A 62,894-nucleotide genomic window follows, 5' to 3' on the forward strand; every position below is an offset into this window, starting at 1 on the left:
GTGTTTTTTTTTCTAGCGTTAAGTTCCTAAATAATTCAAGAATAATTCATCCCTAAATTTTGGTACTTAAAAAGATTCCTTTGCCAGACATTGGGATATTACAGACACACAGTCTTTATTTTTGAACAAGGTTCGGTTTTTATTCTTGAACAAATCTCTAGTAAGTAATCCATTTAGTTGAACTCTTCTTGTTTTTAGCACTTTCCAAAAATATCCTAAAACTGATATAAACAACCTGCAACATGCAATTAATTGAGTTTTATTGCAGAAAATGGGCACCTATTTCCTGACATTTCCTAATTTAATTTAAATGACCTTGTTTATAACATTAAGGTCAAAGTAGGAACTACATTTCCTATTTATGTAAGAACATAAATAATGCTCCCTTTGTTTGTCGCTCAGGAATAAAGTCCAGTCTGACTTGAAACTGAACATCCAAACTCAGCAACATCTGCTGTTAATTTACCAACAGCATTTCTGAACCAGTGGATCAACCAGAACTTCATCCTGCTGGGTTTTCTGTTCATCGGGACAGAACCAGGACCGGCCCGCTGCTTCAACAGCCCACAACCTATAATCACATCCCGATTCACCATCTTTATTCCTAGAAGTTAATTTGAGACGCTGCGAATCTGGAAAGTTGCTCCACATTTCCATCGTTTGTTTTATAAACCGAACACAAAGCAGCAAAGATGAGTTGGCAGTTCAGAAAACACAAACTTTGGTTTAAAAAAATGTTTTATATGCCACCAGCCTGAGGTTTACTGTTAATACGGAGCAGATCTTCAGCTTTTTGCAGGCTGCATAAAAACAGCCGACACTATGTGGAAGTAAATTCAGGAAATGTGAAGCGGGCCCAGAAGGGTTAAATGACTCTACCACTTTAAAGCAATGGATTTTATTCAAGGTTAATGTTCTGTTCTTGAACTGAGTTATTTGACCTAAATTCCTTTGCATTCAAGCAGCTGGACTTCTACAGCCAGGATCGTCCACTGCTGGCTATAAGGAAGTAGAGTTATTGGAAAAATTAACCAAAACGTACAGAAGGAACTTAGGAGGAAGAGGAATTATGAATGTGAACAGCAGATTTTTGGATTCATAGAAACTGACTGGTTCAGAAATGCTGGGGAGGTGATTACTGGATCCTCTAAGTCTAATCCATAGAATGAATGAATACAAAATGACTGATAGAAGAAGAAAAACTACAGCTAAACACAAATCAACAGTAAGAAAACATACCTGAATATCCAAAACAAAGGCACAAAGAACCATCAAGAAGAAGATCTTCTGGCCAAACAATACTCTCTAAAGCTGTTCCAGCCACTCAAAGCAGATTGGATACAGCTGAATAATCAACAATTAAATTTTTCCTGGAATAATTGAATTACCTTTTCTTGAAATTGATGAGCATTGACGAAAAGCCACTGATATGAAGCCTCACCAGCTTTACTTTGGAGATAATTAACAAGTTGTACCCAGACCTACTGGAGCTTTTACTGCCATGTAAAGGCCACCTCTGCATGTCGCAATAAAATGCTGTGGTGGTCTGCGGTGGCACAGTGGAAAGTTAACATTTTGTGTGCTGCCAGTGTTTGAAATAGTGCCGTTTAGTCATGAATCTGAGCGGCTAATGATGGGAAACAAAGGCTGCTGGCTTCTCAGACAGCGCCGCTCTCCGTACAGTTAATCCCAGCAACAAGAAACAGGCAGATTCCCTAATCCAGGGACAAGCTCTGATCAGAGGAAAACCTCAGTCTCTCTGTCAGCCAGAGACTTTACTTATTCCTTTAAGAACTTTTATTTGCTCTAATTACAGGAAAAGGCTGTTTAAAAGCTTGAGCTGTCCAGATCAATCAGTTTTGTCAGGATGTGTGACCACGGTTTCCTTCAGTACAGCAGCAAAACTGAAACTGGAACGGTGAAAGTTACTTCTTCTTTGTTTGAAGAAATTTACATTATTACTAAACAGATCTTTGAATCTTAAAGTTTCAGTTCCTGCTTGAAGTTTCCGTGTCAGCAAACTTGAGCCACCAGTGACCAATGAAGCTCCTTTAAAGACATTACCGATTCTCTGTGAACATTAAAAGACATGTCTAAATATACAAGAAATGATGAAAATATTCAGAAAAGTATTAACTTATTTATAATAATTTGACTGGACAATGGTGTGGTTGGTAGCACTGTTCTCCCCATGCAAGAGAGAACCCACATGTACCAAGTGGATTCTGTCTTGGTACTCCGGCTTCCCCAACAGTCCAAAAACAATACCCAATACCAGTAGGTTCTTTGGTCTCTCTACGTTGTATTTGGTTGTTTATCTAGTTATGAACTGGTGACCTGTCCAGGGTGTATCCTGCCTCTCGTCCAGTGACTACTGGGGATACCCATTAATCCTGACCCTTGCAAGGGCAAGCAGCTAGACTATCGATGTAGTTCAAATGTTGAAAACTAGATAAGAGCAGTGTGCTATCAATAGCCTCCGTGGTTTGTGTAGGATGTGCATCAATAGGCTCTGTGGTCAGGTTTAGACCAGAAGCGGTTTGGTAAAAACCAGCCACTTGTTCTACACTTTACCTTAATCAGAGGATCTGGACCCTTGGCTGAAGTCATGTATTTTGAAGTTTTAAACTTTACTAAATTGCTAATATTTGTCTGTGATGGATTAAGAACAGAGGAAACCTGGTGCCTTACCCAGAGAGCAGAATCCTGGAAACCCTCCTGGAGCCTTGGATGTCCTCGTGTCCTTATTGATGAGCTCCTGTTCCCCAGACTGTGGATCCTTTGACATGATTGGGCCAGCCTGAAGGAGTTAGAGGAAATCCCCTCTGGAAGGAGCTGGAGGAGGTTTCTACAACCAGGTCCTGAACATGACTCTTCCTCCAGTCCAAGTTCTTCCTGGTTCCTGTCATCACCTCCGTTTTCACCTGCTTCATCGCTTCTCCCACCTGTTCCCTCTCTTTCTTTTCCTCTTTACCCTTGTAGTGTTTCTTTGCTCGCCTGGGTAATGACCATATGTTTGTAGGCCATCAACTACCAAAGCACAAATTATCTCAAGGCTGTTTCTGCATCAGCGCCTTTCATTGCATCTCTTCGTATTCTGTAGCGAAGCAGACATCACAACGGTCTGCCTTGGACTGCCTTTGGTTTCTGGATCAATAGCTGGCAGCTGTGCTTGATCAGTCTGAGTCCACTGACTGGACATTATCGCAGCTTTCTCTTCTCTCATCGTATTGAATTTTGCACATATTTGCCGTCTTTGTTTGAACAAGCTTTTCTGTCAGGACTGTTTGCATCCTGATATGTGATAATTCTTCTTTTACAGTCTTGAATACCTGCAACATTATACCACCTGAATCATCACTACAAAGTGTCTTGAACCAAAAACAAGCAAAAACTACTTCACACATGTCAGATATGAGGACCAGTAAATACCAAGGTTCTTGTTTTTCACCCTGAAAGTCCCGAGATGTGAGTCTGTCTGCCTTTCGGTTTTGTAAATTTAGTCTTTGGCGTGCTGAAGCAGGTTTTTCTCCACAAAAACAGTGATATATCACACCAACTTTGGCTGCGCTGAATAAAAAGAACGTCACAGGAATCCTTCACATTTATAGCTTTGTAGAAGCCAGCGCACCTCAGTGTGACAGAGCGTAGGAGGATACGGTGAGTGACTGCCAAACGACCCAAACATTAAATAAATATGAGCAGGGACCTCGTGATTAGTAGACCTCGAGCCAGAGCAGGAAGAGTTCAGCCACAGGGGAAGAAGTTCAGCCTTCACCTGCTGATTGTCCCCAGAAAGAATGACTCATTTACAGTATGTGAAGCCAACTAGTTCTTTTTAATGCATAAAATCAAACTGATTGTAGAAAATCCCACACACCTCAGACAGTAAAGACTTCAGTAGCTGCATTAGACTTGTTAATCTTTAAGAAGATTGTAATGTAAAAGATATATATATATATATATATATATTTGTTGAAACTCTGTCATGACAGAATAGTGAGACAGATAATCTGTGGGGAAAAAATCAAGCTCCTCTGCCTTCTACTAGTGCTCCCAGTGCTAACTATTAACAACCAATCAAAGCCAGGAGGCGGGGCTTAGCGCTGTCAATCATGCTCACCTTGCTCTCTGGTCTGGTACAATGTAGCTTCTCCATGTCAGCAGAACCTGTCGTGAATGCTAAGACAAGTTAGCATGGCTACCGATGATGGCTAGTAAGTTATTTCTCCACCATTAACACATGTAGAATCATGTTCACAAGGTTGATAGACAGTGCTAAGACCCTCTTCCTGGCACTGACTGGTTGTTTTTGACCAGAGCGGTGCATTTCTTCAGATTGCAATAACAGCCCAGGGAGGAAGACCTTTTCTCAGATTATCTGTTTCATATTATACTGTCACAACATGGTGATAGTTTTAACAAATATGTAAAAAACTTTTTTATATATATAAAAGTTACATACAGCTGGTTTAAGTGTGATAACAACCAAAAGTAAGAACGATTTGTACTACATATAAGCTGTAACTATTTATTTACACATCAAATCAGGTTTTTATTATTATTATGAAAGTATAGATATTCGAAGTTTAACTGTGATTGTTACAAAACTCTTCTTAAGGTCGTCCAGGGAGCTTGCGCCTGTGTAGTCCCTGTGCGGCTGTGGTCGGTCTACCTTAAATATTTCCGCTCTGATGTTACAGTGACACACTTTACGCCGCTGCTCCGCTCAGTCAAATCACAACGGGGGCGCCGCCGCCGCAGTCAGAAGGTTGTCTCTATGAAACCCTCCGAGGGAACCCCTTAAACTGATCAAAGTTTGGACTCTTTTTCGGATGATACCGGAGTGGAAACGCTCGAACAACCCAAGCATGACGAGTTGTGACGGTTTGCTACCTCTTGCCATGTCGGCGTAGCGAGAAAAGTCCGGAAAAGTCTCCGTCGTCCGTAACAAACAATCCGAGCTGTACCAGGGCATTCGTGGCCGTCGAGTTTTCCCCTTCTTTTTCGCTGTTATTATCGGTTTCATTTTGATATTTTTCGGGGAATGTACCTTTTCCGAACCGGTCTGGACGTGTTAAGGTGCTTTTAAAGTCGGGATAGCTCTACTTTTTTCTTATTTGGACTTTGTTGCGTTGCCTCACCATGTTGCCGAGCACGGCGCAGTACGCGATGAAGAAACGGAAGAAGCCGGTGCAGAAAACGTAAGTTGACAAAAGCATAACTTCGCTAAATTGTTTTATTAACAACTGATTACTCTCTAATAATAGTCATTTAAGAATATTTTCCCAGTTTTTATGCCTTTTTGGGCTACCAAGGAAGTGAATCTGATTATTTTAATAACAACATTGCTCTAAAATCTGTGTTATATGTTTTTGGATTTTCAAAACAAGAAGGTGCAGCTGTGCAAACACATCCAGACCAGTCAGTGCATTGCAGCCTGTTGTTACATAGTTATACAGCTGTAATAAACCCTGCTGTACTCTGTGTGTCGTGACGTTGGGAAATATCCCAACCATCATTTCGATCCATTCATCCCCGCATGGCTGGGTTCCGCATTTTAGGGGGAAACCTTCTTGGTTTTCTAGTTATGAAAGCAAACATGTTTGTGTTTTCCTCTGGATTTCCCCTCTGAGGACTCTCTGAAGGGTCCTTGAGAGTAATGTGAGGCGAACCTTGAATATTTCAGGTGAGTTTTGTCCGAATTAAGTAACTGGATCTCTTTGTTAACAACCAGAAGCCCACATTCACACACATCTCCTTCCTCTGCTGCAGCATTGTCAACAGATTTGTTCATTGGGTTAATGTGAACTCTGTCGAACCTGTATTGATTTCAGTAAACCCATAAACACTTAATGTAATCCTCTGTTGAATATAAGGAGCCATTATTGAAAACCAGTTGGTGGTGACCCTCTGTTTAGTTGTTGCTCTAACCTCTGGAATTGGATTTGCCTCCCATGCTGCTTCAATAAGCCAATATGGCCGCTGGTTCTCCTTATGTAAACAGATTTGACTTGTTTTTCTGCCAAACACACTACAGCCAGGTAACATGCCAGCGTCTGACGTAAACCATGTCGGAGGACTCTGTACGATGTTTGCTGCTGTGTTTGTGTTTGGCCTGTTTGGTTGGAGCAGAAATGTCCTGTTGCTGCAAAACAAGCCCACATTACCACCCCTCCACCACCATGCTTCCCAGTTGGTTTGAGGTGGTTGTGTTGATATAATACGGCCAAGCATCTTTACTTTGGTGCAGTGGTCAAAAAGTAACCAAAGGGTAACGTGTGCAGCTTTGGATTCGTTGATTATTCAGTGCTTTAGTTTCTGTGCGTCTGCTCTAAGGTGTCTTAAGACCTTCTAGGTTTGCACCAGAAGGAATCAATTTGTTGTAACATCTCAGAGATTTCTGAAAAATCTCTCAAACTGTTTCTCCGTTTGATTCTTCGTTCGGAGAGGATTTAATTTTGCCTTTTTCAGGACAGCTAATCCAGATCTTCTATTTCTGATCCGTATTTTTGGTTTGAATAATTTGGTTTTGGTCTAAAATAATGTAAGTATATCCATCCATCCCTCAGCGAATGCTTTAGACCTCGTAACTGCCTGCTTTTATAGTTCAAGCGCCAAATATACACAACTTTGCATTAATGCGCATCTTAGAGCCACCGCAGAAGCTAACACCTGTGGTCTTCCTTACCGCTTGCAGCCAATCATCACCAAGGAAATTAATGATGCTCCTGGATTATATAGTATATTAGTAGCATTGAGTCTCTTAGAATATTTCAGAGAAAAATCTGCAAATTTTGTGTATACTGAAGCGCAAAGGGGCATAGGTCCACTGTAGTCAAATGTGGATCTGAAAATAACAAAACTAAGTCAACAAAACTAATATTTTTAACCAGAAGATGAATTAAATCAGCCAAACTTTAATTCTTAAAGTTGATTTGCCTCCTTAAGGATTAAAATAAACAGTTTCTTACATGAATTTGAACCCAGACTGTTGTGTTTTAATAACAGGGAAATTGTGTATTTTTATTGGTAAGTATTCATAATTTTAAAGTTTTTCCCTATTAGTAAACAAAATGCTGTACAGCAATAGATTGTCGTCGGTAACCCTGGTCCTAATCGGTCTGTATGGACCTAAATGAGGGATTGAGGGATCGTTGAGCAGAAATAAAACCACATCAGCCTCTCGGAGTGTAATAAAAGTCATTTTTAGCCGTCCTCCAGCCGCTCCAGGCTGCTTTAAACCTTTTCTGTTTCCTCCTCTCTCATCGAACCAGTCTGTAGTTCAACTAGTTCAACTTTTCAACAAAAGCAGAGCAAACGCGAGCTGCTGCGAACAGTCTGAGCGCAGATCCGTGGCAGAGCCCCATCCAGAACCGTGGTTTCAGTGTGTGTGTGGCGCTACCTGCATTAATCATAATCAGGACGTGCAGCGAGAGCGCTCTCACGCAATGTTTCCACGAGGGAGGAGGGAGAGCAGGAGGATGGCGTAATCTGAGACTCGCTCACTATTTTTTCTCCTCCTCCTCTGACTGCCACAACATACTTTTTTTCCTGTCTTTCCTTATGTCTTTGTGTGTTTTGTTGAGGAGGGGGGGGGGTGTTTTTTTCCTCCCTCCCTCGACTCAAATTAACATAGTTTTGTGTCACGCAAACGTTACATAAGTCTGCCATGTTCGGGGTTTTAGGAAAAGTGGCTCCCAGGGAGTTTATCTTTCTTTATTTGTAGGGAAATGGAGCTGGTTGGGTGAGTTCTGCGCTCACTCGCTCTAACTTGAGGGGAGAGCAGAAAAGTTTCCATTTGTGGTGATTTCTGTGTGAGTAAATACACCAGCATCATGAAGCGGAAAGGTGAAGCCTGGACAGACACCTGGACGCAGGTGGAGGCAGACAGTGTGAAAGTTCATCCCTAACGTGTTGGAGGCTGAGGTCACGGCTCTACAGGCTGCTCGGCTTCCTCCCACACATTCATCACAGCAGCTGAATACTTCTGAGGTTGCTCATTCACTTCCTCTCTGACAGCGGACTTTTCTGTCCTTTACAGAGATAAGACGCTTGGTTTGTCATTTAGATCCACTCCAATCGATCTGGAGGAGAAAGAAGCTGCTGAAGTGTTTCTGCCATGATTTTAAACACGATAAGGTTGCATTAACCACATTTATTGGTTGTGGTCACGTGTGTGTGTGAGAGAAGGCTTCCCACAGATTTTTAACCCTTTTTCTTTGAGCCTATTGTTGAGGTCGGACACTGATGTTGGACGCAAAGGTGAGGCTGAGTTTGGAACAGGATGAGGTTGTCACTAGAAGAGGTCAAAGTTCGATAATACAAGTTTACATCGCTAATATGGGTAATAAGTGGACAGTTTATGCAAAGCAACAAAAGCAGGACATTTAATGAATCTGTTCACTTTACTGAGCTGAAAGGTTTGATGTGTCTTGAAGTTGCTCCGGGTACAGATGGGTTTCCATCCAGGTGTTTTCTCTGCAACACTTTAACGAGTGTGTTCTTTATGTCAAAGGTGAGATCAGTGATTCTGCTCCAGATGAGATTTTATTGGCTTGGAAAGACTCCAAAACAGACTCTGGGACTTTCTGAATGCTGTGTGCGTGCAGGTAAAACAGAGGTGTGTGTGTGTGTGTGTTTCTGTTTGAGGGGATCCAGTGGGGTTAGAGCCCAGTACCTGTGCAGGTGTTTACATTGTTAGCTTAGCACATGATCCAGAACGGTTCTGATTGTTTTGCGGATCTGTCACGTGACGTCTGCCGGTTTTTATTGTCTGTGAACAAATGCGGCTTACCCAGATCAACCACAGAGCTCAGCCACATTAAAATCAGTCTCTTTAGTAATACTTATCTGCTGTTTTCATTCTGCAGACACATAGGAGACTCTGGAAAACAACACAATTAGTCATAAAAACAAGATTCAGGTCGAAGGAGGAAGCAGGTTGTTTGCTTTTATTGCAGCACTTCTCTCAGATGATAAGGTCTGAAAACTTCTTGCTTTACATTTCTAATAAACGTCGTGAGCTGTCCCGCTTTCGGCCGCTGATTGGAGCGGGTTCTTGTGCAGCCCGGCGGTCAGATGCTGGTGTTTGGTTTGGGTTTGTGGTGAGGTCATGCTGCAGTGAATGTAACGTGTTAAGTGAAGGGACAGCTGCAGCAGACGTAGCGTCTCCCTCTGTCTCTCATGACTGACATGTGATGGAAATCAGGCCTTCAGCTTTCTGACCAAACACAAGCAAAAAGGACTCTTTGTGTTTAAGAGCTGATGCTGTAAAAAAGGAAGATGATGTGTGGAGGATTTGAACAGAGATTTTAAAGACGCTTTGACCTTTTCTGAGTTCACTTTGCTTTTAAAGCAGCAGCCAGTAAAGCTGAAACTATTTGGATGCTTTTAGGGTGAAAAACCAATAAATTCCTCACATTGTCTCCATGTTTTTCTGTAAAAAAGACGCATTATATCATCAACAGACTGTTGGTGCATGACTAAAGCCAATATGTATGATTGTTGCTGATATTTGTGATATTCTTAGAGTTGGGTTGCAGGTATTTTATTGGCTCAGGTGTCGTGTTTCTGATATGAGCTCTAATGATCCTCCTGTTGTTTCTGGATCACAACTGCAGCAGAGAACACAGTGTTTAGTTTCTATTGTTCTGAAAAGGTGCTGCTGCCTCGTCACGGACAAAGTGCCTTTGTGAAAGCGCAGGAGAGAGTTTCTTCAAGTCTAAAACACACGCACGCACACACACTCCAACACATACACTCCCATATAATGCAAAGCGTTTTCTTCAGCTCACACGCCCCTCTCAGGACAGATCTGCTCGATAAGACGAGGAGCAACAACACTGGCTGCTCATTGTTCTTACAGGGAACGCCGTCAGGAATGCAGCGATAGTCATCTCGCCTTGATTCCAGATATGTCGTGCACCACAGTTTTATTTGAAACAGATGTCTTATTAACAAGACAGGAAAGGACAATTTTTAGATATTTATTTTATACAAATACACATTTTAGTGCTGTACATTAAACAGGGTGTGTGACACATTGTGATTTATCTATTCTGGAGGAGAAATGTTGAGTTAAAGACCTAACAAACCGGTACCTGTGTTGTAGATGACAGCTAGTGACAAAAACACTCCAGTTCTGCTCAGGTTCTGACCAGCATTGTCACTCTGCATCTGCATTTCCTCAGAGTAGGTTTAAGAAAGCAACAGTGGATGGCAGCAGCTGAAAGTCTCACTTTTTATCAGTCATAAATATTTTGTGCTTGTAAATCAGACGATGTCGTTGTGAATGGAGTTTTGTGACCTTGTCAATTAAATGGCGGAGGATTTTATCTTTCAATAGATAAGAATTTGTGTGTAATCAAGATTTGTATTTGTGAAAAATTTTTCTTGTAGTTTTTTATAGATGCAAAGTAAAAAAAACCCTACATATAACATTTGATATAAAAATGCTGTTTTGTAAAGAAAACAACCTGTTTTCAGTTTGCAGCATCAGCCTGGCTTGGTTTGTGGTTTTTCATCGTTCATATATTATACTGCTTGTTTTACTTTATAAAGTTTTACCTCCCAAAGCGCTGCGTCACTCTAAAAGAAAGCGTTTTAAATTCTGATCTGCTTTAGAAAACAACTGAAGGCCCGACTGGGACTGATTTATGTTAATGTCAGGATTTGTGGGTTTTCTGGCACTGAAATCTGAAATATGTCTTTAATGTTCACACACATTGGTCTGGGCTCACTGGGCTCCTGGTTTTTCATGTTATTTTGAAAAAATACTGGCTTGAAACACACCAGTATAACAATGTCCAACTCACTGCCCTGCCCTGATTCTCAGAAGTTGATAAAATCAATGAATAAGATCGATTTTAGTATCGACCGATGCCGATACTTGTTGCATCTTTTATTTTGACAGAATCAGATGATCATGGATGATAAAAAACACTCTCACCGGGAGTCTTCTTAAAACTGGTTGATGAGCTTAACCAGTGGAAGCAGAGAATTCCCATGTTTTGTCAGCCAGTGAATGCACCGTCGGTAGGTGGCCAGTTTGTTCTAGTAACAGCAGGTCTCTGGATCAAACGGTGAAGTCAGAAGAAGCTTACTCATGTGAAAACATGATTTATAAATGTTGGCAACCGGTTGAGAAACTCTGAGCAACAGTAAGACTCACAGATCTCCTGTCTGAGATTTAAGACGTTTCAAAACGTCTCCATGGCGATCATTTCATCTGTTTTTGTTTGATATTGAAACAATGGTTGATTTTATTACTGCAGCGCTCTCTCTCATCACTTCTTCTCTCAATGTGAATATTTAATGTCAGAAAACCCTGTTCATTTACACTGTAGTATTTACAACGTCCCACAAAACACAGTTTACTGTCCAAAGAAAGATTTGCAGTAATAAATATATTTATTCATTTATTTTCAGGTTCGGTTTTAGAGAGAAGCTTGTTTTAGCATAGTGACAATTATTACTCTGAAATTACTTGGATATTTCTGGTATTTTCCCCCAGTTTTTAAGATTACATTTTTTTTATGTATGTTTATTTCTTTGTTTTAATTACATTTTTTTTCTATTTTTAATTTATTTTTTAACATGTCCTTTTCCAGGAGAAACCCAACAGATTTCCTCCCACAGGTGGAGCGTTGCAGTTTTATCTCTCCACTTGTTTCATTCGTTATTCTTCTTCAGAGCAGCTGGAAGCTGCTTAAATTAAAACCAGCAGGTCAGAGTTTTACTATAAGTAAAAAGTTGACTTTAATCAAGGTTTGTTTATCATCACTGATTGCTTAGTCAGATATTTGGCTCTTCTTATTTAGCTTTTCTTTTCTTCTTTTTGAGGAGTTTTGTGTTTCTTTTGTCAACTAAAATAGCTGAATCTGTTTGTTTTGAATAAAATTTGAAGCATAAAAGCTAATGGGTTCGTGGATTTTGAGTTCCTCCACGAAAGGCAGCCTCAGCTGACCTTTGACCCTCATCAGAGCATTCTCCTCTGAAGCTGATTTACCTCTGTGTGAGCCCCACCTGCAGCTGTGAGGTCAAGGGTTGCATACGACCCAGCCGAAGCCTGAGGGAAATCTGGTTGGGGGGGAGGAGGGTTGTCTTTAAAGAAAAGCATATGTTTTATGGTTGCCATGGAGATTTAAAGAGGCAGTCCATAATGAGCAGATAATGCTCAGTTTCTGGATCTGCTCTCCATCAGGAGGCGGTAAACAAGTCCTGGAAAACAGCTGACCTCATTCCCGCTCACCTGGTTCCCATGGTAACCGGGGAAGCAGCTGAAGCAGCCTCCCTGCGGAGAGCTGAGGCGGTTTGTGATTTTAAACTGATAAGGGCAGCAAGAGGGCCGGGCCTGTTGTTTTGTGGTAATATTGTGATAATGATTTTATTTATTTATTATTATTATAAACACACCTACTTATTTGTTCATATTTATTGATGCTTTATTGAACAAAATCGGAGAAAGTAGTACAACTAACAAATCTGACATTAATTAATCATGAGAATGAATCAAAATTCCCACCATGAATTGAAATTAATCACGATAAATGATGAACGATGCCCCCAGTTCTCCTCTGTATGGTTTTGCACACAGAGATGTTTGCATGTTTTCCCTCCTGCAGCGGAGCGAGAATTAGAAGCAGCTGTGGATCTCTGACGCACGCAGACGTCCGCTTCAGTTGCACCTTCAGCGCTCGCTCTGGTCTTCACGACCTTTCTCAGTCAAAGCCGACCTCCGGCTCCCAGCGGAGAGCTCTCTGCTCCAATGTGGGAACCGAGCGGACTCTCACTGCTGTTGGTCTCTGTCCGCAGACCCAAGCCGCCTCCGCCCAATGGCACCAAGTCCAACCCGTCCAAACGCCACCGGGACCGCCTCAACGGAGAGCTGGACAAGCTCACCAGCCTGCTGCCGTTCCCAGAGGAGGTGCGGGCGCGGCTCGACAAGCTGTCGGTGCTGCGGCTCAGCGTCGGCTACCTCAAGGTCAAGAGCTTCTTTAACGGTGAGTGTTGGGTCAGCAGAATACAGCCTGAGATACAGCAGATGGTCTAGTCAAAGCCTAGATCTAAATAAAACTGAGAATCTGTGTCATGACTTTCATCAGATCTGGCAGACGGTTATGTTGGTGTTTGTTTTAAAAACTGCCTGCAGTACACTGTAAAAACACAACATCTTATCTCACCAAGTATTTCTGTCTGGTTTCTTCTGCAAACGTCTTAGTGCACTTTAAAAAAGACAAAACTAACTTACCAGTAACTTTTCAGTTACATAAGAGCTTGTTTTTAGTAAATCATTCCTTAATATTGATGAAAAAGTACTTTGTATAAGTGAAAACTTTTTCATTAATGTTAAGGAATTATGGACTTAAAACAAACTCGTATTTCTTCCAAAAAAGTAGCTTTTAAGTTCAATTGTACTAAAACATTTCCTCCAGAAATATTTGGTTAGATTTTGTGTTTTTGCCATGTAGAAGAAACTGAGCCCAGATCTTTTCCAAGAAAGCTTGAGCTGCTTTCTTGAAAAAGAGGTGAAGCAGAGGAAGGGTTTGTTTTGTTAGAGAAGCAGAGGAAGAACGATACTTTCCAACTCCTTTTGAAAAGACAAATGTGTCCTCCGGGGCTCAACTGATTATTTATTTGAAAGTAAAACCTCCTCTATTTCTGTCATCATCGCGTGTCGTCCAAAGATCATGGAGGGTTTGGCTGCTGAGCTTCCAGGAAACTTCCTGACTTTGTTCTGCTGCTCACATCACATCCAGGAGAGCCGGAGTGGAGCTGAATCTCTGGTCCCTCTGGCTCACCGTACATTTAAATCTGGCCTCCGCAACAGCAGCAGGTGTGAAGTGGTGGCAGCCTGCCGTCCACCTGCCATCTGAAACGTGGATAAAACCAGCCGGTTGCAGATATTTGTGCTGCAGAGAAGCAGATGGTGATTGGAGGAGGTGAAGCATGACCACATCACAGAAAAATTAAACCGCTGCTGCATCAACGGGAGGTTTTGTTCTTCACTCTGAAGACTGACGCCCCATTATCTTCAAAACAGAACCTTTTGGGTCTTGGTTCTTTCCTCTCGCGACCCGTTGCCAAGGGAAACGAACAGCAAACTCTGTTGCCTCGAGATCATCAATTATTGGCAGCGCAGTGTGTCTGGTTACCGTCAGGTCGACGCCACGCTTTATGCAGCACTCTGGACCGCTGCAGTCATGGCTCTCCGTCTGGATGTGAGTGGAGCTAGCTGGATGTGTGGAGGTGTAATGACAATAATTTTCTGCCATAAGTTATTATTCTGCAGGTTCATTCCCTCCCCTGTAAATTTGATGCCAAGCCATGTTCACATGGGAGCTTTTAAGACCCGCAAAGAGTCACATAAAAGCCGACATTAAAGGCAGGAAACGATTCAAGGTGGACCAGATGAAAGGACAAGGTCAGCTTTAACTGAAAACAATAAAACATAAGACTTTAAACAGCTGAAAGTCACTTCATAAAATCAAGTTTATAAAGCTCTGATGGAGTTCAGGATTTCTTACTGTAACTCACCTGATTCAGATTCTTCTGATTTGACTGGATGTGACTCCTACACAGATTTAATATCATGTACGGTTTTATTATCCTTAAAGAGATGCTTGTCTAATATTTTATCAGAAACAGACATCATAATTCAATAAAAATGGAGCTAAATCTTCCAGGGTCATCAATAACTTTGAGGTTAATTTTACCCACAGCTTACAGGTTACTTTCTGAAACGTTGCAAAATATACATTACCCCCCCCCCTCCTGTTTCTTGATGCTTGTCAGGACCCCACTTAGCGATGAGGGACCAGGACAGTAACTAAGCAGGAAGTGCTTTGATCCTCCGGCCTCCGGAGGGTAAACTCAACCTTGGTGTCAGGGGAACGCTGCATATTTTCCACACACTGTTTCAGCACTTAGAGCCGCCATGTTTAACGCCGCATGTCGACTGTGGCGTTAAATGAGACGCCTTCACATGGGTCTCATTGGTGAGGCTGTCCGGAGGCGAAATCTGGGTTGTGTGAAGGCTCATGGGAAGGCCAGCGTCAGCTCCAGAAAGAGGAGATCTCTGTCCGTCCTTCGTGTCCTTCGTGTCCTTTGTGTCTCCGACTTGTCCCCGAGCGTGGGGCGGAGCTGCAGGTTGAGGACTGGGGGCTGAGGTTTGGGGGCTGCTGGGAAACACCCGAGGGTTTGATCTCGCATCCAAAGCTCACAACGCAGCCATTGTTCCAGTTTCTGAGGCAGACCTCCTTCATGTTCAGACAGAGCTCCGTTTCATCCTCACTGTCTCCGTCTGTCTTCTCTCTTTGTGTCTTCTTTCTGGTGACCGCAAAGACTCATTTGAACGACTCCACTGCTAGAAACAGCCTGATAGATGACCTATACACCAGGAGACCTGCTGTAGGACACACTGTTCATGTGTTATCTAAACACACACACCACGCCCTGGGATGGATTACTAAACAAGGACAACAGCAGGGGCCCCAAAGGGTCCAACTGTAACTGACCCTTGTACTCAAAGAGTACACAAAGAGTCACCACACAGCAGCAAAAACTGAGAAAACGATGAGAATCACTAAAGGACAATCAGAAATTAATCAAGAATGTTTCAAAAGTTCGCAGAAAAGAGTCAGAAACGGATTTAAATGTGCCAGAAAGACATAAAAATATTTAAACAAAACAAGGAGGCGAACAACTAGAAAGAGACGAAAATATTCCAACACACTCGCCAAACCTGTTCCAGAGATGTACATAAACTGCTAAAGGATGGAAACATTTCACAACACCTACAGCACAACCAGAAAAAAGTCAAATACGACCCACATAGCAACAGAACAGAGGAGAAAGAGGAAACGGAAAAAGATGAAGTTAGAAAGACATCGATGACGAATGATCCAAAACAAATCAGAAAGACGGAGAATAAGACTCAACAGCAATAATGTAAAATATGATTAATCAAAATTGGGAACAGCTAAAAATGCTAAAATACGCACACAATTTCTGAAAATCAAACAAGGCGACAAAAAGGAAATTTAGCTCATAACTGATCAAGAAACTTAGTTTATAAATCTTCTGGCAGAAAATAAAATGACCAGAAACGAAAAAAGATGCCTAAACGTCTCAAATAATTCATAAAGCAAAGAGACAAGCATGTTCCACGAAAACAGGAAGATTTACAAGTTAATGTGAAATATTCAAAGAATATGCAAAGAAGCTTAAAGACAAAGTCAACAAAAATGTTCTTCTATTGGCACCGTTTCTGTTGTCACTGATTACACCATGTTAAATTCATCAAGCGATGCCAAACCTTTGTTGTGAAAAGTAAAGAAAGGAAAAAGAAATCCTCATCACTTAATACAGCAACATTGTAAGACTGCTTTGCTTTTTTTAGAATATCGTCTATTTATTATGTTATTACAGAGATAAAAACAATTATTGTCTTCAGAAGTAAATCTTTTTAGTTTTAGTTAAAATGACAAAATGTGGTCGTTGAATTCTACAAACTTTTTTGGCCTTAATGGGAAAAAGTTTGGACTCCACTAAGTGAGTGAGTGGGGAGGATGTGGGATGGCAAAAAAAAAAACAAAACCCAGAGCGGAAAACTGTCCTCAGACCGACCAGAATACCAGAAATATGGATAATATAAACCAGAAGATGTAAAAACATCCTCAGCAGGACGGTCATTAAACTGATCAGATGGCTGAATCAGAACAACTCAGATCGACACGTCCTGCAGACTCATGAGCAGGATGACAGGAGCGCGTGGAGACGAGCGGATCGGGTCGGATCGGGTCGGCTCTGAAGTGTTGGTTGCGGCGCTGAGGACGTTTCTGGCTGCCTAGAGTTGTAATTTGTGGTCTTTTAATAGCTCAGCTGAACTTCCCTCCTTCGCTGCGCATTAGGAAACCCACACTCTCAGTTCTGTGTACACACATTTTTCTCTTTGTTGTGCGTTGATTTTCTCCCTCTGAACGTGCACACACCCTTCCTCGTTCTCGCTCACGAGGTTTCCAGATGGAGGCTGGCTCTTTGTTGTCATGATTTCCTTCTCGCTGATAAAAACATTCAACTTTCTCAAACTGCTTTTAGAAAACGGCCCACTTGTGTTGATCATTTAAAGACAAACGCAAAGGAGTTGTGTGTGTGTGAACACAGTGTCCCTGCTGTGCTTCCACTTCTGCTTTTCCCTGCTCTTTGACTGACAGGCTATCATGAGGTGTCAACAGACGCAAACAGCCCGGTTTGGAGCAGCCGTTACATAAACACCAACCATTTTCAGCGCAGCAGCTGCTTCGGCTCTCTGCCTGCTTTAGCACCATTCGGTCGGGACCCGTCTACGTCCTGGAGAGAAATGAGCCACACTGAAATGATTCTGGTCTCAGGATTCATGCCGGTTATAGAAGTCCAGGAATATTAGGGACTTTTTCCAGATCAGAGGTCAGCTGAGTGGCTTCCCTGCTGGTAAACTGCTGAGTTACTGGACGGCTGCCACGGCCGTCACATGTCGGCTTCTTTCTCATACAGGAATTAAAGCAGCCGCACGCTGTGAGGGGGATACAGTTTGGACTCTGGTGGATTTTTACAGCTCACAAGGGTTGGCAGGAAGAATCGAGGCCAGTTTGTTCACGATTAAAACAGGAAGTAGGACGGGGGCGCAAATGGCAACGCACTTGATTAGCCAGAAAACAAATTAACTCATTTCCGACAAACTGAAATGCGAAAATGTGAAGTAGCTGTCAGTGAACAGGTCTGAGCTGATTCAGGAATCGTTCAGAGCTTCATTTCTTCATGTAGATGTTTGATCTTCTCTGTTGTGATCTGTGTTTCTACAGAAAACCAAACATGCTTCCTTCCAGGTTCCTGAACGCTCTTTGAAACCAAAACACATTTCCAAATGCTGTCAGCAGGTGTTAAGTTGGTGATACTCCCCAACCGGACAGCGTTTATAAACTGACATTACGTATATTTATAGATTTAGCTGTTTCTGCATCTTTGGGCCAAAATATCAGAAGTTTAATAAACTACTTGGCATTATTAAAAGGAACCAATAGTTAAACTTTTTACTAATTTCTGCATTGATTATTGAGTATGGGACCAGCTGCTGTTGACGTATTGCTGATTTTTCAAACCTTAGCCTTCCTTTTCCATAATATACATATATATATATATAATCTAAGTGTTAGATGGATCATTTAGTTTTTCTCCAGATCATAACTTTCAGATTTGAGTTCTGATTTGATCTGCTTCCTTGTTTTAAAGCCAACCCTTTAGAAAATGCTGTCATGCTCTTACAAAAAAATTAAAATAAATGAGGAATGACTCCAGACTTCTACAGTCTCTCACCAAAATATCAACAAAAGCTGTTCTTAGAGATTTCTATTCTCTCTATCAATTTGTTTTCTCAGTTTCTTTGTCGTTCATTTGTTTGCTGCTGAAGGAACTTCATCCAGTGTGGCCTATTGTTCAGCACAGAGGAAGAGGAAGAGGATTAAGAAAAGAAAAAAGACAGAACTGGTTTTTGCTGGAGTCTGTACACCAATATTTGTATTGGCAGAGGAGACAAAGTCCAATAAGAAGTCCTTTAAACGACTGCAGCAAACCGGTTCTGTCAACAGAATAAAACAGGGGGAAGGGAGGAGAGGTGAAGGTGCTTTATTCCTGTGGTAATGTGAGTGATGGAGGTGTGTATGCAGAGAAGTGGGCGATAGCATCGGACCTGCAGACTCTCGGCTCGGAGGAGCGCAGCCAAAACATGGCAGCCGGGCGTCATGTAGAAACCTGCAGAGGCATGTGAGGAAGAGCAGTAGAAACACGCAAGCATGCAGCTGCAGCCAGCACTGATTTAAAATCTGCTTATTGGCTCTTTAGTCTCCAGATCATTTCATACAACACGTGTTTTTTAATTTTCCATTGAGAATCAACTGGAGGAGCTCATTGTATGAATCAGTCGAAACTTTTAGTAAGAAATGAGATAACGGTTTGTTTTTAGCTCCAGATCTACAGCCTGTTAAAGAAAGCAGCTCGTGGTGTCAGAAAACACAGCTCTGCTTGTTTATAAAGGGATTGTCTGACTCACAGGAAGTTGACTGTTGAGATAAGCATCCTCCTGATTAACCTTTACACCAGTAAAACTGGTGCAAACAACTTTTACGCTGAGAGTTGGGTAGAAAAAAGGAAAATGTTTTATTCAACCTCTGGTTTTAGTTGTCTCTTTCACAAGCAACACCTTAAAGTCATCTTCCTTAGAAAGTGTGGTCATTTGACTCCAATAAGCATCTAGTAGCAGGGGGTCACTGTCGGCCATGTTGGTTTGATCTGGGTCATTTCTCTCATCAGAATCTAATTGACCTGAATCAGTTGGATTGTAGTTGTCACATCCATTTAACAAAGGTTTTCCTAAATAAACCCTTCAGATTGCATCAAGTCATTTGCTGTAATCCCTGTGATCAACACAACATGTTGATTCCATCAACGTGTTCACTTCACAGCAATCTCTCCTGAACGACCATGATGCAACAGTGCATGGAGCTGCAGCAATCCCTCCATCTGACCGAGCATGTGGTGAAACTGGACAGTTGATTCCATAGAGTTGTTGCAGCAATCTCTCCTCCTGAGCATTGCATGTTGCAGCAGTGGGTGGTTGATTGCATAGAGTCGTGATCTTTGCAGCAATCTCTCTTTTAGCCTTAAATTACACGAGTATGTAAAAGTACACTGATGCACAACATGGAAAAGAATTGCTTTGTTTCCATAATTAGAGAGATATTAAAAAACATGCCAAATATTGCAGGAATTGCTCAAAAGGCAGAATAAACTTAAAATTTTCCATGACTGCCAATACAGTTGATAAAAACCCTTTTCTGCTTAATTTATCATATGCGTTAACTATTTGCTACTTTCTCTTAAAAAAACAAACAAAGAAACTATAGTTTCCTTTGTTGGAGTCAAAGTACAATTGGGTTTTTCTCTGACAATATTTGAAAGTAATCCACTGACTGCGCGGTAAAAGCCCACAGGTCTGTCTCAGAATGTCTCAAGCGCTAACTCTGACTGGAATGAGCGCGGTGATACTCTCTGCTTCCTGAGAAATTTCACAACCTGCTCATCATGTAATCGCTCCAGCAGTTCCTGGAGCTGCGCAGGAAGTGACATGACATGGCCAAAAAGCTGAGCATTCAGCTCCGAACGCCTCGTGCGTTTTTACTTCTGTCCAGGTGAAAGTTTCCTTGAACAAACGGTTTAATTCGGAGCAAACGCATATCAATAGTCACTCTGACTCCACCTCTCGTTTTACGAGTCGCGTTCGTGTCTCGCTGCCAGACAACCAACAGCTCTGTCTCCTCTCTGTCTCTGCATCCAACAACTGACAGCTGAGCTTTAAGTAGTTAATTACTATGAGACACAGTGGCAAGGCTGCGGCCGGCCTTATCTGACTTTTTATCTCCACCGATGCAAATAAATGATTTGCATTTTCATTTTGCTGCACTGTTCTCACCAACTTTGTGGAGAAACATTCTGAATCCTCTGAACGCTCCATGCTGACGCTCAGGATCAGATTTGTTGTTAGATTCAGTTTGGAGGTGTTTGTTTGAAACCGACGGTTTTTCGGTTGTCACTGAAAGTCAAAACCACAGAGCAGCTTTCACCCAGAGCTTGGTTAAGCGGAAGCCCTGCGCCGGTGGAGAGCGGCAGCAGACACAGATTTCCCCGCAGCGCGGTGCGTGTGGACTGGGACGGATCCGGAGTGCCGGCGGCGGCTCACCTCATCACAGGGAAACCTGTAAAACATGTCGACTCATCTCAGGAAGTGGTGTTTGTCAGAGGAAGTGAGGGTGGGAGGAAGCGCCTGGGGCGAAGCCGGTGGTGTCAGCTGGAGTAAAACCTGGGCTTGGACTGAACCAGAACCGAATAGAAGCCTTTATCAGCAGCTGGCTGTCCTTCGTCCTCTCCTCTGTGTTTTTCTCCTCTTATCAGCTGCCAGCATTGTGCAAGTTAACCCTCAACAAGAACTAGTGCTAAGTTCAGATCCATAGATTAAAACTTGATCTTTCATCGCTGTAGTTCTCCCTCTGACTGACACTGAACGTTGTTCACTCTGTTGTGTTTAAAGCACTCCAATTCAATGAAACCCACATTTTAATTTATTTTATTGGAATCATAAACATCACACACACTTCAGACATTCCAGGCTTTGATGTTCTTCCCTTCGTCACATTTACACCTTCAGAAATGTTTTTATTTATGTTCCAGCATAAACAGCAAAATGGGAAACAATTTAGTTGTTGTTTTTTTTACAGAAAATGTGGATACACTCTGCTGGCTTTCAGTCAGGCTGCAGGGTGGCTCAGACCGAGCTTTAACTTTAACTAGGCCGTTCTTGAAGCTTTAGTCGTTTCAGAACCAGTTAGGATGTGTGTTTGGGATCTTTGTTCTGAATTCTCCACAGTTTTCACATTTCAACTGTCCAGCTGCTGAATTGAGGTGAATGTCCACAGCATGCTGCTGCCCCTATTGTACTTTATAGTAGTGACTCCTCACACTGGCTCCTCCAAACTGTTTATCTTTGTTTTTGTCTCACCATCAAGCATTTCAGGTTGATATTAGTCATATTTATCATATTGTTATTATTTGACGAGCACATTTTTTACATCTTTACTAGGTTCTGTCAAACAGATACTTGCGATTAATAAGAGAAATTCCCAGTTGAGTTGCATTTAAATCATGGTCACTAAACGTCTCAGCAGAAATGAACCCGATCGTATTCAGAGACTAATTTGTGATCAGATGTTTCTAAGGTTTTACTTTGATCCAGAATTAAAAGCTGCATCTCATCCTGCTGATCTGAGGTTTGCTTTCACCTCCTTGGTAAAATCTCAGCTTATTTACATGTTAACATTTCTAAATATTGACTTGAATCTTTCACTATCTGTGAAAAGGTTTTGAGATGAAAAGCTGTTGCTCAGAAATGTCCAGTCAGGATGCAGAAGACCAAGCTGCTTCCTGACTCCACTTCCCCTTCCATCCACCCAGATGTGTCAAAGAGAGCCTCCTTTCTTTTCATTAGATAATCTGGAGACGGATGTGTTTTATATAACAGAGTCCAGCCAAAGGTAACTCTGAGACATTTTCCAGTAATGGACGACAGATTAGATTACGGTAGGTTTTTTTCGCAGCCAAACTGGCTGATATGAGGGAAGAACTTCAGTCACGGTTTTCATGCTTATGAAGCGTAGACTGAAGCGCAAGCTGCTGAGTTTCAGTGCTGTCAGTTTTCTCCTGTCGCCTCTCTTCTTGACATAAAACCGACCTGTGCGCAGGTCGACCATGCACCTGCTGCAGAGTCCCACTCCCAGCATGCACAGTGGTGAACGGGATGGACTGACTGGGATCTCCTAGAAGCTGCTGTTCTGGGAGAGCAGCTCTGCCGTTCTAATGACAGGGAATCCAGTTTGGTCGGATTTTTATGGTGGAAAATTACTGGCAGCGCGACTGCCGCGCCTTTCTCCTCATGAATGAGAGTTTATATAGGCAGCCGGGCTAGTGTGTGTGGATCGTTAAAGACATGAGGAGCTGCCAGAAAACACACAGCGCTTTCACACACTCAGCTTATCTCCAGCCGCTGATTCACACCAGAATCTTCAGGGTGATTAACAGCCTTTGGAGCTTCCTGCTGAGGCATCGCTCAGTCTGAGGTTCAAAGGCTGCTACATTAGCATCAGGCTAACCCTACGAGCCTGAGCAAGAGCAATTTCTGCTGGTTTGGACTCAGTTTTACTCAGGAGTGTGTTTGTTCAGAGAAAAGGCCTGAATAGGAAAACCTCTGAGATGCATGTTGAGTTTTAGAGGCTTTCAACAGGATGTCAGTAAGAGCTGCAACTAACGATTATTTGTTAGCAATTATTCAGATTTTTTTATTTAACCACATTAGATTATTTTATACAGTGTTAGGGATACATACAAAACTTCAAATAAACAAATAAATTCTTTATTTTAAATGGAAAAATACACTTTTGTTTTTACATCCTTTTAATGAACATTTGATCATTAGTTGTTAATGATACATCTGCAGCTAAAAAAATCTAAAATAAAACAATAGATCAGGCCTTTCAAAGGCTTGAGATTTTGATATTTATTGGAATAAATATTAATACCATGTAGATCTGATCTGCTGATTATTTGCAGGATTAATTGACTAATAACTGGATAGCAAAAGGTGGAGCTGAAACCTGCAGAAGCCAAAACTGACCCTTGAGATCTGGGTAGAACATATTTACAGATAAAATATATATATTTTTTTATCTTAAAGGCAAAATGTAATTTTTTTTCTTCCAGTTTTTGTTTTAATTACTACTCAGGGAGTTTTGTTCTTTCAGAAAACACCCTTTTTGAGTCTCTATACGTTTCAGCCTCGGTGTCGTACAGGTTTTGTTTTGACGTTTGTGTGGCAGTGAGTCTGTGGAGGAGCAGAAGTTTTGACCGACTGAACCAGAAACCTGCGTCTCTGCGCTCTGCAGCCCCAGTGCCTCCTTGTTTACATACCGCGCTCCTGCAGATGAAAGAGGAGCCGGTGCCTCCTTCCATCTGGTTCAGACATGTCGGCAAACCGGCCGTCCTCGCCGTCGGCTCCAAACACCAAAACAAAGCCTGCGCTTGGGTAACCGCTGCGTTTTAACCCTTTAATGTCTGCCGTCCACTGTGCAGGCTCCAGGGCTGTGGATGTAAATGTAGCTGCAGTGGTTCCCCGTCCCCCTGCGGCTGCTCACACACTCATGTGTTTCCTATTGAGGCTGCATGGAGCAGCAGCTGCAGCAATCAGCAGCCATGTGTGCCGCAGTCCTCCAAAATATTTTTAGTCTCAGCGTTTATTTTTAGAGCCAACAAATTGGGATCTGCAAATAACACTTGTTGGAGCGGAAGGTGGGACATTCCTGATCAGGAGTCCCGTTTAGACGGATAGAATAAAACGGGATCCTTTAAGGGTGGTTTTGGTTTTAAAGCTGGATTTAGCTCTAATTTAATGACGTCTCTTATTCCAAACACAGGAATGATGCTTTTAAACAGCCTAAGAACCATATAAAGTGTAAAAAACAATCTCAAAATGTTTTTTTTTTTTCCAGGCAACATCCTGACTTTGCTTCTGGGAAACATTTCTTCCTTAATATTTTTAAATCATGTTATGTTCTGTGGTCCTTAAATCTGATAAAAACATACTTTCCGCTGCGGTCGTCTGCCATCACCGCTCCAATCTGCTGATGGAAAACCAGTGTTTCCGAAAGGCTAATGATCACGCTCGCTACCGTGGCAACAGCCTGGTGCTCCAGTTGCTCTTTTAGACCAGTTTATGTCGACTAACTTTTCATTTTAAAGCAAAACAAGTCTATTTAGGAGAAGAAGATGGCTTCCTGCTTTACTGATCACATTGATATGCAATGATTAATTAGGTACAAGGAGATAAATGTGATTGTTTTGGGATGGTTATGTCTATCATTGGCTAACAAGTTGAAAGGTTTTTTTTATGAGGGAATCCATCATATTTCTGTAAAGAGTGAATATTTTGGTGGTTTTCTAGTTTTGAAGCCAGTAGTTGGACTCCACCTACCCACCATCCGTGTTTCAGTGAGTTTTGTGTTTAAATGCTCGTGCAGGTCAGAGAGCGTCTGCACGTGTTTTATTTATGTCAGATTTAATCTGAATTCAGGCCAAAGGGTTGCAGTCGTCCTAACCAGTGAGGAGAAAGCAGAAATGAGGCCAGGACGGCGTTGAGGCAGAACACAGCTTCCTGACTGTGTCAGGTTACTGGAGTTCATGTAAACTCGCTCTCTGACGACCTGAACAACCTGATTTCTGCTGTGTGAAATGTGATCCGCGCTCATCTCTAATGATGTTTTTTGTTTTCTTTCTCTTTCATGGCTGATGATCCTCTTCCTCCTCACCCTGCAGGTAAGACTCCTCACTGTTTAATCCTCTGCTGGCTCTTGGTGTTTGTCGTCGTTGTAGTAGGACTGCAGTCATGCACGTGTGCAGATTGTCCCCACCCTTCCTGTTTCTGTAGCAACATGAGGGGAGCTGCTTCATCTCCTGCTCTGCTCTGAGTTTGTCTGCTAATTTCACCAGAAAACAGAATTAGTCCAAGCAGTGAACCCTGTGGTTCTCCAACCTGTTGTATTGAGAAACTGAAATATTGGATCCATATGATTCGACCAAACCTGGAGCTGCTTTGCGTATCTCTGTAAACAAATATTATACAAATAATGAATAAAAGATCAATTAGTAAATAGGCCTGCCGCAATAAACGATGAATCANAATTAAATAATCACATCAAAAGTTAGAAACTCTGTCTTTTGTCATTTCTTTGATTACCAAATATATTAGTGTGTGTGAGGAAATGTGTCAATGATGGGTATTAACTTAAAATACATTGTAGAACTTTATAAAGTGGGAGATAGGAGGGGGGTTTGTCAGTTTGAATCTCTGAGCTCAGGAATCCATTATGGGGTCTGTGGCAACTAAGAACATCTATAGGAAGTCATGTATTCCCAGTTTAATAACCATTCTTAACCAAACTAAATGACAACATTTACCTATGGCATTCAAAGTGCTTTATTCTGTACACACCTTGTTGATATTGTGATTGAATTAATGTGTTTTATTCTTTAGTTTTAAAGAGGTTGGAAAATTTCCACCTATTTTGATGGACAAAATAACTATTCCTATATATAGAATCAATATAAGATCCTACCAACAAAAAGGCTTTCAGAACAATTTCAATTCTTACATGAATTTGTTTAACAGTCCTAGTTGTTTGCTCATGCATTGTAATGAGCAAACATTACAATGCTTGGTGGTCCAGAACATCATTCATCTATTTATTGACTCAATTTATTTTCTTTAAAAAAAAAAATCTAAAATAATATTTAATAGACCTGATGAGTCGCAGAAATGTAGGTTAGCAGTTTATAGTTTGAGTTTCTAAGTGTAATTATTCTTCTGTTTTCTGTCACTGGAGGAGATGGGATCTCAAATTCAGGCCTTGAGCCAGTGTCCTGCAACTTCTAGAAGTATTCCTGGTCCAACACACCTGAATCAAATGGCTGCATTACCTTCTCAGAATGCAGACAGGTTCTCCAGAGTTCAGCTAATGACTTCATTATTTAACTCAGGAGTGTTGAAGCATGGACGGATATAAAAGTTGCAGGACACAGATCTGGCCTGGAATTGAAGATCCCTATTCTGCAGTCTTTATTAGATTTAGGAATTTAGATTTCGATACCATGTCTTATAGCAAGTGGGAGATTACAATATTTAAAAATGAAAAAAATAAATAAAATAAAGTGGAGTAGTTCTTCATAATCCTCATAGAAATGTCTATAAAATTTTGCAGTGGGCCAATGTTAACCCCAGAGCTTTGTTAAGAGATGAGCATTAATTGCCATTATGCTCCCCAGTTAGAAGTTGACAATCACAAGTTTCTTTATATTTCAGAACAAGTTGTTCAATATTTGTTAGGAAGGATTAACATTCTGTATTGGAAAATTTAAACAGATGTAGCTGATTATAGCTTTGTGGAAATAGGCAGTCCTTTGCCAGAGCATGTTTTTAAGTACCCCAGAATGGCTATCACAGGAGATTCAATAATTCCTTAAACATGCATCTTTCATGCATGAAAGAATCAAAGTAACAGTTTCTGATATAACACTAATCATTATATTCATCCAGCCATCCAACACGCTCATCCTTGCAGATAACATATGGAGCTAAAAACTATTTTACCCTCCTCAACCCCAAATTATAACCTCCCCACCCCAGACACACACACGCACACACACACACACACACACACGCACGCTTCTCTTAAATATTATATTTTTGTTTTCTTTGTTTTTGTCCACAAATGTATGCTGAGGTCTTCTCTCACTCTCTTCTACCTATCTGGCCCCAGATCTCAAAAATGCTCCTTGAGGAGCATAAAGGAATAAATTCAGTCTAATTTTGGTTGGAACCTCAATTTTCTGATTACCATCACTTGAGATGTGTATTGATGTGTGTTGTTGCAGTTGAAATTTAATTGATTTACAGTACCCAAACGTTTCCCCATCTTTTTAAATTTCTTACTAAAAGATGTTGTGTATTTAAGTTCTTTGGATGATTCCATCTCACTACTTAGCAAGTATACTAATTACTAATTTACCAATGTAAAGTGACATTATGGTCCTCAGTCTATAACAGTTGGTGGCAGTAATGCAGAACTTCAATGTTTGCCAACTACCAATAAACACTAAGAAGAAGAAGATTTTTTTTGAGGGGGGGGGGCGCTGTGCATTCTGGGAACAACACAACGACTTCAAGATGGCGGCGAGCAGAAGGCTGGCCAAGGTAAACGTTTCCGTTTGAACTCTATGATGCATTCTTCTTAATATGTAGATGCCTTGTTGGGGCCAAACTTCGTGATCACATTGTGTCTAAGAGCATACAAAATAATGAAACAGTTCAATGCTGTACTTACTGTCTTAATCTTTAAATCTTCGGTTAACGAGAGGTCATGCTGGTCGTCCAGCCAGGCAGTAACGTTGTGGTGATCTGCGAGGAGGCCAATAAATTCATGGCTAGCCCTCCTAAGACATCCATCTTATGGATTTTGTATACGATTGGGTATCGGTTGCACCGGTGCTTTGATTAAAGAAGTCGTGGAAATTTGATGGTTTTGTTGTTGTTTTTTTTTGTCCAAACGTATATGATTTCAGTGCGAGACTGGTTAGGCAGTTTATTATTCTAAGATGGTAATAATTCATCACTCCGGTGGTTTAAGTCGATCACACCCTACAGGATAGTTATTAGCTGTGAATCCTGGGTAGGAAGTTTAACATTATGGAAACGAACTTCCATTTATTCTTTTGCGTGGAGTTTTATTTAATCAACTGTGGTGCACTTTGTTTTACAAAACACTGGTTTTTCAAAAATGCGGTCTTTTTGTATTGAGGGTCACATGACTATCAGAGTTATTAGTCACTTGATGAAGTCACATAAACTCTTATTACCTAGGAAAATACCTAGATAAAATCTGTTCATACAATTTATTCCTCCAAAAGACAAAATCACCAAAAATTTGATCAGTATATAATTTTTGATGTGTTTGAGTTGTAACAAGAAAACAAAACTGACGAGGCCAAAAGGATCATATCTGCTTTTTGTACTTCCAAGATATAATTGATCATTCAATTCGCTTTAAAAACACACCTAAACATTCAATTAATGTTTAGGTGTCTGGGGTGGGGAGGTTAGTCAAACAGGATCAAAACTTATGTAAGGAACTCTGGTAGGTATAGACAATATTATCAGCATGGTGTCTATATCGGCTGATATTAGCTGTAAAATTTAATATTGGACATTGGCCATACTGACAAAATAATTCACTGATATAAAAGGCATTGTTTTTATATGATAAACCAGTGACAATGAGTCCTGCAGCACAGCATCATAAACTGCTAAGCGTTAATGCATGACTGATGTGCTTTTTGCTTGTGAACAAGTAGAGTTTAGTTTTGTGAAGACTTACTGTTTGAGTATTGTTACTGTCTTAGAGAGAGCAGATGTTATGAATAAATTTGTCATTAAACATAAGTTCAAAGTGTTACATCATGTTCATCCTTCTTTTTAGCATTTGCATTGATAGCAGGCTAAATTGGCAAAGAATGCAATATTTTAATTTACACAGTAGAGAGAGTCATATTGTTTCAGTAAGTAGGTATAGGAAAAAATATTGGTATCAGTTATCGGCCAAATGAGTTTTAGTATATCGACATATCGAATATCGACCAAAAATCCAGTATTGTGCATTCCTAAACTCAGTGTCACTTGAACATCTGACTATTTTGGTAATAAGCAAATGCATCATGCCAATAGAAAATGAGAAAAGAATTTAGTCTGGACCTCAGAAAGAGAATAGATTCTTATTGTGTGTAGTGCTGCAGCTATGATTATTTTAGTAATAGAATATTCTGCCAATGATTCTGGCAATTAATTGGCAATTGACAAAATTGTCAGATTTGGCAGTAACTGTTTAATTTATAAGTAATGCAGCTTATCCTGCTCTGCCACAACTGCTCAGACTAGTTACCATGACCACTGATGATAAACAGTTATTTCTCCACCATTAAGCAGCTCACACATGAGGATTGACCTTCCCTGTAGCTCTGATTAGTTGTTTTTGACTGGGAGCAGTACAATAGGACCACTGGAAGGAGGTGGAGGGTGGAGGAGCTTGATTTTTTTTTCACAGATTATCTGTCTCATGCTGTCACAACATGGTGACATTTTTGACAAATAGTAAAAACATAATTTTTATAAAAGTTATATACACCAGCTTTGGATAATATTATATTGCTATAAAATATTGCTACTCTTACTTGAGCAAAATTTCTGGATACCCACTGTCAATAACTTCACTGAATGAAAAACAAATATGCTTTAAATGCATATTTAACCAAATAAGCATTTAAAGACAAGACACATACAGTTTGTTAATGTGAGACCCCTTCTTTAAACACAAGCTTCTTCATTTTCTATTTGCTGAGCTTCTTCCAAATGTTTTGTTGTGTCTAGAACAACTGTATGATGCATTATTCCAAAGCATCAGGAGACAAGCTTTGTTGCAAACTAACATAAGCATTGCAATAAACACAAGGTTCAAAATCATTGGGGAGAAAAATAATTGGTGATGTCATCAGGGATCTCTGGTGGTCTGCTGGCCTGAACTGGAGTTGATGTTTCAAGGAAGACCATTGTCTTCCATTGTCTTCCAAGTCCTGCTTTTTCCTTCCTTTTGTGATTGGAAATTGTAGTCGGCTGCATTGCTGGTACTCGGCCAACTACATGCGTTGTTTTAAGGTAATAAAACTATGTTGTATTTCCTAACCCCCCTTTTTGCACCTGCCTTTTTAATGAGCTCTTCCCTTGTGCTAACAGCCGCACTGCTTCCTGTTGGCTCTGTTTTGATGCAGGCTGGTTACGTCATCAACAAGCATTACCGCAGTTAGGCGGTAGATTGCAGATCGCTACCGTAGGAAAATTTCTATCGTTTCTACTATGCCGCTTATATTGCGCATTCCTATAAGTGAGGCAGTGTAGCAGTTTAATTCAAGGGTGTAAACTGCAGTCCTCCGACCCTGGAGGACTTGAGTTCAAGACCACTGATAAAGAGGTTAATTGTTCTTAGAGTGCTCTATCCATGCATAGAAATTTGAGTGGAAAGAAAGAATGTGGTTGGAGAGTGCACCTGGAAAAATCCATCTAAGAATCTGGGGGAGCTTCACAAGGAACATACTGAGGTTGCAGTCAGCACAAGAGCCACTGCAAGCCAGGGATGAAGTGAAGACCCAGGTTGAGGCCGAATGTTTGTCTTAGACAAATATTTTAGGACATTGCTTTTTATGTACTGTAAAATGCAAAAATTAATGAAAATGTAGTCAATTACTCAACCAACACTATTCTTAGTATTGAACTAATAATGGTCATCATAAGATTGCAGGTGTTTGCCCAGCCAAAGCTAGGTCGCACTGCTTGTTATCACTCAGACGTGCTCTTTTAAATTGAAGGACCAAACGTCAGCTGTTGTTGTAAGCATTCACATGCAACACAGTTTTGCAGACATTAGCAGTAATAGCTTTGTATTGTTGCTAGGCCTGTCGCGATAAACGATAAATCAATTAATCGCACGATAAATTAAAGCTATGACCTCATTTTAATTATCGGCGTTATCGTCTCTTCCTGCCGTTTTTTCTTTCTCTTGATGACACTGAATGAAAAAAGGCTCAGCTCCGGTGCTCTGCACTGACCCTCCCTTCCTCATTTCCTTAGTGCAATGTCCAGCTCACACGACACGAGTTGTCGGCCCATTTTGAAAACCTGAGAGACGCATTAACTGACAGAAATCCTATGTATAACGGTTCGATCGAGTTCGACCATCCTTCAAACAATGGGCACAAAATAATGGCTACAAGTCCAGTTAACTAATTTTAAAATCAGGCATTAATCAATGCTTTACTAGAATCTAGCTGCAATGCATGTGACCTATTTATGTCACGTTAACGAAGAACAGCTGAAATGTTACCGGGTTTATCAACTGCGGTAGCAATTTGGCTCCAACTCCTCCCCTTGTCATTTCTATATTCTTTGCACAAAATGTTGAATAAACATTAATGTTGTTTCCACATATCATCTCCGATGTCCGCTGGACTTCGGGTCAGCTGTTTGGGATTCCTCTCATAATTTCCCCTCAGAAAGCACGGAGGAGAATCCGCGCTTTCTGATTGGCTACCTGTCACATTCAGCGTTAAGCTCCCAGTGGGGAAAACCCCTGATTTAGATCGGAGCGGCCACAACGATCTACCGTAACACACCATACACTACAGGATGATCGGTTACGAAATCACCAGCGACAATCTTAGATCGGCCAACGATCTAAGATTGTCGTAAGGGGAAAATGGGGGCAAAAAATCGTGAAGTGTGAACTACTGCATTAGGTGATCGGATGTGCCCATCTTCTCTATTTAAATCTACTGATTACTGAAGGTCAATATAGTATACAGACTTCATAATCTGCACTCTTTCGGTTGAATGGAGTATTTATTTCCACTTTGGCTTCAGTTTTTATTCAAGTACGTTTTTTGTTAATGGAGACTGAGAATCCATTTTATTTTTGTTTTTGGTTTTGTTTATTTAGTTTATCAGTTCCAGTGTTATGTGTTCTTTTGAAAATAAAGTGTATCTAGCTATGGCAGGAAATCGCATGCATTATTACGTCATTTCCATTAAATCAGTGTCAAAAGGTCTTGAAACAATATTATCGTTTATCGCAGTAATTTTTTAGACAATCGCTCAGCAGAATTTGTTATCGTGAATTTGTTTCTGAGATGGTGGACTGCAGCTGTGCTGGGATCACTATGTTGCTTTTAATTCAGATCTTGTTGTTCGTCTGCGGGTGGAAATAAAAGGGAGTATTTTTGTAATTTTGAGAAAAACTATAGAGTCTTGAGCTGGCTTTGACCCATTTTGTTCACCAAGACCAAGCCTGAGGCTTGACAATCTAGCAAAGGGCCAGTCTGTGATCCGCTGTGAAAAGAACAGTTACTTTGAAGAAAGTTAAGGAGTTCATGATGTTGTGGGAAAAAAAACTATTACCAAGTACTATCAGGTGAAATCACTCAATCAGGCTTATTCATATATTGTGCAGAGAGCTTGTAGGACAATCAGTAATGAAGGGGTTCTGGGATGGCATTGGATGACAAACTATTTTCAGTCATTGAGGACCAAGGTTTGAGAAACACGACGCAGCAGTTGAGGCCACAATATAATTTGCAGAGTTGGCGATATTTCTCAGATGTTGTATTACTTGAGTTGTTCAGTCAAATTTTGAGACACACATCCACAGACACTCAGCCTACAACAGATATTTAGACTTCTGATCTTATTTTTATTTTATTTTTATTTTTATTGATTCCCAAGGAAACAAACAACATTTAGCCTCAACATCACATAGCCAACTTCAGCATTTGAGAAGGACAAGTTGACCATTACCTTATGATAAACAATACAAAGATACAACTGCTGGGTTTTTTTTTTTTATTTAAAGCACTTTGAAATGCCTTACTGCTGAAATGTGCTATACAAATAAAATTTGATTGATTGATTGAACTCCTCTTACCTGGGAAAGATTTTGAAGGTGGGAGTGAAAAATAGAATGTAAAAGAAGAAAAACTGAAATAGTAATGTAAAAACAAACTAAATAACAAAAATACACCACCAAAAGCATAGTATCAAGTAATTGTAAGGTATACCTATTATAGGAGAGTGAACCATAAGGGTAGTTTAATCAACTTTGGTCTCTGAAAATAAAATTGGGTCTTTAGAGTTCTACACACTCTACCCAACTTTGCCACCACAGACAAAATTATTCGGCCTTGTAATTGAGAGAGGCTGTTATTTGTTTCCATCTTAAATGTTAAATGTTATATCCATCCAGTTGTCTAAAGTTGGTTTGTCCTGTGATAATCATTTTCTTATATCATATTCTTTTTACTTGCTATTAATTAATTGGTCATCAGTAGGGATGCTCTGATCAGGTTTTTTGCTGCCCATTCTGATACTTATCACTAATGAGGCCGATCTCTGCCAATCGCCTGGGTTAACTGTTTATTTTATTTTAGTTATAAATGATACTATGTGATCTGGCGAAATTAAAAAATGATCTGGTAATAAATTCACCTAATTAACGTAAACAAGCAACATACTTCCAGGCACATTACCGCAGCTACTCAGCCTGAAGTGACCCAATTCCGATTTTTTTGACGTAATGCGACCTGTATCCGATCTTTTCATGGCAGTCTGAACAGCACAGGTCGGATTCTTTTTCGAATGTGACCCGTATCCGATACGTATCCGATTCAAATGCGACTTAACGTACAGATCGCATTCATCCAAACTGAACGTCACTGATACTCAACAAATCTCACTATTCTGTGTCCTGATACGTGCAAGCAGGAAGAAAAACAACAACCATGACGGACAATATGAGCATTAAGTTGTTAATGTGCTGCTCCGGCCGGACAACAACTTCAAATATGTAAGCTAAGCTCCACTGTTTGCCTCCATGTTTACTTCCACAAACACTGAGCACTTCTTCTTTTTATGGCAGTTGGCAGAACACTGAGAACGCTGATGCTATTGCGCCCTCTAGTGCGCATGTGGGATATTTTCAGGTCGTTTGCCCGTTCACACTGCAGAACGCGTACAGGTTGCATTTACTGGCAGTGTGAACAGCCCCGGCAAAAAAATCGGAATTGGGTCACTTCAGCGAACACAGATTAAAACACTCGGCCAGACCTCCAGTGTGCAAAGAAGTACGTCTAATAGATTTATAAGGTATGCGTCTTATTAATTTTAGATTGTCTTTGAGAAGAAAACATTGACTTTCTTCTTGGTAAGGTTAGCTTTCAGTGATTCATTAACTTACAGCTTCCTGTAAGTTAATGTTAGCTAAAGTTATCAAACTCCATAACTGTAAGGTTAGCCCTTATTCATAAACGTTTTTGAAGGCAGGCAAATAGATTTTTCCCTCCAATTTTAATTTGGCAAATGGTAAGCTACTATATTAGTCAAAGTTACCCTTTGGGTGTTTTATTTAGCAGCTTGACGGATGTGATGTGGTGCTTGTGTTCTTGGCTTTGCCAACTTTAACCACATACAGACTCATTTTTGCCTAAGAACACATGGTAAGGGGACAAAGGACGCTACTGAAGACATGCTACAGGTGTGGAGGAGACTTATGAGGACGAGCCATGGTACAGTGACTGGTACAGTGACTTCTGGTACAGAAGAAGTCACTGTACCAGAGTATCTGGTTGGAAATCCTTCAGAATGCTCATTAAGTGAAAAGATACACTCATGTGCCTAAAAATATACATTACGTTTTGCATTAGGAATAACAGTGGTTGGAACTTCTGCCAAACAAATATTTGGTCAGAAAGTTTTGTTCAGCTCTCGTCATTATTTTACTTGTACTAAGAATAGTACATGTAATAATAATAGAATTTACAGAGTTTCCCCTAGTGTATTATAAGCCTGGCGGGTCGCTAGCCTTTACGAGTTTGGACACACCTTTTCATTCAAAGAGTTTTCTTCATTTTCATGACTATGAAAATTGTAGATTCACACTGAAGGCATCAAAACTATGAATTAACACATGTGGAATTATATACTTAAAAATGTGTGAAACAACTGAAAATACGTCTTATATTCTAGGTTCTTCAAAGTAGCCACCTTTTGCTTTGAATACTGCTTCGCACACTCTTGGCATTCTCTTGATGAGCTTCAGTCACCTAAAATGGTCTTCCAACAGTCTTGAAGGAGTTTCCAGAGATGCTTAGCACTCGTTGGCCCTTTTGCCTTCACTCTGCGGTCCAGCTCACCCCAAACCATCTCGATTGGGTTCAGGTCCGGTGACTGTGGAGGCCAGGTCATCTGGCGCAGCACCCCATCACTCTCCTTCTTGGTCAAATAGCCCTTACACAGCCTGGAGGTGTGTTTGGGGTCATTGTCCTGTTCAAAAATAAATGATGGTCCAACTAAACGCAAACCGGATGGAATAGCATGCCGCTGCAAGATGCTGTGGTAGCCATGCTGGTTCAGTATGCCTTCAATTTTGAATAAATCCCCAACAGTGTCACCAGCAAAGCACCCCCACACCATCACACCTCCTCCTCCATGCTTCACGGTGGGAACCAGGCATGTAGAGTCCATCCGTTCACCTTTTCTGTGTCGTACAAAGACATGGTGGTTGGAACCAAAGATCACAAATTTGGACTCATCAGACCAAAGCACAGATTTCCACTGGTCTAATGTCCATTCCTTGTGTTCTTTAGCCCAAACAAGTCTCTTCTGCTTGTTGCCTGTCCTTAGCAGTGGTTTCCTAGCAGCTATTCTACCATGAAGGCCTGATTCACACAGTCTCCTCTTAACAGTTGTTGCAGAGATGTGTCTGCTGCTAGAACTCTGTGTGGCATTGACCTGGTCTCTAATCTGAGCTGCTGTTAACCTGCGATTTCTGAGGCTGGTGACTCGGATGAACTTATCCTCCGCAGCAGAGGTGACTCTTGGTCTTCCTTTCCTGGGGCGGTCCTCATGTGAGCCAGTTTCTTTGTAGCGCTTGATGGTTTTTGCGACTGCACTTGGGGACACTTTCAAAGTTTTCCCAATTTTTCGGACTGACTGACCTTCATTTCTTAAAGTAATGATGGCCACTCGTTTTTCTTTACTTAGCTGCTTTTGTCTTGCCATAATACAAATTCTAACACTCTATTCAGTAGGACTATCAGCTGTGTGTCCATCTGACTTCTCCACAACACAACTGATGGTCCCAACAACATTTATAAGGCAAGAAATCCCACTTATTAACGTGACACGGCACACCTGTGAAGTGAAAACCATTTCAGGTGACTACTTCTTGAAGCTCATCCAGAGAATGCAGTGTGTGTGCAAAACAGTAATCACAAGCAAAAGGTTGCTACTTTGAAGAAACTAGAATATAAGGCGTATTTTCAGTTGTTTTACAACTTTTTTGTTTAGTACATAGTCATGAAAATGAAGAAAACTCTTTGAATGAAAAGGTGTGTCCAAACTTTTGGTCTGTACTGTGTGTATGTGGCATTTTACTGGCAGGTCAGAATTATTCCTGAAAGAAAGATGGGTTTATAGTTTTTATAGTTGATCCACTGAACAGGGAGCGCCCACCAATCAGATCTCTGGCGCCTCAGCGGGCGGCTTGATCTCTGAAGTTTACCTTGGCGCGGATCGCTCATCTGCGGATCGCTGCTACTTGCTAAACTTTACTTTATGTAAGAGAAATTATTAATGACTCTGTTATTAAATCATTTGACAGTGTAATAAAACTTAATGAAATCTTTTTTGTTCCACTTTATTTCAGGTAGGGGGAAATATTAAAGACTGTGTTGTTAGTACTCCTGTCACAATAAACAATAAAAGTAATTGCACAATAAATGACACGAAACTCAATAATTTTCAATTTCTTCATTTATCTTTCTTCTCTTTTCTCTTTCTTTCTACCAAAACTGGTCTTCAGTCTGGTGCTTTGATCTCAACTATCCCCTGTTTTGAAAGACAGTTTTGTTTACAGAGACCTAAGAATTCATTTTATTCATTGTTTCTGTTGGGTTTTTTAAAATTATTACTTTGGATATTTCCAGTGTCCTCCAGTTCCAGCATTTAAATGCTTATAAGAATTTAAAGTTTATTGATCCTTGAAAATGTGTTATTGCATTTTTACTATGCCATTATTACTATCACATTACTTGAAAATGGTCTCAAAACAATATCATTTATCGCAATAAGTTCTGGGACATTTTAATGTCCAGCAAAATTTGCAATGGTGACAGGCCTAGTGGTTAAAGCTTTTGACAGTGTAGTAAGACATAACAACCTCATTATTACTGATCCTGCTTGTTCCACTATACTTGAGGTTAGGGGAAATATTGATGACTGTGTCGTTGAAGCTTTTTACATTGTAATAACACTTAATGATATCTGTAACTAGTTCAGTGTGTTCCAGTGTGTAAGGGAAAATATTAATGACAAAACTATAATGGTTTCAGGACTGTCACAGTTCAGATGAACTAGAATTGACAGGATAATGTAATCCTGCAAAAATACATAACTTTTTAAAGTTTGGTAAAACTCACCTGCTAGGATATATTTATGACAGATGATGATTCTTGGTTAATGTCAAGTTGTCATAACAAGGATATTTTTCTCCCAAGATAATGACAAGACATTTTAAACAGTGTCAACTTTGTATTAAAAGTGTCATTTACCAAATGACACTTAATGACAACAGTCATAAATATTCATGAAGACTCCTTCATGTTCATGACAGGTGTTATGCCATGTTTAAGACAGTGTTATGCACAGCCCTTCAAAATAAGTGTTATCAAAAGATTTCAATCAGTTATGAAGTGGTCAAAAGTTTAACCCCACACTGTATTGAGAGAAGTGAAGCAAAAGGGGCCGAGCTTTTCACATTGCTAGAAGTGTTTTTTGTTTGTTTTTAGCTGTAGACACTTCCTTTTTAACAAATAAACTAAAAGAATGCTATTTTATTGGATTTTATAAAATTATATAAATTTTATAAAGTTATAAAATTTATATATAAAGTTATATTATTTTAAAATAAATTGAATTATTTTCTGCATCTGTTATTGTCTTTCTGATATTGTATACTTAAAAAAGGCTTAAATGGTAAAATAAAAAAATCTGTGAAATGTGCCAGTTTTTTTTTTTATCTGATTAGTCATTGCAATAATTGATAAATATAATTGTTAGTTGAAGGGCTAGGAAGATTCTCGTAGGCTTCACTTCTACCTACTAAGAAAACACATGCAATCAGTGTTTTCTTAATTACAGATGAATAAAGCCATTACATCAGTAACAGATAATGTATCTATAATTTCAATATGGGGCTTTTTTTTTTTAAACTTGAATAATTCTTGTGAATTGTACAGGCACGTTTCTCTATATCAGTGACCTTTGGCCTCACTCTCCAGAAGGGCCCCTGCTTAAACTGGGAGCATGATACATTCAGGGCTGAGTTCTTTTTGTCTGAGAGGAACCTTTTCTGTTCATTTGTCCACCGCTTATGACCTCCTCAGCTTTGTTCTACTTATGTGGACAAATCATCTCTGTTTAAGAAGAGTCTGATGTTGTCACCAATCTTCCTTGCTTTGCTTCTTTCACTGCTTCTTGTGGTTCTCTTGGTTTCTTTGACTTGACCTGCAAGCAGCAATGATGATCTGTGGTATTCTGTCAGTTTTAATTTTTTCCTCAGACAGTCTGGTTTCCTTTTTCCATAGATTATTTTTTGTGTCTTCCTTAGATTGCCTCTTAGTTTGTGTGTGTGTTTCTATCCGTCGATTGATCACAGCATTTGCAGTTGAGACTTTTAATGTATAATATGTGTCGTGTTTGGTTTATTAGGAACTTGAAGAGATTCGGAGATCTGGGATGAAGAACTTCAGAAACATTCAAGTTGAGGAATCAAACCTATTGTCATGGCAAGGGCTTATTGTTCCTGTAAGAAGTTGTCTCTTTTTGTTTTTCTAGGCTGATTTGCCTTAATTTGGATTTATAGTTTTAATCATTAACTTTTCTTCCAGGACAATCCACCGTATGACAAAGGTGCATTCAGGATTGAAATAATTTTTCCAACCGAGTACCCATTCAAGCCTCCCAAAATCACATTCAAGACAAAGATCTATCACCCCAACATCGATGAGAAAGGTCAGGTGTGCTTGCCTGTGATTAGTGCTGAGAACTGGAAACCCGCTACCAAAACTGACCAAGGTTAGTGGTACCACATGATAAAACTGCCTTTTTTTATCATAACTTATCTGAGCTACCTGATGAAGCTAGTTGAGCTATTTTACCAATAAAATGTTTGTTTGTTTTTTGTTTGTCAATTAATGCTATTTTGTTATTGTTTCTTTGAAAACATATTTAAAAAGCTCTTGATGTCTCTCAACCTTTTTTGGGCCACCACCCCTCTGTCCATTATCCAGGTCACTTGACTGCCCCCCTTCAAAGAAGATGTAGGCTACTTTGCACTGAATATGCAAAGATTTGTTTTGTGGCACAAAACAAATAAATTCAAACTCTATCAGCTTTCTCGTTCTGATGTTAATTACTAAATCTTCAAACTAACAAGATTTAGCAACTAACTTTTATCTGACCTGCCCAGATAAAAGGTGTAAAAGATAATTTTTTTTATCTGGCCAAATTGGCCAGATAAAAAATGTACAACAATGCTAGTTTAAACTTCAAACTATTTTCAAAAATCTGTGTTCTGCAACATTAAAGCATTGCTAGAACTGCAACTATGTCAATCATAACTCATCTTCTCTTTGGTGTTTTTGACATTTTCCTGTGGTGCAGCTCTGTGCTGACTTCAGTAGAACGGGATGTCAGAGTATCATCTATAAAATTTCACTCATGTGGCATTCACTGTGAAAACCAGTGCTTTAAGTGGAAAAATAAAAGTTCCTGAGCCTTTTAATGCCATAAATATTGGACAGAAACTTGTATTATACCTTTACAAAGACCNGACAATTAATCGCTCGGCAAAATTTATCGTGACAGGCCTATTGGTAAAATAATAAACCAAACTTGATATAGTATAATTTAAATCAGGCTAAATTTAGTTTAGGAGCAGAAAACATAAATGATTTTTCTGCAGTTTTTGCATCTAATTTCTGCCATAAATGAGAAAAAATCTGAAATGTACATATGCACATTATCACTTTAATTATTAATGATATTTTAGTAATATTAAAAAATACATATTCTAATATTTTAAAATGTATATAATTTTTAATAAAAACATCTATTTTAATATTTTGTTCATATAATTTTCACATTTCATGAGCAACATATTTATATATTTAATATTTAACTTCATATATTTCAATGTTTTGAGAATAATGTTTTTAAAAATATATATTCAAATATTTTACTATATTTTTAATTTTATGTATTTTAACAATTTAACGTTATTTAATAAGCATATTTATAATATATATTGGAATATTTCAGTATAATTTTTTATATAATTTCTTTCATTTTAATGTTTTAATATTAGTTCTTAAATATATTTTAATATTAATGTTTTCATATAATTTTAATAACATACATCTTTAAAATATAAATATAATTTTTATTTTAATATTTTTATATAATTTTTAGTAGTATATATTTTAATGTAATAATAACCCAGCCTTTAGCCCTTGTTCTTGCTGCAGGATGATGATAAATCATATGAGTCTTATAGAAGCAGCAGACCTGCTGCAGATGTTTGTTGTCGTATTTATCAGTAACTGAGTTCCTGATGAATCATCTGGGTATTTTAATGACAGGCGGCCATTTGCATAGAACTCTCACATTTCCCCGTTCAGGAGGTTTAACTTCCTTTAAGCTGTGAACTGTCGGCGTACGTCCGCCGTTCCTCTCTGGTAGGAAGCAGGCAGCGTTAGTGGAAATGATGAACCATCGGCTGCCTTCATGGAGAGTGTGTTTCACCACAGTGGCAGATTTGGCGCCACCACTTCCGCCTCGTGGCGCCCACAGCTGGTGAGAAGCAACAGGCTCGTTTCAGGATTTTAAAGCTGCAGGCTGCTGCTGGTGGTGAACCGACGATGATGAACGGTTCGTCTCAAACCATCTCCACACTGGTGGGGGCTAAATTAATCACATTTTCTCCATTTTTGTGAAGCGGTGTTCAAACGATGAGTGTGTAACCTGCACACTCAAACGATGGTGATTGAGACATCACCAACGTCTCAATCACGCCGTTGAGACGCTTGACATCACCAACGGCGGGCTTGGTTTGGTTTCTACGCCCACCGCTGAGCTGAGGGAGGAAGCTTCTGAGGTCGGCTGGGATTTCCTCTGATTCAATAGATTTGAAAGCGACACCGCAGCGCGCAGAGCAGAGCAGAATGGCCCGGCGGTACTGGGGAATGTCACTTCCACCTGAACTTATCCCACATGCAAAGCAGCATCTGAGAGCCAAGAGTCAGGGTGTCAGGAATCCATCCAGCGCTGATTTCTGCTGTGAGGCAACACCTGGAGGCAGCGTCTCTCCTCCGCTACTGTCACTTTAATCTCACTCACATCGGTTTGGTTAAATAAAACCTCAAATCACAGCAAACCTCATCTCAAACCACTTTACTGTAGAAAAAAAGCCACACTTCTAGGTTTATTCTGTATTTGCTTGCGGTTTTAAAATAACTTCTGCAGGGTAAAAAGTCTTATTTTTACTAGATTTGTAGAATCAAGCAGTCAACACAGTAGGGCCTGTCTGATAGCATGAAGTAGGCTGCAAGAGAATAGATGAGAAACAAAGTGGAGGCGCCGTTACTCTGCATCCAGTCATGTAATCAAAATCATACTGTCACAAAAATGTTCATAGTGCCATCATTTATTATCTAATTTCTATAAAATGTGGCTTACATTAAAGCTTTGATATGTAAAATTTATATTCTTTATAAATATAAATCTATAAACAGTTTGGTTTTTGTCAAGATGTAAAAGAGGACAGGACAAATTTCCATTTTATATTAGACAATTTAATTTTACATAATTGGAGCCATAGGAGTCATGGTGCAGAGATTACATTAGCATCAACACCAATGGATGGATCAAGCATATTCTAAGCTCCGGAGGCCTTGGTTAAGGTCAGACATCATGATTCAACAGCTAAAAAGAGACTGGGCAAAAATGGCCTCCCTAGAAGAGTTCCAAGAGCGGAATCATTTCTGACCCAGAAGAACACACAGGTCCGTCCCACATTTACCCAAAAACATCTTGATGATCCCCGAGACTTCTGGGAAACCGTCTACGGACTGAGTTTTGTTACATTTGGCATGAAACTAACATTTCAGAAACAGTTGATCACACAGAGTCATGCCGCTGCATGTTCATCCTGATAGACGGAGAGGAACCGATTCCTCGTTATCCAATAGAACCCGGTCCACTCCGGACAGGAGCCGCATCTGCTAGCATCACTAGAACCGACATTACTCCTCTACTAGTACTGAACAACATGCTTTTTTAGTAGATAGATCTCTGAAGTGATCATTGTCTCTGTGTAGCGTGAGCTGCTGTTAGCTAACCATCCCAAAGCCTGATGTTTCCATGGAGACCGCTGTGAGCGAGTTGGACAGTGATCACTGATAATGATCAGTCCACATTAATGAAAAGCAGTTTATCAGAGGCCTGCTCTGCTGTAAGCGTGTTAGAGAGGGACGCTGACGCAGACGAACAGAGAGTCTGCGGCTCCGACATGATCAGACACAGCCGATCAAACTGATAGAGTCTCCATGGAAACCAGAAACAGATCAGCTCCTCCTGCGTTTCGCACTGGGGTTGGCTTTCATGTCTGCTGTAGTCGGAGTTTGTAACACACAGGAACATGTTCAACACGTTGGTTTGAGTGTGATCTGGTGGATCTATAGATCTGTAGATTACTGGCTGCTACTATTGTTTTACTGACTGACTTAATGCTGATCTAGTGAGTAGCTTAACTTCTGGTTAACTTCCCAGAAGTTGACTGGTTTTAACTGGCTGAGCAGCAAATGGACTCAGGAATGTGCTGACTTAGTGTTTGGTTTTTGTTTTCCTTACAGGAAGTCATTTAACTGGTTGTGTTGCAAATAAATGTTCTTCTTTTTCACTTACTTTGTTTAGTTTTTTAGCTCACTAGTCTTCCTAGTTATTCCAGTAAAGAGGATAGGCTGTGATTGGGTTCACTCATCTCTTGGATTACTGGCAGCTTTGTTGTTGTATTCATGGAAAATGGAAAATGTGTGTATTTGTAGAGTGTATGATAAATAAAATGCAGGTTGGAAAGCTGGAAACATGAACTGTGGTCCGCCTGAAAACCTCGCTCTCTGTTCGGTTGAAGTGAACTCTGGTGCGGTTTGAATGTAGATGTGAATGCCAAGTGGACCAGAGACTGCTTCAAATACAATCTTGCATGGCATTCTGGGTAAATGCAAGCAAAACAAATGAAAGAGTCATGAACTAGCAGCAGAAATGTCTCGTAAATAACCGATGCAACTTTATTTGTGTTTACATTTCACGATAAAGGAAGTTGCATTCATTGTCTTTTTTCGTGTAGTTTCCTCCAGTGGTTCTTAGTGCAGTGCCCCCACAGGTGAGGAGGGGAACAGGTTGCTGAAAGGGTTTGGTTGGTTTGACTCAGAGCAGAGAGAAAGAGAACCACAGCAGCTGAAAATGTAACAAATGTAACTTTGGTCCCAATCGAACCGAGTCTAGTCTTTAAAGTAGACTAACTTTCTGCACAAATTACACACACTTCCTACATCTGACAGTAAAAAGTATTTAAATGTAGTTTTACTGAAAACCGCCCAAACCACTCAAGTGTCAGACTGACTGCAGAGTTTTCAGATGAGTCAGGCCGGCTGAAAGTGAGACCCAGCAGCAGACCTTGTAGCTGGACAGACGGCAGCCCTCACAGCTACCTCCAGCTCCTGCTCATTAGTTATAAAACTCACTTCACAGTGCGTGCGTGTGTGTGAGAGTGTGCATGTGTGTGTCTGGGGGGCTGTGTTTCCTGTCCTCAATGAGTCCATGGCACGACAGCGATAAGAGCGCCGGAGCTACATTATGTTTCCAACTCCATTACAGATTAGTCCAGATTGCTCCCCTCCTCCTCCCCAAAGCCTCCTCATCCTCCCATCCTTTACTCCTCCTCCTTTCTCTCCTCCTCCTCCAATCAGCATTATAATATTCAGCAGCTCTAAACTGGAGAACATGTAATCATGCAAACCAGTGGAGAGCCAGACATCAGACTTTTTGGCAGCTGCTTACATTTGCTCTAGCAGTGTGTGTGTGTGTGTGTGTGTGTGTGTGTGTGTGTGTGTGTGTGCGCGCGTGTGTGCACTCCCAAAATAATGATGTTGAATGCTCTCTCTCTCTCTCTCTCTCTCTCTCTCTCTCTCTCTCTTGTCATCCTCTCCTCCGACGGTCTCCTTCCTCTCCATTTTCAGCTCAGGATGTCGAGGTTGAAAGTTCGCACGCGAAGCTGTGTGTGTGTGTGTGTGTAGATGTTGAAAGTGAGCAGTAACTACGGTAAATTATCCGAATTTCCTACAGTTGTGTTGAAGTGAACAAAGAGCCTTCCTGAACATCAGACATAACTCTCTTTTTTTCTTTCTCTCTTTCTTTCTCTTTTTCCTCTTTCTTCTTTACATTGTTGCTTTTATTATTTTATTATTCCTTTTTCTCTTCATTGCATTTTTGTTCCTGTCTCCCCTCCCTCCTTTCCTTCTTTAGTTTCTTCATTCCTTGCAATCTTCATCCCTTTTCCCTCCTTTTCTCTCTTCTTTCTTTCAGTCCCTCCATCTTTCCTGCCTTCCTCACTTAGTTTTATTTGCCCTCCCTTCCTTTGTTTCTTGCTTCCTACCTTCTTTCCTTCCTTTGACTCTTCCATCTTGATTTCTGAGGTCCGATGCTTCACACCAGTCAGAGATAACAAAAATCATAAATCATATTTTCTCAAATTCTTAAGTTGTTTGTTTGACTTGAAAGACAGCAGGACATTTCTAGTCAAGACTATTTAAATTTGTTCCTCTAAGATTCTGGAATGAAGGTTATCATGAAGGTTAACATCAGCAAAGCTTCTGATTTCATCCAAAAGCTGAGCTGCCAAACTGGAGCCTGGCCCCTCAGGGTGGGACACACCTGCAGCGTGAAGCTAATCTCTTGACAGCAGCCAGGAATTTTAATTCCTTGTTGGAGAGACACTGAGTGATGAAATCCACTCTGTGAAGGAGTCCAGACCTGGAGCTGCCCGCTGACGGACGGGTACGATCTGTACGGCTGACCCAACAGTCACATTGACGAGTGTATATATTCAACCTTACTGCTGCAGGTCTGAGGTCAGAGGTCAGGTGTGGGTGGGACTGTGTTGTCAGAAAACAAAGCGAGCCGGATTATTCCAGTAAACAGCGTCCAAGATCCACCTGCCACCTGTTGGTAGATTAACCCTCCACTGAGTGTGTTTGGTAAGATATTAATAATCAATATTATACAGAAGAACATAATCACAAATTATTAGTAGTAATATTTATCCTAAAAGGAAATGAAATGTTGTCACAAGTGTCTTTAGAGTCGTGGGAGGATCTGTAGAGTTTCATGTAGCAAATGAAGGAGAACTTGTCAACATACAACTGGATGCCATCTGCATAGAGTTGATCAGAAATAGACTGAATAAAGCTAGCTAATTAAAATTGGGCCCAGAATTGAGCCCTGTGGAGCCCCTCAGGTCAGAAGAGAACCTGTCTGTCCTGATTCAGAATCTCCTTATCAGATCTGAGTCCAGTTCAGTGCCCAAAAATACTGAGCTGCAGACGGCTGCTTTCAGCTGCAGTCCAGGATTTCTCCATCTGCCTCTGACCCTGTTGTTGTTCTCCAGAGCGTATATTTAGTCGCCTGAAGTCGGGACCAACGCAGAACAAATGCTACCCTGTCATTTAGTGTCGGGCCTCCAGGTTTGTAGCCGTATAATTCAGCGAGTGGTTGAGATTTTCAGGCAGAAGAGTTGGGTTAAAACTTTAAATTCTGCTCTTTGTAATCGTTTTTTCTCTTCCTGAGAGGGAAAATGAAAAACCTGCAGCATCAGCAGCTGATCTCTGTTGGTGCCTGTTCTTCTGGGTTCTTTCTAGTAATAAGCACCATGTTTATGTGGGGTTTTTATCGTCACGGGTGGGTGTGGAGCTTTACCTTGGATCAGCAGCGAAACAGGAAATCCATGCATGTGGGGAAATGTAAGAAGTATCTGACCATTTAATGGCTTCTGGTGGTGCAGATCACAGCAGCTGTCACTGATCAAAGGGACGGGAGCAAAACAGGACGTCACACAGCAGATGAAGCATGTTTGGTTGATTTACAACCAGAGACCAACTCACAATCTGAAACCTGCTGGCGTTCATGTCCAGACCTGCGCTCCCCGCTCATGTGAGAGCGAAAGGCATGGAGCGAGCGCCGGTGATCCTGATCTCCTGTCATACCCCCAGCCCCCACCGCCTCCGTCATCCTGCAGCCCAAAGAGAGGCAGAACAATGGCTCCTTTCAGCGCTCCGGTTTCAAAGTCAAAGAGAAACCACAAAGTGCAGGAGAGCCTGAGCTGGAAGACTGAGGGATGGAGGAGAGGGAGAGGCGAGGAGGCCTGTAGTCAGGGTCAACAAGTGCAAGAAGCGAGATGAAGAGCTAAAGCTGGAAAGTCTGAGAACCTGAAGATGTTTCTCTGAAACTGAAAGAAAAGATGAAGACGCTTTGTCCAGAAATCTGTCCTAGTTTCTGAAAAACAGAAAGTTCTGTTTGCTGAAAACCTTCAAAACGCATAAACTCGTGTTTAGATTTTTCTTCTAGACCAGGAGTCTGCAGCCTGCGGCTCTTTGGAGCTTACTAAATTACTCTTAATAACTCTGGTTAAAATGAAAAAGAACAAGTTATTTTAACTTTTCAAAATTTTCTGCAATATTTGCATTGGATTTCCACAAAGAGTAACACTAAATGTACCAGAAATATGCATTTAGGTCTGTTTTCTCTGGTATTAGTGGAATGCTTGTTTGGGGGAAAAAAAAAACATCCTCTTTTATTTTCATCTTCATTTTAAATCCTAAAAATAGAAATGAAATGCTGGAGACATTTCCCAAAGCAAACTTTCATCTTTGTGACACTAGCGGCTGTAAGTGAGTTTTATTTGGCCGTCCTCAGAGCAAAATGGCTCTTTAGTCTTAAAAGGTTGCAGACCTCTGGACTGCAGTTTTCTCCAATGTTCCTGAACTCTCTTTAGTTCTGTCATAACCGTGTGGAGCCAACAGAACCGGAGGATCAGTTCTTGTTTTTGTCAGAGTCCAGGACCAGATGGGTCTTTTTGATCAGCCAAATGAGTCTGGAGAGGAGCCGTCCGCAGCGCTGCGGGGCCTCCTCTTCATCACAGAGCCGTAGAGGAGGAGGAGGATTTGGTTTCTCGTGTTTTAGGACGGCGCTGGAGGTCAGCTGGTTCTGGTTAAATGGCGGCTCTGGAGCGTGAGGTCAGTTTCTACTCCATCAGAAAGAGAACTGGACTTTCCTAAAAGCACCTGTGCTGCTTTCGCTGTCCTCGCTTTTTACTTCTGCCTCTACTCTTCTCCTCCATCAGAGTCTTTTCATTCCTGGTATTTTATCCTCACCTGGTCTCCTTTTTGTTTGACCGAGTTTCTGATAATTACTCACACCTTTTTTCTCTCCTCTGGATCAGACTCTATTCTTCTTGTCAGGCCTAAAATAGCTCAGTGTTGTTGTAATAACACAGAACCACTAAACCAAATGGCCTCCAGCTATGACTGTGTCGAGGCGCAGCGCTCTGAGCATGCCCAGACCAAAACCACTGTGAGGCAACAGCGAAACCCAAGACATGGAGAAAACAACACGTCGTCGCTCTCGCGCACCACATCCAGCTGCTCCTCGTTTGTTTGCATCTTCTCATTATTTTTCAGACTTCTTCTTCTTTCACTGAATGCATTCGGTCGTGTTGGGTTTCTGTTTGAAATGCGTCTCTCTTTGATTTCTGGAAGTTTTTGGTGTGTCATCAGGCGTTCCTTTGCTCTGAGCTCATTTTTGTGACATTGCAGTAAATAACTCATGCGGTTTTGTCTCCTGTGCATCACCAGTAATCAGCCAAACTCTGAAAAGTGTGTTTGGATAACGATTTCTATTCAAAACAAAAGACTGAGTTTATTTTATTTAAGGGTGGAGGACACGTGAGCGGTGTCTCTCAGCAGTGACCTAGATTTGCGTATCACTGTTAAATTAATTAAATTAAATCCAGTAGAAAACAACAGAGCAGAGGTCTGAGTACACAGCCTTGAGGTATCCCAGGTAAACCAGGGCTATAGAAAAGTGAGTACTACAAGTATTTTCCAATGCTTTTATTGTGAAGTGACTTTCTTAAGGTGGTGGTTTCTTGATAGTCATTTTTCTTTTCTCTATTTTGCAGCTGAAACATGAAAGGTGTCGAAATGGACCACTTTAAAAATGAGCAAGCTGATTTCTGTTCAGATAATAATTTAAAAGTGCGCTTACTTAGTAATTGTGATAGTGATTACTTAGTTCTAGATTAATAACCTGTTAATATTCTGATTCAGAAAACCCGCTCTTTTTTTATACGTTTCTTTGCAAAGTTTTCTAATATTGAAATTAGTCTAGAGTTTTTTCTGTCTGTCTTCTATGAATTCAGTCCTTTAAAAGTGCCAGTTAATCATGTTCCTGTCATTACATCTCGTTCATTTTATCATTAAATATATAATTGTTCTTCATCAGAAATTTCAATGGTTGGTATGGCCTAATTAGCAGTGATTGAAGCTAAGAAGCGTCTGTTTCCAGACGTTTGGAGGCATGCTGGTGAAAATCGTCCATAAAGCAAGTTTTCAGTTCTATAAAATCAGTTCTGAGTAAATAAACACATAAAGCAGGCCTGAACACATCCAGTCATGTAGAAGCTCCGCAGCAGTGGGAAGACGGCCTGAGGACCGCTGAGGGGAAACGGCATCAAATCGATTGTTGCTCTTGAGTCTTGGCATAAATGGAGTTTAATGGCGTGCGGAGCGCGTCCTGGGAGCAGTAAAGCATTTGAAAGGAAACTCCCTCTGAGCCGAGTCGGAGCGGAGGAGCACGGGATTAAAGAGAAGTGTGTTTTTATGTGATCTTTGTATGTTGTCACTCCAGAGGAAGCCGGCGTGTTGCCAATCAGTCATGATTAGGTTGGAGAGACCTCTCTGGCTCTGGGTGTGAGCTGGTGTTGGTGGGTGGTCGCTCGGCGCTCATCATGTGTGAAAAGACGGAGCTGAGCTCTGGGAATGTGCAGCTCCATTAAGCAGAGTAAATGAAACATGCAGCAGCGTAAATCATCACAAGGAGCGTCACTTTTTCTGTCGTCCTAATAGGCCCACTTGTCTCTAATGAGTTTCTGTCTCGGTTCCTGTGGCTGCCTTGGTATTCAGCTCCGGCTGTGTCAGGATTTAGGAAGTGTCCCTCTTCATATTTTGCTTTTCTGGACCAGAGAGTTGTGTAAGCGTGCATGAATGTGGATTCCTTGGTATGAAATGTTAAAGTTGGCTCCTGCAACAGGAAACTCCCAGTTACGAGATTTAAAGGGTGATTCTGGGACGCTTCCCTCCTTTGTACTGCGGTTGGTTTTAGAGCAGCCATCTGGTTGGTTGTTCCTGCCTTTGTAGCTGGACACCATCACATTTTCTGGGATTACTGGAGCTCTTTACAAGGGAAAGGTTTGGGAACTGATTCCAGTTTTCTCTCTTCATATAATAGATTCTCCATCCAAACTCAGCTGAGCTAAACGCCTGGAAGAAGAAGAAAATACAAACTTCTCACACCTTTTGTCTTTCTGCTTTCTCTGTCTCTTTGGAGGAAAAACTTTGATTTGGCCCAAATCATTTCAGTTTTTTTTTATTTTACGATTGTAGAATATTTAAGTGTTTAAAGTTTTATAAAGTTATCATTAATACCCACAGATGTGTAGGATTGTGTGCGTTCACTGCAAAAACACCAAATGTTTCTGTCCAGTTTCTATACAAATATCTTATTACACTTGAAATAAGACGAAACTAATTTAAGTAACTTTTCAGACAGATATAGGAACTTGTTTTAAAGCAATAATTTCTTAATATTAACTTTAAAAAATAATTTTTCCACTGCGAGATTATTTCACTTTCTCTGTTTTCAATGAAAATAATCTGCCAGTTGAACTAGTATTTTTAAAATCAATATCAAGTTATTATTGACTTGAAACAAGCAGATTTTCTGCCTTTTTTTATCCCTTTTTATAGTCAGAAACCTGTTTGATGTTGGATACGATAAGAGAAACCAAACTGCTGAATCATGTTAAAACCACAGACTCAGAGAATGCTGACTCATCGGTTGCCATGGGGATTTCCCCCATTTTCTACAAGCCACAGCTCCACCATTTTTATCGGAGGACCAGGAAGCAGCAGGCCTGAATGAAAACCTCAAACAGAGTTTCTTTGTATAAATTACCAGTCTGATTTTAAATGTTCCCAAACAGAAGAAGCAGAACCTCTAATATAACTTCAGAGGTAGATGTTTCTGTTTTACTTCATGCTGCACTGTTGAAAGAAAAAGTCAGAGCTGCTGTTTTTCCTTCACTGAGGCCAAAATAAGAAGTTTAAATCAAAATGTTTCTGCTTATTTCAGAGTGGAAACCAACCTATTGGATAAAGTTTAACGTTCTGAGTTATTTAAGCTTTAAACCATGAAGTTACAGAAATAAGTGACTGACTTATGGAGTTAAATTGGCCTATTTGCTCATTTTTCTGGGAAACTGAACTCCAAATTATTTGTGGAAAATTTGTTTATTTTCCGTTTAATGCAACTCCAAATTTGTCTATTCACAGATATTTTTTAGGGCACATCTAAAATATTCAAAATAAGTATCAGCTTTGGAAGCGACTCAACGCGCTGTTATTGTCTGGTGGTTTGCAAAACAGCCAGTCCAAGAGTGGCTTTCACTTTCTTTGTTGCTGATTGGCTGAACCCCCCAGGGCTTCTGTACGTATTAATGCATATTAAGTTGCATTTGGTTTAATGTACAGATGTAAGGCCTGAAGTCGTGGTGGATGGTTTTGGTACCTAACCCCCATTAATCCCAGCGGTCCTTTAGCTGTGGTGTTTTATTCCCAGTTGAATCCCATTTTGATGCATTCGTTATGGAAGCTGAGGAACAGGAAGAGGAACGGCTCCAGATGTAATAATGTAAATAAATGTGCTTCCATTGTTTAAGTTTGGCAAAATCATCAACTTAAAGAGTTTATTTGCCGTATGTCAGTGTCTTTTCTTTTGGATCTATCTGTTAAAAGCATCTGTGCCTGGATTTTTAAAAAGCCACATTTTTGTGCTTTGAGTCACAAAGGCCTCGGTGTGAAGCGTTTCCTCCTCCTCCAGAGTTTGAGCTTGTCAGACCTAATCACTGTGAGGATGTGCTGGTTTTCTGGCTGATCTCTGTTGCTTTTTAAAGGACTTATAATCTCCGGGTTTCCATCCGCTGCCTCCAAATTACACATTTCATTCCTTCAGGATTGTTTCCATCGGTGGCGATCTGCCTCCCGATCGATGGGGTGTCTCTGTGAGCCTCGCAGGCCTCCGTCCACCACTTCACACGCAGCCGTTCTTCCCCCAAAAAGTCCCCTTCCCTGCTGAGTTCAGATCAGCGAGTCCAACGGGTAATTTTGTGGCTCCGCCTGTTCTCCTCGTTTGGCCTCTGGAGGAGCGGCGTTGGGTTTCAGAGCTCTCACTCTGCAGCTGCAGCTTTTCCTTCTCTTTAGTTTCAGACTCCAGCTCTCCGTCTGCTTCCCTCCTCCATCATCCACTTGAGCTGCTTTCCGTCTCCCAGCCCACCTGCTTCCTCTCTGAGGGATATTTTAAGCCGTTATTTTCTCCGCTGTTATTGAGTTGCTCTGTCTGAGTGATAAGAGGAGGAAGAGGAAGAGATGCAGGAAGCATCAAGCCGCTCCGCCCTGATAGAAACATGCAGACCGATAAAAGCTCTTCCCTCTGCTCCATCACCTGAAGTGAGTTCAGCATTAAAGATGTTTGGTTTGTTCTCCTGCAGCCGTCATGAAAGCCGGCCCAAACGGCTCCGGCTGGAGCAGCGAGCGAGAACTGCTGTTTGGAGGAAACGTCCAGAGCGCCGCGCCGCCGTCGCTCTCCGCCTCCTTCTCCACGGTGACCACCTCCATCGACGGAGTCAGCTTCTCGGAGGGAGACCTGCTGCTGCAGGTTTGGCTTTGCTTCAGAGCTGCAGCTCAAACGTGATTGGTTCAGAAAGCAACCGTGCCTCCTCTGTGTCTGCAGGCGCTGAACGGCTTCGTGTTGGTGGTGACGGCTGAGGGTTACGTCTTCTACACGTCGCCCACCATCCAGGACTTCCTGGGCTTCCACCAGGTACAACACAGCAGCTACCGCAAATATGCACCAACCACGTGTGTGTCACCCTGATGTGTCCCTCAGGTTCTGCTAAATCATGAACGTTTTCACTGTTTTCAAATAACAGGAACAAAAATCAATCAAAACTGTCCATAATATTCACAAAACTTACAATAAAACCTCAAAAAGGAGCAGATTTGACTGGCAGATGCTCTAGACCTCAGCTCTCTTCTCAGCTGCACAGAACCTAAATTAGACAATAAAGTCTTTGTGTGTTGATTTGGCTTTATGGTTCATGTATTTGCAGATTTTTATTTAATATCTGCTGCTATTTTAACTTCACCAACAGTCACAGGAGGAGACTGTTGGTGAAGGGAGTATGTTCAGGATTTCTCAGTAAACAGATAACTCCGAAATAATCACAACTAATTTGCCAATTTGTTGATTTTCTGTGAAATTTAACTACAAATTATTCACGTAAAATTATTTGTGGAAAATTTGCTGATTTTTCTTGTGGGAATTTCACCAATTGGCCTTTTTTTTTTTTTTTACCCAACTCCAAATTATTCTAGGAAAATTGTTTGATTTTCAGATTTTTTTTAAATGCAACATAACTCCAAATAATTCACAACAAATTTCCCTATTTGCAGATTATTTTTATAATGCATAACTCAAAATTTTCATTAAAAATTCAAACATTTTTCTGTGAAGCTCCAATTTACTGTTGGAAAATAGCAGCAGGCCGAGCACAGACCCTGAAGGAACGGTGTTCCTCACAGCAACGTCTCAGATCATCAGGAAGACATCGGTCAGTCGGCCCTGATCACCACACATCCTCCACCGTGCTCATCAGCTCACAGGAGAAGCTTTCTCACATGCTCACCGTTAATTTCACCCACCTGGAGAAGCTCAGTGTTTGGCTCAGTTAAAGTCCAAGTGGAGCGTTCCAAAGTCCACATGTTATTAATTATTATTTCCTCTGGTAAATAAATGCTCAGATTAAAGTTTATACAACTTTTAGGCTGTTTTGTTGCCATCAGGACTCTAAAAACAGGTGTTTTCTCTGCTTTTAGTTGCGTGGCAGATGAAGTCTCAGCTGGACGACATGCTGACTGACACACGCACACACACACACTCCGACACACACTTGCATTGAATCACATGAGAGTGCGTGAGAACTGAACCTCTTTGTCGGCTCTGAACTCTTGACTCGTAAACACATCCGTTTGAACCGGGGTTAAACATGTCTGCAATCTGAGGCTGGGGGTGGGGGATAAAAAACTGTTCCCGGGGGGGAAACACGTGGATCACACAAACACACAACACGGTGTGTGTTTCCAGCTGATCCAGGAAGTCTGCAGCAGCTGCTGGAGCGAACCAGCTGCTGTAGCGATTAGTGATTAGCTCTTCTGGAGCTGATCTGAGATCTGCTGAGGGAGAGATGAAAGCAGGAACCAACCTCTGTGTTTTAGATGTTTAGCACACAGACACCAGGGGGCGCCGGACTCACAGAAACATTTGACTGATTTGTTGTTGTCATTCAGTCGGACGTCGTCCATCAGAGCGTGTTTGAGCTGATCCACGCAGACGACCGCGCGCTCTTCAGACGCCAGCTTCACTTCTCCTTCAACCCCGATGCAGACAGCTCCGAGAGTCCCAGTAAGTCTGACACAGGAATACGCACCTGAACGCCTCACGCACGCACCATTCATCCTCACTCTGCTGTTCAGTGTTTCCTTTTACATTCACAGGACTTAATGAATGACTTTGCACTGATTATTCATCTTTATTTTTGGTTTGTTGTTGTTTTCTTTGCTGGTTTTCAGTTGTTCTATTGTCTGTTCTTCAGCTTCGGATCCGTTTTGTGTTTAGTTTAAATGCTTTTCTTTTTGTCTGTTTTCTCTCTGCTCTTCCAACCAGCCTTGTTTTGTTTGTTTTTCTATGTTTGCTTTGCTTGTAATTTGCTTGTTTTACATAAATGTCACTCTGATTCATGGTTATGGTTCAGAGTTTTCTCTCTGTGGGTTGGAGATGCATTTCAAAAACACTTTGTTTCCTTTATCTGCATCTCTTTCTTTCCTTTTTTTTTATGGAAGAAGGTTTTGTTTGACATTTTTTTCTGATATTTTGGTTACTTCAGTTTTGTTTACTTTGGTTTTGCTTCTTTTTATTTCTCGTTTTAAATGATGTTTGCTTCTTTAGCTGTAGTCCTTCTTGTTGCTCACTTTCCTGTTTGGCTTCTCTTCTTTCTTTTTGTTTTTTTTATAGGTTTTATTGTTTTTACATGATGCTTTGCAGAAAAACGTCAGGGTTTTTTTAAGAACTAAATCTAGTTTGAAGCTTCCTGACTGTGTTGTCTGCTCCCTCGCCCGTCCAGGTGAGCAGAACAGCGCTGACATCAGCACCAACGTGGTGGCCTACGACCTCCAGACCATCCCTCCTGAGAACTCGTCCTTCCTGGAGAGAAACTTCTGCTGTCGTTTCCGCTGCCTGCTGGACAACTCGTCTGGTTTCCTAGTAAGATGCTGCTCCTGTTCTTCCTGAAGCCGCCGTGCAGATTGTCCCTCTGAGCTGCATCTCTTCCTCCTCAGGCTCTGAACTTCCGTGGCCGGCTGAAGTTACTCCATGGGCAGAACCGGGTATCGGAGAACGGGTCGCTGGTTCCTCCTCAGCTGGCTCTGTTCGCCATCGCCACGCCGCTGCAGCAGCCGTCCATCCTGGAGATCCGCACTAAGACCCTCATCTTCCAGACCAAACACAAGCTGGACTTCACGCCCATCGGTATCGATGGCAGGTGAGTTAAACCGCCGACCGGCCGTCAGGACGACGAGCCACCGCTGCAGGAAGCTGACGTGTTTGTGTCCACAGAGGGAAGATCGTTCTGGGCTACAACGAGGTGGAGATCTCCATGAAGGGTTCAGGCTACAGCTTCATTCACGCCGCCGACATGATGTACTGCGCCGACAAACATCTACGAAGTAAATGGAACTATAAACTACTAAATGTTCCAGAATCATTCAGATCATTTATGCATATTGATACATTTCAATTAATAAGGGTGAATGTTTGTAGATATTGATCCACTTTATTGATAACTGGTACATGTCAGTCGATGTATCCTGATGAATTTGATCCGTTGTATTAAATACTGGTGATTTAAATCGTGTTTCTTGTCTGCAGTGATTAGAACCGGAGAAACCGGCTTCACCTTCTTCAGACTGCTGACCAAAGATCGGCGCTGGGTCTGGGTCCAGTCCAACGCCCGGCTGGTCTATAAGGACGGGCGGCCAGAGTTCATCGTGGCGCGGCAGCGAGCGTTGACGTGAGTCCTTCTGGTCCGGACCGGAGACTCAGACTTCTCCGTGGCTCTGGTCCTGACCCGGCTGCTTTTGTCACTCTGCAGGAACGAGGAGGGGGAGGAGCAGCTGCGCCTGCGCCAGCTGCAGCTGCCCTTCAACTTCGCCACTGGCGAGGCGCAGCTGTACGACCTGCCGCTGAGCCTGGAAGTCCCGGACCTCTGCTCCGCGCCCAAGCTCCGGAAGATGGAGGGAGAACCCAGCAACTCCAACTCCCTGCTGGGCTGCCTGCTGAGCCAGGACCGCGCTGCCTACTGCAAGCACGAGAGCCCCAACGGCATCAGCTCGCTGAGCGACGTGGCGTTCCAGGACACCCACGCCACAGTCAGCGTCCCCCGAGAGCTGCAGGCGGAGCCGGCGCCCAGCGTGCCGCTGCTCCGCATGGACCCCACCATCCAGGACATGGTGGAGACGCTGGAGTCGCTGTTCGGCGACGCAGACCTGATCGAGGCGGTGGACGTCGGGCCGGAGGAGCTGCAGAGCTGGGAGAACTCGCTGATCAACTTCACCACCGGCAACCAGGTGTTCAAGGACGACCTGAACGACATCCTGAGCAGCGACATCCTGACCTACGTGGCAGAGCAGCTGCAGAGCGAGGGCGGCCTGGCCTTCCCCGAACCGCTGGACAAGATCCAGAACCACAACCCAGAGCCGGCCGGGCAGCAGGACTTCAGCTGGCCCGTCCAGATCCAGAACCAGATCCAGAACCAGATCCAGAACCAGATCCAGCCGCCGCCTCTCTCTGGGTCGGCCAAGCTCAGCCACCTGGACTTCCCTCCCATGGCCTCTGCTGGGCTCAACGGCCTGCAGGTTCCGGTTCCGTCTTCACTTCAGCTGGGCAGCTCCACAAACATGACCTTTAACCCTTCGTGTCGTCAGCACCAAGTTTTTAAAAGCAGCCCTACAGACTTAACGGACCCGGACCAGAACGCGGGTGGAACCGTCAACCCGGTGTTTATCTTTAAAGGCTCCCAGTGGGGCGAGTCCAGCCCAGCCCAGAACTTTGTAGAACCATATGCCCCGAATATTTCAAGTGGCGCTGGCGCCCAGCCGCCGCTGTCCGGGTTCCAGCCCAACCCCACCATTCAGAACGCCTTCAAAACCCCCGAGCCCACCCCGCTCCCCGACCAGCTGGACTGCATGTTCAGAACCACCGCCACCGCCACGCTACTTCCCAACGGCGTCAATCACGGCCAGGCCAGAACCGACCCGGACTCCTTCCACTTGCAGGCCAAAGCCGCCTGCTACTACCAGGCGCTGCCTGCAGGCGGCGCTGTGGCGGCAGCACTGCCATCGCATAAAGAGGCGGCGTTGACCTACCAGGTCAAGTCCAACGGCCGGACGATGCGGCAACACTTTCTACACTTCAGTGAAAACACACAGGTTGACTCCTTCTCCTTCATACTTTGACTAGGACAGCAAGCACGAAAATATGAGAATTGATAAATAAAAAAAATACTGGCTGTTTATGTAGCAGCGCTGATCTGAAGTATGGAAGCTCAAAAGGGACAAAATTAAATAAATAATTCATGAAATCATTAATTAAATTATTTATTTTATACAGAAATTTCATTAAATGGTTAAAATTCAAACCTCTAACAGCTGATGCTGAAAATTAATTTATTATGTATTTATTTTTTTATGGTTCCACCATGAATTCATCTGATCAAAGTCGGGGGCAGGGCTTATAGTGGCGCTTTCCCATCAGGCCTTTGGAGAGACTTTACAGTTATTAGGCCACAACGATTTATTATTAATAATTATTAATTTGATGTTCAGTTCAATTCTAAAGAAATTTCCTTTTAAGATTTTTAGTTTTGCAAATAATGTTTGAGTTTTTTTAAAATGAGAAGAAAAACTAAAACATGTAAAACTTCAGCAGTTAAATAAAATAACAGTAATGTTCAGCTCTTAAAACCATTCCTATCACTAATATTCTTATTTATGACACCAGTCACATAAAGTAGTGGGTTTTTTTTTTTTTATCAATAAACTGGACTCAGTATCTGCATTTAAACATATTTTCAAATTAATTGAAATGTATTGATGCTCATTCATGTAGAAGAATAGTAAATAGTAAAGACATGAGACAAATTGGACAGTTTGAGGTTTTTAAAAATCATTTGTATGAATTTATCATAATAAATGGAAATTTATCTACCATGAAACTTAGAAAACCAGTTTCTAGATAGAAAGGTATTTTTGCTCCCCCTGGTGGTCAACATCTGCTAAGCTTTCTAGATTAAATCTGGACTAAATCTCTCGGCTTTATTACCCAAATGATTCTGTTAAATTGGGAAAATACAAAGTTTACCACAGGTTTCTTGACCCGATGGCTCAGTTTTGTAAACTTCAGATCGTTCCAGGTCTCTGAGTTGATATGTTTTTTCTCCTCAGATGGACAACCGTCCCATCGTTGGGAACGGAGGATTCCCCTTCACCTCGCTGCCCAACAGGAAAACCTGCCTGACAGAGAACAAATAGGACCGCCGGGACACCTGGACTCCAACTTGGACTGAAACTCGGACTCATCCGTGGAAAACCGTAAAGACTGGAGCGACTAACGAGGGTTAGACTGAAGAACGGGCGAAGGACAAGTTCAGGTTTGGTGGTGTTGGCTCAAGAAGACAATCGGGACGATTTATCACAGCTGGAGAAATATTTCCTCTTTTATTAAATAATTTTTATGATCAGCATATATTTTATTGTAATACTTCCTCATATAGGTATCAAGAGTCTTCAAATTAACCCATAAAAATGGAAGAGAAATATTTTGAGTCATTTTTCCTTCAGATTTAACGGTGAGAAGCAACAAAACGACGTGTGGAGCGTTCATAAAGCATTAAAAACATTCATTTAAAACACTTTTTATCGCTGGTGATGCACACAGGCAGTTTGAGGTGGTTGGAAGTGAATTTAAGTATAACAGGACAGAATGCGAGCTGTTTGGTTCACCACAAGGGGGCAGCAGTTACAAACCTGAGTGACTCCTAATCCAAGTCGACGCCTAGAGGCCAAAGGTGGTACTGCACTCCACAGCTCCACACTCATTTGTTTCCCATTTTAGCTCCATTTAAAAAAAAAAAAAAAGAAAACGACGAGAACACTGAACCAGCCGCGTGTTTTTCCCGCTGTCGTGTTCAGCGCACAAATGTTCCGCTCCGACCCGAACGCCGAGCCGGGTCGACGAGTCACTGGTTGGTTGTTTGGTTGCTGTTTTAATCCGTCTCCATTGAGTTCATTTCAACTGTCCCGCAGCGGGGAAGATTTGCTTTGCAAGCAGACAGGGTATAATATAAAAACCATGAACATAAACGCACAACAGAGTGACGTCATCATCCTACTACGAGCCTGGAAGTCGAGTCGATTCAGTGAAAACAGCTGCTTGTTTGTATATTTTAAAGCTTCGTCTCTGAGCCAGATCTTTCTCTTCTCTTCCTTTCGTTTTAGTTTATTTTATTTTTTTCTTCTGATGTTTTGCTCTTTTCTTGTCAGGGGGGTAAAATACAGACAGTGCCTTAAACTGATGGAGCTTTAAAAAGAAAAAAAGATTTAAAAAAAAGGGAAAATATTTAAAAATCGACCACATTTACTTTATTAGTTTAAAGCCAAACTTTGAGATTTGTTTCACTTTAAGGTGTTTGATTTGCCAAAGCACAGAAACATTTAGGATTAGATTTCTGGAGCCACTTTATAAAACTAACCTGGCACAAATTAAAACTTTAGCACTTAATTTTTAAATGGTAACTCTCGCTGCGCTCTGTTTGCACTAGATTTAAAGATAAAAGTTTATTTTAGCAAGGCTCACATCCTCCTCTGTGTCTCCATATCCTTCAACCCGTCCAGCAGCAAAATGCAGAAGTAAGACAGTGTAAGGCAGCTAATGTATATATAAAATAAGGAAAATAAATGGAAAATCTCATTCATAGATGCCTTTTAATTGACATGGTTTTAACAGTTCAGCCCAAACTGAGCCAACTTTAGTAGCGCTTCTTCCAGAATAAGAAAAAAAAAAATCGTTTTCATCAGATTTTAGAGGAAACAGACTTGAATTGAACCAAACTTTTGAAACCAAAGCCATCTAAGAAGCTTTACTCCTGAGGATACCAAAGGGAATGTAGCATGATTAACATTTTCCGGAACGTTCAGGTCAACATCCAGGCTTAAATGAAACCGTTTTTTAAACATTTTTAACCACAAACGCGCGCTCAGGTCTCACCGCGAGGTTTATCCAATCTGCTCCAGGCTTCCTGTTGGTTTAAATGTTTTGCACAAGTCAGACATGGAACTCTGGGAAATGTAGTTGTCCAGCATTCAGCGCTTCTGGAAATGGATGAAACTCCCTGAGCGTTTCCTCATGGAGCCGAACGTTTGTTCAGATTCAGTTAGAAATCCAAACCCAGCATGAAGCGCTTCATCCTCAGTCAGTGCCTTTGTTTCACAAAGTATTCTATGTATAGAGATATAAATATATATTGTTACTCTCTCTTACACTATAAAAAGTCTTCAATATTTGACCTATATGCTTCAGACCTAAGGAAGCCTCCATTATGCAGTATCTATCTGTGTTTGTACATACATTCATATGTGTAATATTTCATGTATCCTGTATCGTAATAATGTATTGCCTTTATTTGACCCACGCCTCTGTTATTTTGTACATTTTCTGCACAGCTCATATATAACCTCCTGCTCCCGTGTATTTTTTTTCTCTCTCCTTTGTTGTGTCTCAATATTTGACCTTTAAATCTGTATCTGAGTGTTTGAGTCAGACTGTAAATCTCCACCATATTAAAGGTGATCTGATCACTGCAGATCGTCTCAAGGTTTTATTTCATTACAAAACGATCCGAAACGGAACTGGATCGGATCTGGATCTCTTGAAACTGGAGCAGAAATGAGCTGCAGTCCAGATCCGGCTGTTCGGAGCTTTGCTCAGCGCATTTAGGACTGTTCAGGAGGGACCACACAACTACTGTTAATCTTTTTTAAAATTTGGTTTGAATATGCAAATTGTACCTGTGGTTGCACTGCGCTTTCATGGTGCATTCAAGTACACCTCGTACACAGGATAGGCCAAAAATCAACACAACTCCAGTGATTTAAACTTTTATTTTGCAGGTTTACACACCTTATTGATTATTTTTTAATTAATCAAACTAGTTAATGGAATATTATTCCTTATCCAGCTCAATGTTTGCTCTGATTTCTCCAGCTTTATCTAAAAATTAATTATTTCTTTTAAAAAAATCTAAAATGTACATAAAGCAGTTGAGTGTGATGGTACCCTGTGTCCACCAGATGGCAGTGTAACCACTTTAAGGCAGTTGTGGCATAAGTGTTGCTCCCAGTTCAGCCTTTAATGGTTTCCTGTTATTTTCAGCTGCATCAGTCCTGAAGCTGCCTCCACCGTGCATCACTGCAGGAACATTTGTATTATTTTGGTATCTGGTAGTTTAGGAAGTTATTTTTTATTTTGTGAACTACAGAAGAAGAATAGTTTTCATAAATAAAGGTTGGACAATGTCAGCTTGAGGTCTTGAGGTGTCAAATAAAAATAGCACCACAGTTGTTAAACACAGTTTTAGTGTCCTGTGTTTATGTCGGATCTGTACTTACCACAAAGTTTATACCTTATTACAGCATTCCTAGTTTTCAATAAAATCTACGTCTGTAACCAATTATTATTTTAGTAATTGATAATTCTGACGATAAAAAGTTGCCACTTCTGCATTTTTTTCTATAATAGAAGAATAGAATACAATTTAAGTATTTTTTTTTTTAAATAAGAAAATATTCATTTTATTGTCTAAAACCCAATACGGTAGTGCTCCCGAATGCTTTTGGAACCAAAGTTTGCTTCTTAAAGGTTCTGTAAAGCCGATCAACCTGAACAGAACTTTAGCAAAACGTTTCATGGAGATTTTCAAAATGTTATACAGTTTACCTCCAGGGAACTGTTAGAGAACGTTCTGTTAGAGAACGTGGTTGCAGCTGACTTTAATCAAATAAAACTTTGTGTAAACTTTTATTTTAAAGTGATTTAACTTCCGGTCTAAAACCAGAAATCTGCTGACTGAATATTTCTGTCATTTTTCAAAGTTCAATTCAACATAATTTTCACTCTGACGTCACGCGCGCGCTCCCGTGGTCTTATCAGATCACTGGAAGCGCGCTCCGGCCGCAGAGCAGCAGAGATCCTGGAGGAGGAGGAGGAGGAGGAGGGAGAGGAGGACGAGGCGCATATGGAGGCAGGAGCCTGAACTCCACCGGGATGAGTTCACCCGGTTCCGGGATGCTTTAACGCGCCGTCTGGATCTGACGCACACCAACAAAACTGAGCCAGAAACCTTCCTGACTGCGCGCAAACAGAGAGAACCACCTGGGCTCCGGTTGGACTCCCGGTTTTGTGCAGTAATTGCTGCTGCAGTCGGACTTCTGGCGCTGTTTCTGACGGTATCGGTGCGGAATGAGTGAAACCAGCGCAGTGGAAACTGAGAAACGTCGCTGCAGCGCCAGCGGATTGTCTGGGACGGATCCCGCTTCGCCGACTCTGAACTGATCCTGAATGAACGCAAACATGTACGCTGGGAGGAAGCGCAGAAAACCGGCGCAAAGAGGGTGAGTTCTAAAAGTGCGCAGATGAAGGAAGGCTGCCCGTCACTAATTGTGGACATGTAAGACGTATTAGTTACACTTTAAGTCGTCCCCGTTTAGCAGCGGCAGACAGTTTGTAAACATGGGATTATCGCCCTGTAATGGACTTATGGGGCCGCACAGCGCCCCCTGTGGGTCGCAGTGGAAGCTCCACTCCAGTCAAACAGTTAATTATCTCGTCATTAATTATCAGATTATCCAGGAGCGGATCTAGAGATATTAGAGCCCCGGGGCGCAGGAGGCCCCACAGCGTTACTCTGAATGTTTCTGTTGTACATTCTGATTATTTAGTGATCCCTGTACCAGAAATTAAGATTTTTAATCTGGATGTGGGTATTTATTACCTCTTTTTGTATTTATTTGTGTTATTATGGTTTTGTAAATATTTTTTCCTCTTTAGATATGACAGTTGTGAGATTTCTTCAATCATCTATGTGATTATTTTCTAGACTCTTGTGACTTTTCTGATCATTTTGTGTTTTTTTCTAACTAAATATATCTGTTCTTTATTTAAACCTGTTTATCATTTTGTGAATGCTCTGTCATTATATAATATGTTTTTGTCTCTTCTTGATATTTTGCTGTTTTTCTCTGTTTGGATTCATTTTTTGTCTAATCCTTTCGTCCATGTGCTGATTATTTTTTGCTTCTTGTGGATAATTTTTCTTTTGTAATATTTTAGATTTTTGTTCCTGACCATAATGTCAGAGGTCTTTTCTATTTTTAAATCACAGATCATTTTACAGAGGGCTGCACAGTTGGTAGAGCTGTTGCCTTGCAGCAAGAAG

The 62,894-nt window shown here is 41.2% G+C and overlaps 2 protein-coding genes across 2 annotated transcripts; both read left to right on the top strand.

Moving 5' to 3' along the window:
- Positions 1–4,724: 4,724 nt before the first annotated feature.
- Positions 4,725–58,550, top strand: LOC106951192 (aryl hydrocarbon receptor-like). Its single transcript, XM_015038575.1, has 11 exons — positions 4,725–5,204; positions 12,817–13,004; positions 51,780–51,946; positions 52,022–52,111; positions 53,638–53,752; positions 54,471–54,610; positions 54,685–54,887; positions 54,962–55,071; positions 55,274–55,415; positions 55,497–56,832; positions 57,847–58,550. The coding sequence occupies exons 1-11, from the start codon at positions 5,146–5,148 to the stop codon at positions 57,931–57,933; spliced, it is 2,637 nt and encodes an 878-aa protein (XP_014894061.1). The 5' UTR covers positions 4,725–5,145; the 3' UTR covers positions 57,934–58,550.
- LOC106951193 (ubiquitin-conjugating enzyme E2 L3) lies at positions 27,283–38,940 on the top strand. Its single transcript, XM_015038576.1, has 3 exons — positions 27,283–27,385; positions 38,552–38,647; positions 38,731–38,940. The coding sequence occupies exons 1-3, from the start codon at positions 27,359–27,361 to the stop codon at positions 38,920–38,922; spliced, it is 315 nt and encodes a 104-aa protein (XP_014894062.1). The 5' UTR covers positions 27,283–27,358; the 3' UTR covers positions 38,923–38,940.
- Positions 58,551–62,894: the final 4,344 nt, after the last annotated feature.

The sequence above is a fragment of the Poecilia latipinna genome, unplaced genomic scaffold (genome assembly GCF_001443285.1).
Source record: "Poecilia latipinna isolate Pla-1442-1.1 unplaced genomic scaffold, P_latipinna-1.0 Scaffold445, whole genome shotgun sequence".
Lineage (NCBI taxonomy): Eukaryota > Metazoa > Chordata > Actinopteri > Cyprinodontiformes > Poeciliidae > Poecilia > Poecilia latipinna.

Excerpts from the sequence above, each read along its gene's own strand:
- LOC106951192 (XM_015038575.1), top strand. The coding sequence starts at position 5,146 with ATGTTGCCGAGCACGGCGCAGTACGCGATGAAGAAACGGAAGAAGCCG. Across the intron at positions 55,072-55,273 it reads CGCCGACAAACATCTACGAA|TGATTAGAACCGGAGAAACC; the intron begins GTAAATGGAACT and ends TCTTGTCTGCAG. Across the intron at positions 55,416-55,496 it reads GCGCGGCAGCGAGCGTTGAC|GAACGAGGAGGGGGAGGAGC; the intron begins GTGAGTCCTTCT and ends GTCACTCTGCAG.
- LOC106951193 (XM_015038576.1), top strand. The coding sequence starts at position 27,359 with ATGGCGGCGAGCAGAAGGCTGGCCAAG. Across the intron at positions 27,386-38,551 it reads CGAGCAGAAGGCTGGCCAAG|GAACTTGAAGAGATTCGGAG; the intron begins GTAAACGTTTCC and ends TTGGTTTATTAG. Across the intron at positions 38,648-38,730 it reads GGCAAGGGCTTATTGTTCCT|GACAATCCACCGTATGACAA; the intron begins GTAAGAAGTTGT and ends CTTTTCTTCCAG.